At 41.2% G+C, this 72,089-nt stretch overlaps 1 pseudogene and 1 gene segment (V, D, J or C); both read right to left on the bottom strand.

Moving 5' to 3' along the window:
• Positions 1 to 26,357: 26,357 nt before the first annotated feature.
• Positions 26,358 to 30,536, bottom strand: LOC132400078 (immunoglobulin lambda-1 light chain-like; annotated as a pseudogene).
• Positions 30,537 to 50,296: 19,760 nt separating this feature from the next.
• LOC132399645 (immunoglobulin lambda constant 6-like) lies at positions 50,297 to 53,185 on the bottom strand. The segment is given in 3 exon segments: positions 50,297 to 50,926; positions 52,858 to 52,950; positions 53,058 to 53,185. Coding segments are annotated over 3 exon segments (519 nt in total).
• Between the last annotated feature and the right edge of the window lie 18,904 nt (positions 53,186 to 72,089).

Raw genomic sequence — 72,089 nt, 5'->3', positions numbered from 1 at the left:
CATTGAAACCTTTCGAATGTTAATAGGCCTAGACAGAGTGCAACCGAAGTTTGCCATGGTGGAAGAATCGAGGACAAGAGGGCACAGCCTCAGGATACACGGGTACCCTTTCAAAACAGAGATGCGGAGAAATTTCTTCAGCCAAAAGGTGTTTAATTTGTGGAATTTGTTGTCACATGCAGCTGTGGAGGCCGGATCGTTGGGTGTAGTTAAGGCAGAGATTGACAGGTTTTTCATTGCACATAACATCAAAGGTTACGGGGAGAAGTCTGGGAACTGTGGTTGAGGAGGAGCTATTAAAGCAGGGTCAGCCATTATTAAATGCAGGAGCAGACTTTTAATTCTGCTCCTATGTCTTATAGTCTTATGGTCTCCTTGTGGTCTTAATAATAGAATGCGGCATCCTTTTATGAGTAAGATCCCTCTCTCTCTCTCTCTCTCTCTCTCTCTCTCTCTCTCTCTCTCTCTCTCTCTCTCTCTCTCTCTCTCTCTCTCTTTCTAAGTAACTATACATTATATATATACGTGTGTGTGTGTGTGTATTCGGTATTAGATCCCGGTGTCTTTCCTTGGTCAAAAACACTTACTTCATTTTGCCGCCTGCATAGTGTGATAGAGTGTCACGGCGGCCTGTCGTTCCGATGCATATCCGGATGAATTCCTTTCCTTCTCATACATGTGTATAATTTCACTGACGCTTTATTTGTTTATTTTCTGGTGTTTCCATTCTCAGTGTGAAATTGATACAAATTAACCATTCCGCTTTAAACTTTTTCTTACATTCTTAATATAGCAGTATTGGTTCTTTAAGACTCCTACTACGCTTTTCCAGCAAGAGTAAAATATTATCAGGCTATTTTTGCACTGATATTGGGTGAGACTACAACTAGAGATATGACATAAGGGTAAAAGGTGGAATGTTTAAAGGGAACATTGGGGGAAACGTCTTCACTCAAAGGATGGTGAGAGTGTAGAAAGAGTTACCAGCGAATGTGATGGGTGAGGATCGATTTCAAAATTTATGAGAAATTTGGATCTGGAGGTATGAAGGCATTTGGTCCGGGTGCAGAATGACGGGAATAACCATATTAATAATTCGGAACAGATTAGATGGACCGAAAGGTCTGATTTGATTTTGTGGTGCTCTATTACTTTCTGGCATTCCATGTTTTTCTTTATCAGGTCCTCAGCCTCTGGAATACAATCAGCAAATTTAACGACATAAGGCTCTGATATTATTCATGATTCTGATGCTGATCCGCACTCTGATGAAGGATGTGATTAACAGTGAGCCACATGTAGGACATCAAATCTCCCTTCTCTTGTCCAGGATTTAGTTTATCACCACTCAGCCTTCACTCTGCCACGATCTTTTCGGTACTGTGTACTAGATGAGAGGATCTTTCATACAAGCAAAAGTTCGACTCAATGTGATACAGGGTATCAACATTTATCTAATTATGCAAATGTGAAACATTGGCTTCTTTTAATTTGTGAAATGTTATTGTTTAATATCCTTTAGTTAGGGTTGCGTAAGGCCTGTTCTATCGATTACTACTCATTAGATAATTGGAGATGGTGATTAAATTTAGAATACATGTCGTTCATAACATGGGATATGATAATTCTCCTGTACGCAGGACACTGGTCAGTCCAGTTAACGTCTCCCTCAATCAGTCAGGGTCTTTCAATTTTCTTTCCCAGGGCCCCATGATTTTGTTTGGCCGCTCACCAGAGTCGAGGATGGGATGTACAGATGAAAAGGGTCGAACTGTCTGTGTTGTGAGCAGCAATGATGCAGCTGCGGACCGCGTCATTTCCCCATGGGGATCGGGACGGGTTTGCACAGCCTTTATTTAGCGACAGTTACACAAATTTCTGCTGTTTCTGTCCTGTTTATGAAGTGGTGCAGGTGGCGCGGTCTCTACGTCCCGGGACGGTGGGGGGGGGGGGGGTGTTGATGTGATATCCGACTAATCATTTTAAAAATTCTCTCAATCGGAGAAACCATAGAACCATGGAACATTACAGCACGGAAACATGCCTTTTGGCCCTCTTGGCTATGCCGAACCATTTTTTGCCGAGTCCTACTGACCTGCACCTGGGACATAGAACTCCAAACCCTTCTCATCCACATACCTGTCCAAGTTTTTCTTAAATATCAAAAGTGAGCCCGCATTCACGACTTCATCTGGCAGCTCATTCCACACTCCCATTATTCTTTGCGTGAAGCATCCCACACCCCAATGTTCGCTTGAAACTTTTCCCCCTTCACCCTTAACCCATGACTTCTTTTTTTTTCCCCTAGCCTCAGTGAAAAAGGCCTGTTTGCATTCACTCTATCTATAACCCATCATAATTTTCAATACCTCTATCAAATCACCCCTCATTCTCCTACGCTCCAGGGAATAAAGTCCTAACGTATTCAACCTTTCTTGATAACTCAGTTTCTCAAGTCCCAGCAACATCCTTGTAAAGCTTCTCTGCACTCTCTCAAACTTAGTAATATCTTTCCTGTAATTAGGTGACCAAAACTGAACACAATACTCCACATTCGGTCTCACCAATGTCTTATACAACCTCACCATTACATCCCAACTCTTATACTGAATACTTTGATTTATAATGGCCAATGTACCAAAAGCTGTCGTTATGACCCTATCCACCTGTGACGCAACTTTTAAGGAATTATGTTTCTGTACTCCCAGTTCCCTCTGCACTACTGCACTCCTCAGTGTCCAACCATTTACCTTGTATGTTCTACCTTGGTTTGACCTTCCGAAGTGCAATACCTCACACTTGTCCGCATTGAACTCCCTCTGCCATTTTTCAGCCCTTTCCTCCAACTGGTCCAAATCCCTCTACAAGCTTTGAAAACCTTCCTCACTGTCCACTACAACTCCAATCTGTGTATCATCAGTAAATTTGCTGATCCAATTTGCCACATTGTCATGCAAATCATTGATATAGATGACAAATAACAATGGACCCAGCACTGCTCATTGGGGAACACCATTAGTCACAGGCTTCCACTCAGAGTAGCAATCCTCCACTACCACTCTCTGGCTTCTTCCAGTGAGCTAATGTCTAATTCAATTTACTACCTCTCCATGTATACCGAGCGACTGAATCTTCCTAACTAACCTCCCATACGGAACTTTGTCAAAGTCCTTACTGAAGTTCATGTAGACAGCATCCACTGCTTTCCCTTCATCCGCTTTCCTGGTAAATTCCTCGAAAGCTGTAATAGATTGGATAAACAAGACCTACCACACACAAAGCCATTCTGACTTTTTTCTAATAAGTCCCTGTCTTTCCAAATACTTGTAGATCCTATCTCTTAATATTCCTTCCAATAATTTACCTACCACCGATGTCAAAATTGCCGGCCTATAATTTCCCGGCTTACTTTTTGAGCCTTTTTTAAACAACGGAACTACATGAGCTATCCTCCAATCCTCCGGCACCTGACCCGTGGATATCGACATTATAAAAATTTCTGCCAGGGCCCCTGCAATTTCAACACTAGTCTCCTTCAAGGTCCGAGGGAATACCCTGTCAGGTCCTGGGGATTTATCTACAGATTTGCCTCAAGACAGCAAGCACCCCCTCCTCTTTAATCTGTATGATTTCCATGACCTACTTGTTTGCCTTGTTTCCATAGACTCCATTCCAGTTTTCTTAGTACATACAGATGCAAAAAACCCATTTAATATCTGTCCCATTTCTTTCGGTTCCATACATTGCCGACCACTCTGATCTTCAAGAGGACCAATTGTATTCCTTACTATCCTTTTGCTCTTAACATACCTGTAGAAGCTCTTAGGATTATCCTTCACCCTGACTGCCAAAGCAACCTCATGTCTTTTTGCCCTCCTTATTCCTTTTTTAAGCATTTTCTTACTCTTTTTATACTCCTCAAGCATCTTATTTCCTCCCTGTTGCCTATACATGTCATACATCTCTCTCTTCTTCTTTGTCAGAGTTCCAATACCCCTCGAGAACCAAGGTTCCTTATTCTTATTCATGTTGCCTTTTACCCTGACAGGAACATACAAAATCTGCACTCTCAAAATTTCTGCTTTGAAGGCCTCCCACTTACCAATCACATCCTTGCCAGAGAACAACCTGTCCCAATCTACGCTTTTTAGATCCTTTTTCATTTTTTTCAAATTTGGCCTTTTTCCAGTTTAGAACTTCAATCCGAAGACCAGATCTATCTTTATCCATGATCAAGTTGAAACTAATGACGTTATGATCACTGGAACCAAATTATTCCCCTACACACACTTTCGTCACCTGCCCTAAATCTTTTTCTAATAGGAGATCTAATATTGCATCCTCCCTAGTTGGTACATCTATATATAATTTAGAAAACTTCCCTGAACTCATTTTACGAACTCAACTCTAACCCATCTAGACCTTTAACAGTATGGGAATTCCAATCTGCAATACTGGGAAGAAGCACATTCAAAAACTAAATCTTAAAAACGTTACACAATTAGAATTAGTTGTAACAAGCGATGAACAGGGAGAGAAAGGAGCAAGGAAAGAGAGAGGTAGAATGAGTTATGGGAAACAGAAAAAACAGAGGGTGAGACGGTGAGAGCGAGGAGGGAGAGAGATGGAGTGAAAGAAAAATCAGTGGCAAGTAAGGCAGAATGAGTAAGATAAGAATATGAGCGGAGAGAGTGGGTGTGAGAGATGGGGATAAACAGAGAGGAGGGACGGAAAGAGGGGAGAGAGTGAGATAGAGGCAGCAGAGAAAGCCAGAGAGAGAGGAGGGAGGGGGAAGAGCGAGAAATCTGCGAGGAGCGAGGGGAAGGAGTCTGTGCGTGTGTGTGTGTGTGTGTGTGTGTGAGAGAGAGAGAGAGAGAGAGAGAGAGAGGAGGGGTGGAGGAGATGATTACTCTCTCAGCTACGTCATAATAAATGTGTAACTTTGATAGGAGGCAACAGAAAACTTATTGAGGAGCATGAGGGTTTGAGAGGGTGATCATGGGATCAGTATCTCTCTCCATCTCTGAACCAACCCACAGCATAATCTGAGGAACCCGATAAATGTTTCAGTACAAGACACATAAGGGAATATGTAAAATTACGCATGGACCTCGCGCACCTGCTTCGCTGTTATCCATGATCTGAAATGGTCATATCCCCAGCACTACTCAGCCGATATCCGCAGCGCTGAATCACGTTGTTCACAAACATCTATCCATCCTGTCGTGGACTATGGTCGGCGACGAAAAATGCACGTGGCACTTGGAGGGAATATTGACAGTCCCTGACTGAATTGGGTCACGTCATCGTTGTTCATCCTATGCCCCATCGCCCATCTAGCGGAAAGAGATTTTACGTCCTCTTTGTAGTCCAATCAGTGTCTTGTCTTTCGGTGTATTCACCTTTCAGTTCCCCGAACTTGTTTGGTTTCCCTCTCCTAGTCTACCATTACCAGTCAGTTCTTTCCTCCACAGAGAAAGATCAGCCTTGGGCTATTCGATGCGAATACACACCTGTATCATTTACTGAACAATTGTCATCCAGCCAAAATGTCCCTTCCTCAGACTCCTTAGAAAAAGACAACATTATCTCCCTCACAGCTTGTTGTAATTGCATGTCATTAACCTGCGAAAGATATCATTAATCCTTAGTTTTATTCGTTGTTACCAATTTAAAACATATTTTGTCTTTACATTTCAGTCCCTACAATAAATAATATTTATTAGAAGCCCCGGGAAAGGTGCATGTTGAGCCTCACTGGCAACCAACTATGACACTAATTTCCAGTCCCTGACAACCGCGACATTTAGACTTACAGAGTTATACAGCACAGAAAAGGACCTTTCTGCCCAAATTGACCATGCCGGCCATGTTGCCTAACTGCGCTCAACCCATTTGAATGTATTTGACTCGTGTCAACAAGAAATTTTAATGTTCGTCTTACTGCCCGGATGCCTTTCAGACTGCACAGTTTTACATCCCTCTTCCACTACCTCTGGTAGGTTGCTAAACATATCTACTACTTGTCTTCGGATCTATGTATCCGTGTTGGATCTCTCTTATTTTTTCTTGAAATTTGTTTTTTTTTATTGAAGTTCATCATCAAACAAACATTTCCATAAGATGTATTTCAAATGTTTTTCGTATATATCATGCAGTCATCTATGCCACAAATCTCTACATAATATTTATCTGAGGTATACACTTACAGAAAAGAGAGGAAGGAAAGGACACGCGAAAGGAGAAATCTATATACAAGTACAGAGAGATCATTTTTTTTACTAAATATTGATTTGTGAAGATAAGATCAGGCCTATGCGTTGTTTCGTAGTTAAATCATTTCTACCATTATGAATCAAATTGTTCCGATTTATGGTTAATAGATGCTGTTAACTTCTCCATTTTGTAAATGTCCATTCTAATTTCCATTCATGCATTTAAGGTTGGGCTCTCCCGTTATAACCATTTCCCAGTAAGAGTCTTTTTACCAGTCACCAGCAGTATATTAATTAAATATTTATCCCTTTTCAACCATTCATGAGGTATATACCAAACATACATGCTCTTACTTTCTAAGGGTATTTCACATTTAAAGATGCCTTGTAGGGCATTGTGTATCCCGCTCCAATAGTCTTTGATAAAGAGGCATTCCCAGAAAATATGATAATGGTTTGTATTTTGATTTCCACAATTTCTCCAGCAAACAGAGAGGTTACTATCATAATGGGTTTTTGAGGGGGTGTAATGAAGTACCTTATCAAATTTTTCCATCCGAACTCCCTCCCTTTATGTGAACTGGTTCACTTCCATTGATACCTTCATATTATTGTCCATTCTTCCTCAAATATAATTATCCCTCCTGCCTTCTCCCATTTTGTTTTAATGTATGAAATCGAACACGTTTTAAGATTTGACAAACCCTTATACAAGCTTGAAATGATTTTAATACCGTTATCTCAATAATATGCTTTTCTAGATAGCTCTATAAAACATGTACTTGCCTTGGTTTCATTTTTAATCGTCCTAATGTCTCATCTGTAAATACCGATAAAACTCTTGTTTTTCTAATAAGTGTTTCTCTTCAAGCATTTCAAAACTGAACAGTATTCCTTCTATTATTATACTGCAAAGAACTGTTATACATTTAGCTGTCCAGTTCTTAAACCTAGCATCCAGTTTATTCGGCGTAAAATCCGAGTCATATGCACACCATTTAGGAATTGCAATTTCTCCCGCTAGATTATATTCCTTTATAATAGTTTTCCATATTTTAAGAGTCCATTTCACCCAAGGGTTATCAATAGTATTTATTTACTTTTGTAGGTTGTTATCGCCCAAAACTGCCTATATGGGGATGGGAAGTATCCCCTCCTCAGTGTTTTTCCATCGAGCATCATATGATGGTTTGCACCAACATATTACAGCTCTCAGCTGTGCTGAAAGATAATAATCTCGAAGAGAAGCTAAGCCCCATTCTCCTTTTTCCTTAGACAATTGCAAAGTTTTGAGGCGAACACTTCTCCTTTTACCTTGCCAAAGATAGGTCTTGATATTTTTGTTCAATTTATTGAATTGATTTTGATTAATCTCTATTGGTAAGGTCTGAATGACATATAATAGTCTGGGCTGTATATTCATTTTAATAGATTCAATCCTTAAACTGAGACTAAACAAAAGGAATACGTTCCATCCTGTTATATCTTCCTTATTTTTATATATAGGCTGATAATTGCATTCTTATATTTTTGCCGAATCGTTTGGCATAATGATGCCCAAATATTTGAAAAACTCTGCCATGCCCAGGGATATGTACATACAATTTGTCTTGATGGGCTATAGTTATATGAAAGTAATTGGGTTTTATCTGTGTTGATCTTGTATCCTGATAATTGACCATATTGTTCAAAGGATTAATCAATTTAGGTAAAGTGTATGTTGGTTGCCCTAGATAGATCTAAATGTCATCTGCATAACAGGCCAATTTATGCTCTGTCCCTGTAATACTAATTCCCCTCGTATCTTCATTTTTTTCTGATGTATTGAGTTAATGGTTCCAGATACAATGCAAGGGTAGGGTAAAACTGTTTGATAAATATCCATTGATTTTAATACTAGCAGTAGGGTTGTCATATATTGCCTGTATAGTTTTAACAATTGTGTCATGGAAACCAAATCTATGTAAAACTCGGTAAAGAAGATTCTAATTAACCGAATCAAATGCCTTTTCAGTGTCGGCTCTTATCATTCTGCATCGATGTTATTTTGTTTTCGTAAAATATCGATTAATGTGAAGTGCCCTTCAAATATTGTCTTGTGCTTGGCCTTGTATAAAACCTGTCTGATCGTTATGTATCAGTATGGGTAGAAACTCTTCCATTCGTTTGCCATGATGGAGATAAATAATCTATAATTTACATTAGGAACGGATATTTGTCTAAATGACCCACATTCTATTATATCCTTGCCTTCTTACGGTATAGCTGAGATTATCGCTTCTTTCCAACTGGGTTGCATTTGTGCCTTTTTTAGAGCCCAATTCAGTATGGGGAGTAAGACAAGAATTAACTGATTTTAAAATTACTTGTACCACTCTGCTTAATACCCTCTGATCCTGGTGACTTTTTTAATTTAAGACTACTAATTGCAGCTTTTAGTTCAACTTCAGTTATGTCAGCAGTCATCGTTCTATTTTGTTCTTCGCTTAAAGTGGGTAATTCTAAGAATTCAGGAAAGTGCCAGTTTGGGTTATGCTTCCCTCTGAAATTTTGGAATCTAGAGTTTCGTAAAACATTTCAAAAGCTTCTTGAATTTCACTTAGCTTATTTTTTATATAATTTTTGTTCTTGCATCCCTAATTCTATGAATTGTATTATCTACTATCTTTTTTTCAGTTTCAACGCAAGTATTTTCATAGACTTATATCAACTTGCAAAATGTCTCTGTTTCAGAGCATTAATTTTTTCCTGATTTCTTGCGTAGCTAAACTATTAATTTCAATCTGTTTTTAATTCCCTCTAATGTATCCTGTGCCTAATTTAATTTGTTTTTTCTCTAGTTCCTTCAGCCTATTTTGTAATTCCTCTAATGTTTTATTCTTTTTTTTTCTTATATGAAGATATCGCTATAATTTTCCCTCTATTTCCGCTATAAATAACGCATAGAATGAGAGGTGAAACTTCTCCATTATCATTGAATTCTAAATAAAGACCAATTTCATTTTAACTTTGTTCCTTAAAGTAGGTATCATTGAGTAGACTTGAATTTTGTTTCAAAATAGTATTCTTTGGTTGTAGGGTATACATACATACAGATATATATATAGGTGCCTGGTAACTTACATCTATTGTCCCAGCTCCACAGGTGTTTATTTCGTCTTTGTTTTTACCAAATGTCATGAAATAGTCTATTCTTGTACTTACAGAATCGGGGGCAGATTAATGAGAGTAATCCCTTTTGTTGAGGAAATGGTCCCTCCATATATCATTAGGCCAACATCGTCAAAAAGTGTATTAACGTTCTAATGTAAGGATTTTGTTTCATAGGTTTTTCTATTGGAAGAGTCTAACTTTGGTTGTAATTGTAAATTTAATTCTCCCCCATGTATCAGATGACCTATTTCCGTTACCATAATATTCGTAATTTTCTGAAAGAAACTAATATCACTTTCTGGGGCTGCATACATATTCAGTAGAGTGCCTGATTTTCCGCCTATATTCCCCCTAACCAGAATATACCTGCCCAGAATATATCACCCATTCCGAATAATTTTTAAAATTTTAGCTTGTTTGAGATAAGTAACTCCTCTCCTGATTTATATGAGAAAAACAAATTACTGAAGCCCATTCTCTTTCGACTTCCATGCTAAATGTCACTGAAGTGAGTTTGCTGTAAATATACTGATGCGTTTGTGCTTTTTATTTTTCATTTTGGACAAAATTTTACCGCGTTTCATTGGAATTAACATCCCATTGACATTAAAAGAAAATAATTTTACTTTGTCCATAGCCATGTGTAATTATCTGTCAATAAATCATTGAAATTAGCAGAATAAAACTTAACTGAACTCCTCCCTGAACAATTAAGAACCAAGAAACCCGAATAATAAAAAGGTCAACGAAGATGTGATTCCAGGGTCTCTAGTAGATGACCCTGGGTTGAGCTAGAGGAAACGTCTAGCTGTTGGGGATAGCCCCTCCTGCCTGTCAGTTGAGGAACCCATAAAAGTAAGTGAACAAATCTATATCCATTACCCAGTAAGTAAAGTGTATTCCTCCTATATATATTTTTCCCCTTTAGGTGGAGAAAAATGTAGTGAATGAATGAATGAATAAAAATAAAAATTGAGTAATATAAAATCCACATGTTGTTAAGTATTTCTTGAGATAGGTATAGCACCCTATATTTTTGCTTCTGTTTAACTTATCAACACTTCTGAAGTTGGCTAAACCTTATGGCTCTTCTCTAGAGGCTGAAACTGTCTGCGGAAAACTCACGATCTCTCCCTGGTATACTTCTCTCGGCTAAATCCTGTACCCTGCTTTCTCGAATCTTTCACTATTTCCCAAGCACAGTGGGATAACTGCTCAACCAGGCTTTCCCTCGGTTTGATCACGCTGACGGCAACGTCTGGCCTTCATGTCTGTAGTCGCATTTTCCACTGTCTGATACAGTTGGATCCCATCTTCAGAAAACACTCGCAGATTAGCAGGGACATGAGATTTGAATTTCATCTTTCCTTGCTTTAATATTCGCTTTACTTCAGAGTATTCTTTAAGTTTCTGCAGGACCTCCGGGGGGTAATCTTGAAATATGTTAACTTCCCTTCCAAAAAAAACACACTTTTCTTTCCCCAGGCCCTTCGTAAAATCTCCGCCTTGATATTGTATCGAAGGAATCTAATTAGTATTCAGCGTGGCTTATCTTCTCTGTCTCCAGTAGGCCGCAGAGCGAGCGCACGATGCGCCTTCTTAATTTCAAGCCCCATTGTCGAAGGTATACCCTGCGCGTCCCACAGCAACTTTCCAACAAATTCCATCATAGACAAACCCCTCCGCTCCTTCTGGAACATTGCATATACTAATATTTTTCCGCCGTGATCTTCCTTCCTGGTCAAGCAATTAACTTTCTTGTTGATTTAATATTATTGTAGTCTTATTTAATCTCCGTTCCATGTTGTGCACGCGATCTTCCACCTTCTCAATTCATGTCTCTGCCTCTACTATTTTTGATTGACGTTGGAGAGTTCTGACTTTATATCATTTATTTGTTCTTTTATATCTTTTTTGGATTCTCCGTCTCTCTTCCAGAATTCTTATCATATTTGGCGTATCGCCTGAACGAGGCCCATCGTCAGCCTCCCGACCACGCGTACGGGTAGGAGAGCCGCTCGCTGCACCCCTCTTGTCTACAGACTCCGCAGTGTTCTTTTTTTTTTAATTTCCATTCTTTTTCCTCATTCTTACCCCGCTTATCAATTCAGATATTTTCGGAAGATCTTATATTTGATGGATTAACGGGGCAAAATATGCGTTTATCCGCAGGAGCTATTGACAAGCTGACATTCTGGACGATGACGTCACCGGAACACGACATCTCTCATTAACAAGATGTTTTAGCCCATAGAACTGCTGCTCACTGGATGTTTTTCTTTAACTGTTTAATTGTTTTTCACATCATTCTCTGTAAACTCTAGTAACAGTTGTGCGTGAAAATTCCAAGCAGCAGCGGTTTCCAAGATATAGTACCCGAACCGCTCCATCTGGCACCACCAATCATTCCGATCACATTCACTTAGAGAACTTTTCATCTTCATTCAGCTGTGTATCTAAATATCAAATGAATCTCTTAACCTTATATGTGTAAGGTGCAAGAATATAATTCCTATCTCACTGAAGCCTTAACGAAAGTAGAGCATTGCGACCAGTGTTAACAACGATCCCACAAAAACTTTAGCAAAATAGATCACCCGGTTAGGCACATGATACCCTGTTTAATATATTACAGAAATGACTACATCAATGAAATAATTAGTGTAAAGCTCTTGCTGTGCTGATGAAATTTTGATAGGCGACATCGAAATGCAAATCTAACTCTATTTTGCGTTGCCGACGCCGCGTTGGCAGGTTAGGACCGACTCCGATCATCAATAATTCTCTACCGCCACCACCTGTTCACCAGCCGAACTTCGAGCACAATTGCGAACCACCCCCGCCCCCTACTATCTTCTATTACCTTTTTACTGACAAATGTGAAACAACTTGTCATTTTAAAATATACCCTGCAAACTCCGGACAAATCCATTTTTTGCGAGCATATTTGGTGATGTTGATGGAATAATTCCATCCTCGAAAAAGAAAACTGCACGCTGCCCTTTATAAAGAGTTTCAGCACCAAAGGCCTTACAGTAAGAGAGCTCCAGGCCTGTATACCTATTTAATCACTTCCACTGGTTATCCTTCTAATTGTCTCGAATTTGAACCCACTAAGCAAGAAACCCCAACTATGAGACTGTCACGACGTGCACTGACAATCGACTGAACCCAGATGCGCACGAACCACAGACTGCCACATAGAGACAGTTTTAGATAACAATTCCAACAATAATATCAGTGGCTTGAATGAGCAACAGCCAGTCGAATCTTTCTCGAAAGACCAGGATGCAGCAATAAGTGCTAATAGGGATTCTAGTTTACATAATCACACTGCCCAGAAAACCCGTGTCAGTCAAAATAAACTTAACAAGATTAAACAGAAAGAAAACTGGTTTAATGACTCTTAATAAAAACAATAACTAACAAAGACACGTTCTCAGGCCCGTATAAGCTCTCTGAAGTACAATATTCCCGAAGGCCAGCAAGTGACGTCCTAAGAAGACCTTGGTTACTCGAGACAGGGATTGTGAATTCGAAACAAACATGATGCTCTCGAGAAAGTGCCGGGAAATTCGAGACAGAGCTGATATTCTGGAGACTTGACTGGATATCTCGGGACATACCTGATTTCTCAGCACCGAGCTGGTAAACTCGAAACAGACTTGATGCTCTCGAGACAGGGCTTGTAAAATCGATAGCATGGCATATAACTCGGGAATATAGAATATTCATTGGATACCTGTACGTCAGTGGGAGGCACAGGAAAACTCGTAGCAGAGCCTCGACACAAGCACTGAGAATATAAGGGACGCTCGCCTCCAACTAACTGTTGTCGAAGCGGCAGTCGAAACTCCGTCGGGTCCATTTCTGGTTCTGGGTACGACTGCCACTGTGTGCGCTGACAAACGACTGAACCCAGGTGCCGAGGAACAACAGACTCTCATGTATAGACAGAAACAAGAGTTTATTCATTGTAATTCCAAAAGAACATTGATGGCTTGCCCGAGCACCACCGCAAAATGAATAATTCTGAAAAACCAGGACCCCACCATGAGTGCTAAGGAGGAATCCGATTTAAATAATATAAGTACGAAGAAAACCAGTGCCAATTAAAATAAACTTGACAAGATGAAACAGAAAGCACAAGGGTTAACGACACTAGCTATGAAAAGTATTAGCAAAAGCAGGTACAAACATGCAGGGCGTTGAAAGAGATATAATCTACCCGAAAGGCCAGTTCTGCGTCTGAATTTGCAGTCAACAATCTTATAGTTGTCCATTTGATACCTTCTTTTCTTATTATTACAGATCGATATAATTTTTATGGATAATTCCATTTTCCAATCACGTTCCTGCCCGGTTTCCTGCCGTCAGCAACTCTGGATACATTATACTTGATACATAACTCCTGAGAATGTGCTTGATATTTAATTGGAATATAAAGAGCTTAGGACAAGTTGGAGATCTTTACAACACCAGCATGATAAACACAATAAATTCTGCAGATGCTGGAAATCCAAAGCAACACAACCAAGATGCTGGAGGAACTCAGAAGGCCGTGCAACATCCATGGAAATGAATAAACAGTCGAAGTTTAGGGCCGAGGCCCTTCGCGAGGACCAAACTAATAATGAAGTTTCACAGTGATTTTTAATCTTTGCTCCCTATCTTTACGAATTCCCTTTTCCAGTTAATATGTTAAGTAGAATGGCCGAGATGGCCTGCTTCCGTGCTATAATTGTTCATTGTTTTATATTACCGCAGTTAATTTGAAACTGCGGCAACACACACAAACTGCTAGAGAAACTCATCAGTTCAGACAGCATCCTTGGAGAGGAATAGAATCGTCGTTTCGGGCCAAGACCCTTCACGTAACCTGATGAAGGGACTCGACCAGAAACGTTGAATCTATTTTTTCCATTGTTGTTGCCTGACCTGCCGAAGTCCTTCAGCATTGTGCTGTGCGAATGTGTGTGCGTTGTCGCCTGTGTTTTTGCTCTAGGTCTCCAGCATCATCAGAATTCTTCTGCTTCTGATGATACCACGATATACAGAAGTCTGTCCTGTGAAATGCAAAATGTTCTATGGAGTCGGACACTCAGTCACAGTGTTTTGAATCTGTGGTCCATCGATCAGTCGGGGTTGTTTTCTTTTCACTTATGCAGGGTCGTGTGTATGTTTTATCTCGCTTTAACGCCATTTAGCGTATCTCGGGGATGGGAAATGTCACAATATCGGTTGTGTCTTCATAAGGGCGTAAGATTATCGGTGAAAACGAGTTACGGTTTGGGACAGGCGGAGTGTGATTGAAGGAAATTAGGTTCTGGAAGATTTTAACCGCTTCTGCTCTTCGCTTGTGAGACCTTCAGTGTCGACAGGCTTCCTTCTGCTGCTACGTCACAGGGTGTATGGAATGAATAGTCTCTCTTGCATGCACGGTACTGAGTTAAGAACACACTTAACTTTTCCATGCGAATTCTGGTGGTTACGACTGTTCTCTGAACACCATTATGTCTCAAATAGATTGTACATCAATCCCACGGCCGCTCTCGAGGAAGTAAAAGGATTTTTTTCTGTGACAATCCACAATGCCCTTCTGCCATTATTACTCTACGTCAAAAATGTCAATTGCGAGTACGCCATGTCATTTTCTTGCTTGCTATGAATTTGCTTCCCAGGGCTCTAGTCGTCATGATGGCTACAGGAAATAGAATCTCACGTATCTTCGCCATTGAACCTGGTTTGCCGATTACCTCACGTGTATGGCTCCCATCTACCGCTTCCACACGACAGATGTTACTTGGAGAAAATCACCTTTCCACTGGCATTTTAAACGTTTATGCCCAGTAATACGTGATTCAATAACAATATTTTTAGACTGCATACTGCCGTTGTAACTCCGTCATGGGTGATCCCAAGCCTGAGAAAGGGACAGGGTTGTGCATGAGGCTAGCAACCCCAATCCGAAACTCCAGAGCTACAGAAACGCCAAAGAAGATCCAAAGACCCTATCCATGGGAAAAGAAGGATCTGTCGGCGTTCTGTACTCCAGCGGGGGTGATGGGCTAAAGGCGAAGAAAAAGATATTAGTATTGCAGCTGAATTTGTTGTTATAGGAAATAAATCTGCAGAAGCAAACAGATTCGGAAAATAAATTTAGTACTGGACATACAAGAAAAGTGTCAATCTGGTGAGTTTTCAATCTTCCATGCATTTAACTGCTTTACAATCTTTCCACTGCGAACACAAAACAGGAAAAGCAACCAAGAACATTATACTCAGATGATGTTGTTGCGCCAACCTTCCCTGAAAGATGGTCCGGGGGATCGCAACAAGAACCTGGTTGTATTCGATACGGCACTTTCCACTTGTCGCGTGATTCTTATCATGCAAATCAGTACTGAGTTCCACAAAGGAATATAGCTCCAGAGTGTGTGGAGTATAAAGAGCGATAACAAGAGTAATACCACAGCTTGCTATAACTTAACGCAATTTCGGAATTTAATTGTGTGCGCATGGGACTCAACTCTTTGGACTCGCTTTCATAATATATCGTGTCATTCCAATAACAAAAGCAAGGATGTGCTTAATCTTATTTGTCTGGTATATACAGAGAAGTACAATGTTTAGGTTAACAACCAGCACAGTCCGAAGGAACCCACAAGGGTTGTAACGCTTTGGAAATCAGTATATGATACCCACAACTCATGTACACACTCAGTGCTCACTTTATCAGGTATTGCTGGTTTTTAACGCAAATAATGAGCAAGTCATCTGGCAGCAACTCAATCCATAGAGGAATTCAGATCTGATAAAGAGGTTTGTTTATTACTGAGACCAAACATCAAAATGAGGAATAAGTAGCATTAAACTTGACATGATTGTGTGTGCTAGTCAAGGTGGTTTGGGTATCTCAGAAGCTGTGTATCTGTTGGATTTTTCTGGCACAAAATTCTCTGAAGTGTACAGAGAAAGGCGCGAAAAAAAACAAGCTGGTGAACGACAGGTCTGTGGCCGAAAACACTTTGTTAATGAAATGTGTCAGTGAAGCATGACTGTACTGATGCGAGCTGACAGGAGAGCGACAGCAACTGGAATAACCATGTGTTACAAGATTGATGTACGGCATAACAAACAGAGGCCTCAATAAAAGTGAGTTGGGTCCGCAAACAACAAACTTTAAAACAGTGTCAATTTATATGCACGCTTCATGTTGAATGCAAAAACCATCATCTTTACTATAACGTTAATTAATCACATTGAAATCCTCTTCCCGTTCTTTTAATTGAGATAGATTCACTTATATATCCCACGCAAACACATCCATATTTCGTTCATTTTGAAAATGTTTCTCCTTAATGTTTTGCTTGTGGAACACAAGTTTCAGTTGCTCTGCGCTGTTTCCATGAATAATCATGGGAGTGGAATGACGATTGGTTCTCAAGTTTTCTAACACACGAGGGAAATATCCACTGCTGAGCCAATGGTCTTTCTTTAGAAGCAGTGTTTGGGTTATGGTTGGAGATAAAGGATGTTTTGGAATGTGAGCTGGGTCTATCGCTCTCCGTGAGATGAAGAGAGTAGACGCAGGGAGAACTGGTCGTAGGACACACCCGGTAGGGAGATTGTGATTAGAGGGAGCCGGGTTGCGAGATCGGTGTATTGAGTTCCAACTGGTACTGTACACACTTGATACTGTGATGTTCTTTTTCGGTGGCCAATGGACAACTTCCTCCATTGATGAGTTTTCCCTTTACAATTTTTAATCTCTACCTGGATGATTTCAGCATTCTACTCCTTAGATCTTATATCATCTCTCACTATCGCCCTGATCTGATCTTTAATTAAGAGCACTTACCTTCCTGCCTATCCTTCCGGATTGCCTGATATCCTTGGATGTTTAATTCCCAATCCTCTGCACCCTGTAACCGCGCTTCTGTAATGGCCATTAAATTATACCGCTCTGTACTGATTTGTGCCACAAGCTTACTGATCTTGTTACGAATACTTTGGGCCTTCAAGTCAACTGCCTTTACACTCATGGTGCTTTTAAAATCTTGTAATCATTTACTCTTTTGCACTTCTGTTTTCTTCACACCAAACTTACTTTTTCCTTTTTTGTCTTTTTTTTTGCTTTTATATCTTTATCCTCACTTTTCTCTTTTAATTCTCCAATCTGTTGAACACACGCCTTACTATTTAGTTTAAAGCCCTGTCCATAGCCCTAGATATACTATTCGCTAGGATCCAGATCCCATCACGTTTTAGTGTAGTCTGTCCCATTGGTACAACTCCCTTCTTCCCCAATACTGGTGCCAACTTCCCATGAATTCAATCGTACTTCTCAAACAGCAATCCTTGAGCCACGCATTTAACACGATAATTTTCTTCACCGCCTGTCAGTATGAATCTCATCCTGTACCATCACTGGGATCGTCTCATAATCTGGACTGAGTATTCGGGATCCATGGCCACAGCGGTGATTGCACAATCAACCTTTGGACAATTGGAAGCGGCTCGCCAGCAATTGGGCGTTTAGATCATCAAGAAAAAAATCAGTATTCGTTGCCAAATTATAACTTATTGAAGCAGTAGTTAGGGAAAGGGTCAATTTTAATCCTAGCAAGCTGTACATAATCAGGGGTGGGAGTACAGATTAACTGATGTTCATTCTTACCGAATGGTCTGATACTGAGGGAGCTCTGAGTGTGGCTTTGGATGAAGAGATCCGGGAATATGACAAGTGTTTATGGGGCCGATCGATGGCACTGTGAATCAATTGGGCCTCCTGCGCGCGGGCTTTCTTTCGAGAGTGTACGTTTTCGTCTCGGCGGGTCCGGTTTGCCTCTCCCGCACTGTAAATTGCTCAGCTTGAGCCGTTACCAACACGACTCTTTAAAAACATTTTATCATACTACTCCGTTGCAATTATTGATCCGCACATACGAAACAAGTTCTAAATCTGTCGTTGTTCACGAAGGATAATATTCACTCTGCCTTTCCAGATCAGTTAGTACAAATCGCCAGCTTGCGTAGATCTGTAAGGAAATGGCAAGTGATTGGTTACCGTAACACCCCCCACCCTGCACCATTCCCCGACGGGTTGCGTTTATCGGGCAATTTAAACACGCGTTAATTCCAGATCAAAGGAATGTTATATTATGGAGCAAAGAATGTCATTCACCTTTAATTTTCCTGATTAAAGCCAACAACAAAATTCAGGACCCTCTCGTTCGGTCGCTAAACCTGCCGGTGTGATATCCATCGGATTTTGATATGAGTCTTCAGTCCCTGTTCATTGAAAACTTGTCCAGTCCTGGACCTAATATATCCCAAATATTCTACAGCCCATGCACTTCTTGCTGTCCCTTAAATACAGAATCTGTCGGCCGTACATCATCTCTATCTCCCTGCCCATCCAACATCACCATCACCAATGCCCTTCCCTATCTATGCAGCTCTCTTCAGTCTCTGCACTGTTCTCTGTGTAACTGTTTAGGTACCTACACGGCAGTCTATTTGCGAAAACCCTCCAACCCGGTTACCCCTCTGTGTGACCCCTCCAGCTCCAAAACCCTCTATCTGTGTAACCCTTCTAAACCTTTCGCTATCTGTGTAATTCGTCCAAATTATAAACCCCTTTATCAATGCAGCAAACTCCATCCTCTATCTCCTCGCCGATCTGTAATCCTCTTTTTTAAGCTGTTTCCCTTCAACTGAAATCTCCTCAAATTCCCTCTCCAATTCGACACCCTGGTGTATTATTTCTCTCCTTCCGCAACTCCTCGACTTCCCAAGAACTTTGCACTCCTCAGTTGCGGACTAACGCCAACGGTGTCTACGCTCACTGCTGCGGGTCTGGAAACCCGACCGCTCCTCCTTGAAGTCCTCTCGCCGACCAGATGAGACCAGCGACAAGTCACATGAATACGTATGGTTTCGCGTTAAATTCTGTCTATTGTCGTATTTGTAATTGTTTTCAGACATTGAATCCTACACAAAGGTCTAAAAACACCAGGGTTGTTGCGGGTAACCTCAACTTCCCTAAGATGAAGTGGGATCTCCTTAAAGCAAGAGATTTATACATTGCAACATTTGTTTGGTCAATTCTAAATAGTTTCTATATCAATGTGCAGATGTTCCAGTAAGAGAATGGGGCAAACTTGAACTGGTGTTTGATCATTAGCCTGGCCTAGTGACTAATTTTTCGCTGGGAGAACATTTATTATAAATATCATTAAATTCGAGCAGGGTAAATTTGCAGAATATTAGAAAGAAGCTAGTGGTCGTGAACTGTGAGCAGCTGTTCGGGTGCGAGTATGGAGTCAGGCAACGATATTGGTCCAAAAGGAAAGGGAATCTTGTGCTGACAAACAAAAACTATGCAAAGCAAAAAAAAAATCAATGAGTCCGTAAGAACTATAGAGAAGCTAGAAACTAAACTCGAAGCGGTGAGGAAGGTCAGAGAAGACAATGAAAAGTCATCGGAAAGTTGGATTAGAGAGAATCCCGGGGGTTCTATACATACAAGAAGAGCAAGACGACAACTAGGAGCGGGCAGGACATGGAATGACAAATGAAGGAACATATGCATGGATGTGTAGAATGTTGTTCAATGTTCAACATCAAGAAGAAAGATGTGGAAGGTGGCGCAATCAGTGTGGAGGGTAGGAATTTTCTTCTGCACTATGAAATAAAGAACGAGGTATTACTGTGCATCTTAAGGAACATTAAGTGGGTGTCTTTATAGGATATACACCGGGTTATTAAGAGGGTCAAGAGATGAGATTGCTAGAGGGTTGACCTATATCTCAGTGTTCTCTATAGCCACAGACGAGGTCTCGGAGAACGTGTACGCAACTAATTTTCCAATATTGTGGAAACGAAATTGGGTTAATCTTGAGAATTATAGACCGGAAAGTCTCGCGTCAGTGGCAGGGAAATTACTGGAAAAAATTCTTAACGATCGGATTTATGAGCGTTTGGAAAATCTGTCTTTGTGCGGAGGACTTCGTATCTTCCTAACTTGATTAAGACTTTTGACGAAGTAACGATGGTGATTTGTTGTAGGCGGAGCTATGGATGATGTCTATATGGATAATAGTAAGGCATTTAACAAGGTTCAATACAGAATGGCTCAATCGGAAATTAAGATGCATGGGCTCTGTGGTGAATTGTTCGTTTGGATTCAAAACAGGCTTACCCATAGAAGACAGCGGGTTCCGGTTGAAGGAATATATATATATATATATATATATATATATATATATATATGTGTGTGTGTGTGTGTGTGTGTGTGTGTGATATATAAATAACCTGGATGAAAATGTAAATGGGTTGTTCATTAATTTTGCAGATGACACCGAAGTTGTGGACAGAGTAGAAGGCGACCAAAGGATACAGATCAGTTGCAGATACGGGCGAATGACAGAGGAGTTTAATCCCACCAAGTGATAAATGCTGCAATATAAATGGATGGTACACTATTAATGACTAGTGCCTTAACACCCGTGACGTACAGAGGGAATATGGAGTTGAGTCCGTATCTCTCCGAAAGTGACGACACAGCTTGTTAGTGTGGTCAGAAGGCACATGGCATTTTTTTCTTTATCTGTCAAGGAAATGTGTTCCAGAGTCGGAAAATTATGTTGGAGCTTAATAGATCCCGCAGTTAGATTTCCAGATAACATTGCATTCAATTTTGACCAGCTTCATATAAGGAAGGCTGTTGAGGATTTGGGAAAAAATGCAGAAGAAGTTTTCTGAGATGTTGTCTGGAATGGAGAGCATCTGATATAAGGAGAGTCTGGCCCTGCGTACGAATGTTTAACATTGTCAATAATCGCTCCAATTCCTCCAACAATCTTTCCTATCCCCCTACTATCAGTCTGTGGGTACCGGAACATTAAAACAAGACTTTTAGAGTGGGAAATAGCTTCATCCCACAAGACACAAGAATACTAAGTTCCCTGCCACCACCCACGTCTCAGCACCTTTGAAGTGCCAATAGCGTTCTACTGTTTATCGTTGACATGTGCTGTATGCATCGTATTACTGGTTAATTTATTTTTGGTTACTATGGTTATATTGTTTAATGTGTGGTGTGTAAGTCATATGCACTGTGTTGTGCAACTTAGTCCGGAGGAACGTTGTTTCGTTTGGCGGTATGCATGTGTACAGCTGAATGACAATAAACTGAACTTGAACTTGAACTTGAGCAAACATGGGTTGTTTTCCTTGGAACCTCTGAGACTGAGGGGCTATTTGATTGAGATTGACATACTATGAGATATACAGATAGGAAAGGTAGCCAGTCTGGCTTTTCCACATTGTTGAAGCGAGGCATGCGTTTAAGGTAAACTGGGATAAGTTCACAGGAGATGTGCGGGTCCCTTTTTTAACACAGGGAGTGGGAGGAGACCGGAATTCGCTGTCCAAGATGTTAGTGGAGGTAAATGCGGTAGGGTCGTTCTGGAGGCTTTGCGGTAGGTGCATAGATGTGCAGGAAATTTAAGAACACGGATATTCTTCAAGCGGAAGTATTCAGTGTAGTTGTGTATTTGATTACCAATTCAATTAGATCAATTGAATATCGTAGGGTGAAGGACCAGTTCCCATGTTGTACTATTCCAAGCGCAAAGCAATCTCCTGCTTGTAAATGGCATCACTGGATACAGGAGTGGAACCCGGTGCGGTGTTCTGCTGTTGTAGCCCATTCTCTACGAAGTTCGACGCAATGTTCACTCCGAGATGTTTTTCCGACACCACTGTCGTAACACGTGCTAATTTAAGTTACTTTCATCTTCCTATCATCTTGAAACAGTCTTCCCGTTCTCCTCTGATCTCTCTCATTAACGAGTCGTTTTTGTCCACATCAATGCCACGCTCTGGATTTTGCTTGTTTTCATGTTTTTTTGCACCAGACTCTGTTAACTCTAGAAACTCGTGTGGACGAAAACGCCGGGACAGCGCATTAACCTGAAATTGAGTCTACTTGCATCACATTCTCGATCCTTCCGCCAGGTGGTGGTACTTTTGCCTGCGGTTTCTCCTTTTACTGATTGAAAGAGATGTTTAGAAGTGAGCTATTCTTCAAAAGGATTATTCACCGTTTGGCGAGAGGTTCAGGTCATGATTGGGTTAAGGCCAGCACGTTACCTGGTTTGCATTCATCCCGATACTTCCCAATGACCACAGTGGTCGCCCCAACAGCAATGAACACGAGGGTCGCCGCCAGGCCGGTTGAAAGCACATGACAGAGTCGGAGCTGCTGGCTGTCTTAAGGACATAGGAACGACTGCCAATTCAAAGTAATTTAACATCAGTTCCAATCTGCATTTGTTGGCCTGTGTGTCCTAAATACTCAACAGATTGTACATAAATCCAACGTATTATCCGAATCAGGTATCTGTTGTGAAACTTGCTGCATTGCTGTAGCAATATATTACAATGAGCAACTATAACTTACAATAAGAAGTATATGTATGTGTCTGGCTGTCTCTCTGTGCAAAAAGAGAGGGAAATCGTGAGGTAGCATTCATGGGTTAATTATCCATTCCGATATCTGATAGAGGACGGGAAGAAGCTGATCCTAAAACTTTTCAGACTCTTATAGTTCCATCTTGAAACAATGCGTAGAGCGAATGTCCTGAGTGATGGGGTCTATAATGATACATGCCCCTTGCTGAAGCATGGGCTTTTGAGTGTCCTGGATACTGAGGAGAGTGTTGGCCATAATGTAGCCAGCTGAGTTTAAAGCTGATACATTGAAAGCAGAGGTTGATTGTTTCTCGATTAGCAAGAGCGTCAGTGGTTTGCAAAGTCAGGAAACAGGGACGTGAAATGTCCGTACTTGTATTTGTGAAGTGTTGCATTGTAAATACATTAGCTTCCCAGATATATTCGAAGAGGGCGGGTGAAGGGAGTTTTGTTTAGAGGTAAGATATGAAAGCTAAATGGAGGAAAATGTAATGCATTACCTATTTTGTATTGTGTCATTTCTTCAATAAAAAAGTTAAATTACAGAAGAGGCTGATGGAGTTCAAACCAGATTGTGTGAGGTGGTTCACTTTCGTAGGTCAATTATGAGGGCAGAATAGAGTATTAATGGTAAGACTCTTGGCAGTGTGGAGGATCAGAGGGATCTTGGGGTCCAAGTCCATTGGGCACTCAAAGCAGCTGCACAGGTTGACTGAGTGGTCAGGAATGCATACATCAACCGTGGGATTGAGTTTTAGAGTCGTGAGGTAATGTTACAGCTTTATAGGGCCCCGGTTGGACCCCACCTGGAGTACTGTGCTCAGTTCTGGTCACCTCACCACAGAAAGTATGTGGAAACTATAGAAAGGGCGCAGGGGAGATTTACAAGGATGTTGGCTGAATTGTGGAGCATGACATACGAGAATTGGTTGAGCGAACTAGCCCGTTTGCCCTTGGACCGACGGAGGATGAGAGGTGCTTTATAGAAGTGTATGAGATAAGGAGAGGGATTGATCGTGGGGATACTCTGCGGCTTTTCTCCAGGGCTGAAATGGCTAACACGAGTGGGCACAGTCTTAAGGTGCTTGGAAGTAGCTACAAAAGAGATGTCAGGGCAAGTCTTTCTTTTACACAGAGAGTGGTGAAGGCATGAAATGGGCTGCCAGCTACTGTGATGGATTCGGATATGATAGGAACTTTTAAGAGACTCCTGGGCAGGTACATGGAGCTTGGAAAAATAGAGGGCTTTGGGTAACCCTAGGTAATTTCTAAACTAGGTACATGTTCTGCACGGCATAGAAAGCCGAAACTCCTGTATTGTGCTGAAGATTTTCTATATTTCGATGTCTTTGTATTGGTACCAATGAAATCGGAATAATAAGGAGAAGGTCATGAAACCAGAATACAGTGAGTTGAGAAAAAACCTGAGAAGCACGCCCTTAAAGGTAGTCATCACGGCATCACTGACTGTGCCACACGACAGTGAGAATAGGAATAAAATGAAGTGCTGGCTGATAAATGCGTGGCTGAAGAATAGGAGCCGGGGGCAGGAATTAAGATTTCTGAATAATTGGGACTTCCTCTGTGCAGGTGAGAGCTGTACAAAAGAGCTATTTTGCATTTGGATCCCATGGGGTCCAATATTCTTTTAGACAGATTTATTAGAGCTGTTGGAAGTGGTTTAAACTAATATAGTAGAGAGGTAGGAACCAGTATGGTAGAGCTGAGGGTGAGCCAACAGGTTTACAAGTAGATGATGGGTGTAACATGAATGTAATGAATAACAGTCCATTGATCGGGTTCAAATGCAAATAGAGCAAAGTGTTAAATGGTACAAAAGCAGAATTCAAAAGGGCGAAAATGCAGGAATGAAGGTGATGTGTTTCAAAGCGTGTAGCTTTCGGAATGGAGTGGACGAACTCTTGGCGCAATTAGAGATTTGTTGGTATGACTTTGTAGGTATCACTGAGTCATATTTGAAAGAAGCTCAGAGCTGGCAGCTGGGAGCTTAACATCAGGAGATATAATTTGTTTTGAAAGGACAGACGTGAACGCATAGGTGGTGGTTGGGTTCTGTGGGTAAGGGATGGTATTACGTCTTCAGAAAGAGTTGACACCGGGTCAGGGAAGGTTGTATCTTTGTGGGTGAAGTTAGGAAATTGCAAGGTTAAAAGAAAACATGATAGGATTCATGTCTAGGTATTCTGGGAATTATGCATATGCCTCCTAATACTTGCCAAGATGTGGAATTGAGATTGCAAAGAGATCTGCTAAAGACATGCATTTAGGATAAGAAGTTTTCTGTGATGTTGTCTGGAATGGAGAGCATCTGATTTAAGGTGAGTCTGGCCCTGCATACGAATTCTTAGCATTGTCAATAATCGCTCCCATTCCTCCAACAATTTTTCTTATCCCCTACTATCAGGCTGGCGGTACCGGAACATTAAAACAAGAACTTTTAGGGTGGAAACAGTTTCATCCCACAAGCCATAAGAATACTAAGCTCCCTGCCACCACTCACGTCTCAGCACCTATGAAGTGCCAATAGCGTTCTATTGTTTCCCTTTGACTTGTGCTGTATGCATCGTATTACTTGATAATTTACTTTGGGTTACTATGGTTATATTACTTAATGTGTGGTGTGTATGTTATATGCACTGCGTTGTGCAACTTGGTCCGGAGGAACGTTGTTTCGTTTGGCGATATACATATGAACGGCTGAATGACAATAAACTAAACTTGAACTTGAACTTGAGCAAACATGGGATGTTTTCTTTAGAACCTCCGAGACTGAGGGGCTATTTGACAGAGATTTACATACTATGAGAGACACAGATATGAAAGGTATCCAGTATCGCTTTTCCACATTGTTGAAACGAGCGAAGCGTTCAAGATAAACCGGAATAAGTTCACAGCAGATGTGCGGGTCCCTTTTGTAGCACAGGGAGCGGGAGGAGCCCGGAATTCACTGCCGAAGATGTTGATGAAGGTAAATGCGATAGGGTCCTTCTAGAGGCTTTACGGTAGGTGCATAGATGTGCAGGAAATTTAAGAACATGAATATTCTTCAAATGGGTGTGGGTGTGGTGGGTGCTGACGGTGTCGATTTAACTGTAATTCTGATTGAGGCTCCTAGACGGTACGTTATCCGCGACCATTCCCCCTAACCTACAGCTAGCAGCCGAGTAAAGACAAGACACGATAAATATACACTTTTATTTAGAGTTGTGTTACATAAGTTCAAATCACAGTGCGGGAGATCGCTCCTGAGTCTACAAAGAGCGGTGGTTCAGACATAGCACAGTGGGGACATTTCTACACAGAATTATCCTTCGCAAAAAATGGATTATTGCCAGCTGTTCTGAAATTATTAAACATTCTGATTGTTTCCATAAGTGAACATTGCTACACAATTACATTGCAATAGGCTGCTACAGAGACCAAGTCATTACTTCACAGCATTAAACAACAGCAAACTATCCGCGTGTACTGCAAGCCGATACACTCTCACTCTGCACAGGCGGTCGAAGAAATGGTGTTGCGCAGCGGCGAGCTCAGCGAGCTGTGACTCACGCTGCAGGAATAGCTCGAGCCCTTGTTCCAGGCAGCGACGGGAACCCGCAGGTAACTGCTCAGTCTGTAGGTCTGGTCGGTGTCTAGGGACACGGCGCTTGTCGTCACCCCGCTCTCCGTCTCGACTCCATCCACGGTCCAGCGCAGGGCTACTACGCCCGGCTTAAAATCACTCACCAGACAGGAGAGAGTGGCCGAACCCGAGCCGGTCTCCTCCGGAGAGGGAGGGAGCAGGATAATTGCGGGCTCCCGGGACTCACAACCTGTGTGAGAGAGAAGAAGGGGAATAGAAACAATATTATTCCGTGGACTGTTTAAAGATAGAAACACCAACACGAAAATAACACAGACATTGGGACACAATATACGGCGCACTTGAGCTCTCGGGTACAAGTCTCTGAGTGAAGAGTTGCAGGGATTATTCGCAGCCTTTCGTGGTTAGGACGTGACATAATTTATTTTTTTTAAATATTTTTGAATCCACTCTGCTCTCAGCACTGCATTGTGTTAAAAGATAACATCAACACTACTCAATCTCTTCGCTAAAGCCCCACACCGTTCCCATATGATTGATCCTTCTATTGCGAACAGTTCCTTGTTGCTCTCCAATAATCCCAAACCTTGAACTCTTAGGACAACAACTGAGAATATTGCACTTTCAGTTGTTAATAGAACGAAGGCTCCCTGGGATGTCTCGCGTCGGGAAAACTCAGTGCATATCCAAGACTCGGGACCCTGTTGTAGAAGAAGAAATGACAGAAAAAAAGAGCTGGTCTGTGAACGGATGAGAAGAGGGAAAATGCAAAAGTTCTCGTTCAGAACCAGACTGCATTCCGAACCCCTACTAACCCGCGTGTTGCCGTTCGACTCTGTGATCAGTCTGTTGTCTGCCCAACAATATTCGCTTGTGTGTATTATTTTTGATCTGATGTTTTTCTCCTGTGTTTCCTAAAGTCATAATGACGCTGTTCTTCATGAGAAACTGCGAATTGCGCTAGCTTGAAGTGGTGAACATTCTGCCCTGCGGTCCAGGATTTACCGCAGCCTAAAAAATTATGGAATATTGGCAACAAACATGTCCTCAGAGGTGATGAATGAAGAGGGACGGGTAGAGGTCATGCTTGTGGTAGTGATCTTTTACCCGAACTAGGTGTGAACATTATTCAAGACAGTATGTAAAATAGCGATAGGATCGACAGTCAAGATTTTTTTGCCAGGGCAGAAATCTTAGCCAAAGGAGAAAAATTTAAAGAATTTCGGTGAAGTTTTACTTTTTAACAAAGTGATGGATGCATGAGGATGAGGAAGATAGTGTAGGGACGTTTAAGAATCTGTTAGACGGAGACATGAGTATGATGAGAATGGAGGGATAGGGGGTATGTGTAGACAACAGGGATTGCTTTAATTTGACGTCATAGAGGGGGCGCGATAATATACTTTCGAATGGTTCTCTGGTAGGATAAGATGCACGATTGAACTCACTATCTACCTCCTTATGATCCTTCAACTTATCTACCTGCACTGCACTTCTTGTGTGGCTGTTACATTTAATTCTGCATTAATCTGTGTTTAACTCAATGCACTGTCATCACGTAATCTTAATGGACAGTATGCAAGACAAATAATTCATTGTATCTTGTGAAAAGCGGCAAAAATAAACCAATACCAATCATGCAATTCACAGGACCAATTGTGTTAAAGAGGAGGAAGGTCAGAAAGTATTGAATTCTGCTACACCGACTGAAGTATGTAAAAAGTGTCCAACGAAAAAAATTTCACAATTCAAGAGATCATTAGTTTAATTGCTCGGTCTGACTCTGTGGGCGGAACAGTCTCTTGTGCCAGACTGAAAAGATGGAACCACCCACAGTGTAGATATATGACAACTCTCCCCTGGACGGGGTTTTATCCAGCTGTGGGCACCGAGAGCGACTGTACTAGAAAATGTTTGGAACTGAATGAGGGAGTCACTTACTCGTAATATACAGGATAGTGCCTGGGCCGAACATCAATCCATTGTCCCACGTATCACAGTAATAGACAGCTGAATCCCAGGGCTCCAAACGGCTGATGGTCAGGATGTGACTGTTGCTGGAGGGTCTGTGATCCCTCTCCCTCTGTATATATTATTGTTTGGGTAATGTTCTAACACCCATTCCGGTCTCTCCCCTGGACGCTATCGGTACCAGTTCATGTCGAACCTGCCAACATTATCGTTCTGTATCCAACACTCTAAGCGGAGGGTTTGTCCCGCGGAAACAGGTCCAGCCACTGGGGTCAGACTGAACACTGGGGACACGTGGATATCTGCAATAAAACACAATAAAACCACTGGGCGACTTGGAGCGAAATAAAAATCAGCAGTAATCCCAATTTTAATGGATAATCCGTGAGTGAACTCATCCGACTCTCACCTGGTAAATGGGCAGCAGAACCCACAGGAGATGCAGACAACGAGCGCCGAAATGATAGATAGAGAGAGAGAGAGTTGCCAGATTTCTTGGTGCATATTGGTACCAATTTCATGGGAAGGAAAAAAAATGAGGTCCTGAAAAGTGGATTTAGAGAGCTAGCTAGAAAGCTGAAAAGCAGGACCACCCGAGTAGTAATTTCTGGATTGCCGCCTGTGCCAGTGAGGGTAAAAGCAGGACTATTTGGCAGATAAATACGTGACTGAGAGGCTGATGCTGCGGGCAGGGCTTCAGGTTCTTGGATAATTGGGATCTCTTCTGGGGGAGTTATGACCGGTCAAAATAGATGGGTTGCACCTGAAGCCGAGGGTGACCAATATTCTGGAGGATAGGTTTGTTAGGGCTGTAGGGAAGGGTTTAAACTAACTTGAAAGGTTGGTGGGAACCGTTGTGAAGGGACTCAGAACAGGACGGATGGTAAAAAATTGAAGATAGCGTGCAGTCAGATTGTCAGGAAGGACACGCAGGTGATGCTGCTTCTTTGCAGCCAGCAGGCAGAGAATCAAATCGTTATGGATGCAAAATCAGAAAGGATATCTATTACTGTCCTCAAGGTGTTGTATATATATGCGCGTAATATAACGAATAAGTTGGTTGATCTTGTTGAAATATTACAGATTGCCGGTATGATGTTGTGGCCATCAGTTGATTGTGGCTGAGGGATGGTTGTAGTTGGGAGCTGAACGTCCAAGGTTACACGTTATATTGGAGGGATAGGAAAGTAAGTAGAGGGGGTGGTGTGGCCCTGCTAGTGAAGAACGGAATCAAATCAGATGTGACATAGGACTGGAAGATGCTGAATCATTGTGGGTTGAGTTAAGATACTGCAAGGGTAAGAGGACATTGATGGCACTTATATACAGGCGTCCCAACAGAAGCTAGGAGGTGGACCACGCGTTACAACACGAAATAGTAAAGGCAAGATTACAGTAGTTTCGGCAGAGTTTATCATGCAGAATAGTAATGGATCTGAAGAGAGTGAGTTTGTTGAATACCTAAGAGATACACCATCACCCCTGAAATCTAAACCAAGAAGCTTCAAGTGCTTGACCTCAATGCCTTCTTGTGCAACTGTATCCTCGATTTCCTCAATTCCAGACCCTAGCCAGTTAGTATTAGAAACAGCACCTCTTACACAATTTCCATCAGCACGTGTGCACAAAATAGACGTATACTTGGCTTACTATTTTACTCGCTGCACACTTATGAATGTGAGGCTAAGCACAGCTACAATGCCATATTTAAGTCTGCTAACGCCACCTCTGATGTTTTCAGAATCAAAGTTGGTGACAAATCAGCAGGTCGGAAGAAGACTGACAATCTGGCTAAGTGGTGCCACAACAACATTCTTTCACTCAACGTAAGCAAAAGAATGAGCTGCGTATTCACTTCAGGGGGAGCAAACTGGAGGTATAAGAGCCAGTCCTACTTCAACAAACAGGGTGCAGAGGGTCAGCAATTTTTAAATCCTCGATGTTTCTGTTTCAGAGAATCTGTTCTGGGCTCTGCACAAAAGTGCAGTTACAACGAAAGCATGGCACCGTCTCTACTTCCTTAGATGCTTACGGCATATCGGCATGACATTGGAACCTTTCACAAACGTCCGTAGAGGTGCAGTGGAGGGTGTATTGGCTGTTTGCATCGCGGCCTAGCATGGAAACGCGCCAATGCCCTTGAAAGAAAAATCCTACAAAACGTAGCGGATACTGTCCAGTCCATCACGGGTCAGTCCCTTCCCAACATTTGAGAAATCTACAAGGAGAGGCTGTCAATGGAAAGCAGCATCAATCATCGAGCACACCCACCACCCAGACCATGCCCCCTTTGCTCATGTTCTATATGCATTGGTTATTTATTTATTATTTTTTCTTTATTTTTATTTTTACTTTGTATTTACATAGATTGTTCCCTTTTGCTCACTGGGTCTATTTCCATTCTATTTTCTGCGGTCATTCGTTAATTCTGTTGTGGTTTGTGGATTTACTGACTATGCCCGCAAGACAGCGAAGCTCAGTTTTGTATTTGCTGACATACGTAAACTTGGATAATAAAATTACTTTTATCTTTGCAATTTGATCCCAAATCTCTTTACTTTGGGATACTGAAGCAATCTCTACGCTGACATACACTACTGATGTCAGAACCACTGAATCCGCAGCGCAGCAGATACAGCAATTGCGTTCCTGGATATTCACAGCTCCATTCCCAATAATATCCAGAAAATTCTGAAACCAACTGGTGTGTCAGTTGTATTTGTCAGGAGATGGGCACAGGCCGAGCCGTCAATGGACAAGGAGTTTCGAAGCAGGAAAGGGATCTGCTGGACGTCCCACGAGTGACCATGTGGTGATAGCTTTGAGGATGTCTCAAACGAGACATGACAAGCAAACAAAAAAACAGCTTTCATTTCCATATCGCCTGACACATTTTCGGACATTCCAACAAGAAATAAAAGATCAATAAACGTCTTTCTTTGTGGGCTCTCTTCTAACGAATGGAACACAGTAGTCAAATAAACAGACTGGGGCATCTGTTTTCTTCCAGTTGTTTGAGTGACCGCTGTCACCTCTGCACACTGGGAAGGAATCACAATTGTTCGACCGTGCGATTGTTTAAACCAATATGATTGAGGTCGATGAAGTTTCAGACCGTTGTACGATCTGGCAGTGAAATACTGTCACAGTGCAAGTACGAAACTGCAGCGACCCCGCCAATGCAATTTCCCAATCCCCTAATATTGTTACCCTCCACTAACCTGTCAACACCGTTCACTTCAAAACATTCCTAATTTGGGGATTCAGCAAGAGGTGCAGTGGGTCATAGAAGACGCCAACGCAGAAGCAGGCCTTTGGCCCGTTTAGTCTGTACCGAAATATTAAGCTGCCTCGTCCCATCGAACTGCATCTGGAGCATCGCCCTCCACTCCTCACTTACCACGGACCTCTCCAAATATTTCTTAAATATTGAAATCTAATTCGCATTCACAACTTCAGCTGGCAACTCGTTCCGCATTTTCAATGCCCTCTGAATGAAGAAGTTCCTCCTCATTTTCCGCTTAACCCTTCCATCTTTCACGTTCAACCCATGACTTCTACTTGTAGTCTCAGCCAACAACCGTGGGGAAAATTCGCTTGCATTTACCCCTCATAATTTTGTACACCTTTATCAAATCACCCCTCAATCTTTTATGTTCCAGGCAATAAAGACCCAACATATTGAACTATTCCGTAGAGCTCACAAGGGGAGGACCACACTGTGGGGTTCTACGGCTGCTGGAGAGAGGATCCGGATTGGATGAGTAAGCCCCTCACTTGCTTAGAACTATACGACCCCCAGGGGGCCACATAAGTGCCCACAGTCCAATTGGTTTTAAAGGAATGTAATAGACCAGCAGTGAAAACATTGATTAGGAATGTGATAATAAGAAGATATTGGATCGTTTATTCAATACTTTTTAAATTTCCGGGTAAAGTTTATTTTGAGAAAAATAATATTCACCTAATCAGCCAGCAGCCTCGAGTGAGTTGCAGGCATACAGTGAATGGAATTGAAATATCCAGATCTAACACACGGAGTCACTGGGGCACAATGCACGGAGGATAAAAAATAAAGTGGATGATCTTGCTGCACGATTGCAGATCGTCATGTATGATGTTGTGGCCATCACTGAAATCGTGGCTGAAGGATGTTTGTGGTTGGCAGTTGTCAGTGGAGTAGAGGAAATTTCAGTTGCATGAGAGAGCAGTTGACCAATGTAGGTTGGAAGGAGATGCCAGCAGAGCATCAGTGGTGTGAGATTCTGGGAAAAAATGGGAAAGATGTCGGATAGATGTAATCCAACAATAAATAAATAGTCATTTGGAAAAATAGCACAACCTGGGATGACAAGGGAAAACCAAGCTAATGTAAAAGTAAAACAGAGGGCATATCACAATGCAAAAATTTGTGAGAAGACAGACGATTGGGCAGCTCTTCAAAACCTAGAGAGCAATGAAAATCATCATTAGGTGAGAAAAGATGAAAAATAAAAACAAGCTCACAAACTATATCAAAGTGTTTAGTAACAGCTTTTCCGAAGTATGTAAAAAAGAAAGAAGTGAGAGTTGATATAAGACCGATGGGAAAATGAGTGCAGAGAAATAATAATAGATTAACCAAATGCTTATTTTGCATCTGTCCTCACTGTGGAAGACGCTAGCACTGTGCCAGCTTTTGCAGGGTGCAGTGAAGAGAAGTGAGTGCAGTTACTATTACAAAGGAGAAGGTAAAACGCTGAAACGACTAAGATAAGTCATCCAGGCCAGATGAACTGCCCCATAGGGTTCTGAAGGAGGTAGCTGTAGACATTGTGCAGGCATTAGTAATGATCTTGCAAGAATCATGAACTCTGGCATGCTGCCAGAGGGCTTCCCTTCAGAGAAATTCTTGCCTGACCAACCTGTTAAAATTCTATAATGAGATTACATGTAGAATAGATAAAGGAGGTGGATCTTTTATATTTGGAATTTAAGAAGGCTTTTGACAAGGTGTCATGCATGAAGCTGCTTGCCAAGTTAAGAGCTCATAGTATTACTGAAAGGTTACTGGCACGATTACAACATTGGATGATTGGCAAGGGCAGTGAGAGGGAATAAAAGGAAACTTTTTTTGATTGGCTGCCAGTGACTAGTAGTGTTCTGCAGGGGTCAGTATTCGGACGGCTTCGTTTTATGCTCCATATTAATTATTTAGATTCCGGAATAGATGGCTTCCTTGCTAATTCTGCAGATGTTACGAAGATAGGTGTAGTTGCAGGTAGTGTTGAGCAAACAGGTATGCTGCAGCATTTAGACAGATTGTGAAAATGAGCAAGAAAGTGGCAAATGAAATACAATGCTGGAAAATGCATGGACATGTAGAAGAAATAATTGAGCAGACTATCTTCTAAATACGAAAAAAAATCCCAAAATCTGATATGTAAAGGGCCTTGGTAGCCCTTGTGCAGAAAACACTAAATATTATCGTGCAGGTGTTCCAAGGAACGAACCCAAGTGCTGAACACGGGCGCGGAATGGTTGCCAAGGGAGTCTTTACCCGGAGTATTGGTTTCAGTAGAGAATTCGGGAACGATTCTAGACTTAGAACTGATAGTCCTAAGAACCATAGAACAAGGTTGTTCGTACATGACTCGACCAACGAACTGGCAGCTCCTTGTTGTGGTCACGGGGTTTTTATACTGCATTTGCTGATGGAAAGCATGTGTTTGCTGTTAGTGGAACCTAGGAATGATTGGGAACTCAACGAGGTGATTGAGGCCCAATTCCTGAGGAAAATAGCCAGGTGGGCGTTTTCCAGAAGGGACCGTTACAGCAGGTGGAGTCGGTGATGTGGAACGCAAATGCAATTTAGCATTCATTTCAAGAGGTCTAGAATACAAGGTCAGGTGTGTGATGCTGTGGCTTTACAAGACACTGGTGCGGCTCATCTTGAGTGTTGTAAACTATTTCGAGCTCTTCATCTGAAAGAAAATGTGCTGGCATTGAAGAGAATTCAAGTGAGGTTCACAAGGATGACTGAGAATGAAAGCCTTATCACAGGGGGAACGCGCTGAGTCTATATTCACTGGCATGTAGAAGGTAGGGGGAGGGAGGAATCTCTTTTAAAACTACCCTACTTTGAAATACCTAGGCAGAGTAGATGTAGAAAGCATGTTTCACATGATGGGGGAGTCTTGTGCAAGAGGGCACAGCCTCAGGCGTGTCCATTTAAAACAGAGATGATGAGAAATTTCTTTAGCCAGAAGGTGGTGCAGTTATGGAATTTATTAGCACAGGCAGCTGTGGAGCCCACGTCCTTTGGGAGTATTTAAGGCAATTTCTGTCCCTATCTGTCTCTAACTCTTTCCCTTTCTTCGCCCATCCATTCATCTCTTGCATCTCTTCCCCCCCCCTCTCTCTCTCTCTCTCTCTCTCTCTCTCTCTCTCTCTCCCTCTCCCTCTCTCTCCCTCTCTCTCTCTCTCTCTCTCTCTCTCTCTCTCTCTCTCTCTCTCTCTCTCTCTCTCTCTCTCTCTCTCTCTCTCTCTCTCTCTCTCTCTCTCTTCTCTCTCTCTCTCTCTCTCTCTCTCTCTCTCTCTCTCTCTCTCTCTCTCTCTCTCTCTCTCTCTCTCTCTCTCTCTCTCTCTCTCTCTATCTATCTATCTACCACACACATTTGCTTTTCTGGTCTTCCCTTCGATGTTGTTCAGATACCTTAACAAATAAACAGAAACGAATTTCTACTTCTTTCTATTTCGTAGTAGATTATTACGACTAACTGATAATAATTCTAGTTGAAAACCCCAAGCCCTTTCTCGAATCCGGCTGCAATGACAGTAGATGTGGTCAGACGGTTGAACTTACCTGTGACACAAGCAGAAACTGGAGGCCGCGAGCTATATCCTGTGGCACAAACAGCGTGCGGCCGAAACCCCGGTAGCGATCAAATCACCGACTGTTGACAGACCGGCTCGAGGACTACTTACAAAAAGACGCACATCAGTGCTGGAAATCCGGGATTATAATCAGCCATATACTTCTATTGAAGCTGCGGTTAACGCTGTATCAATTTCTGTCCAGACGGCACCACCAACCGGAGCTACATCCTGGTATTTGTCCCGCCGTCTGAGAGTAACAGGCCGGTTCCCCTGGTGCATCTTGTCAGCGGCCTTTCTTGCGTCCAAATTGTCTTTTACTGCAGCATATCGGGACAGATCATGGAAGGATGGAGCGATCCGGGCACATTTGACCCTGAACAGAGCTATAGTGCTATAAGTCAGGTGATGATCCATTTGGTAACCTGGAGGAATGGCGGAGTCTATACCTGCATCGTGCTACTTGTGGTTGCGGGAAAAACGAGAATCAAGAGCGTGTTGCAACATACAATTGAATCAGATCAAGGTGAGACGACGTTTTGCACATAAAATATTGATACTCATCTGTGATGGAAAACCAGAGCAGACTCGATGGGCCAAATGGTCTAATTCCGCTACTATGACTTAAGGTGTTATGTCAGCTGGAGTAACTCGCTGTTTCATCAACATCACAGTTAGTATTTATCTGTATTTATTCATTTAAGGATTTGCTCATCTTCACCAACCCCATAATTGTTTTCCCAATCCGAATAGCCCTTTGAGCAACTGGAGGTGAACCTTTACTTAAATGCCTGATGTTCTTGACGAGTTCGTTTATTTATTTTGCTCTCTCTCTTCCTCTTTAGAATTAATGTATATCTGTTTCGAGTGATTCACATGACAACCAAATGAAGGCTTGGAGGCTATGATTTCCCCAAGCAACAATTCTCTTTCTCTAGGCTGGTATCTTCCCAGACCGATCTTTCTTGAGCGCCTTGTCATCCTGGTTATCTTCATTTTTGCTTCAATCTCTCACCTAAAGATCGTAGTTCTGCTGACGGTTCGCTTTTTCCTGGCATATCCATATAACTATGAATAGTTACTGCAGTCCCTTTTTTGAGGCTCTGTGTTATAATTGCAGCCAATGGGTTTAGAAGAGTAGACGCAGAACTTAGTTGTGGCTGGGAGTGGGGCGAATTAGACAGAAGTCCCTGACGGTTGGGATGTCTGAAGTCCTGGAAAAAGCGTTTCCCACTATTCGTCGTCTCCCTGTGTATATTGCTTCTACTGATATTGTTGTTCTATTTTTTGCCTAGCTCACACTGTTAAAACCTGAGGTACGGACATAGCCAGGCACATTTATTTCTCAATTGCTAGAAACTTTCTAGAGGTATTTTGCATTGTCGCTTTCTGGGGATTTATAGAAATATTTTTGTGTAGGCCTAATTGGTTAATCCTATTGTGTAGTGACTGTAGGATTAACTAGTTGTAGATATTACTATTCGGACAGATTTACAATTGAGATCTGATCATTTTTACTTTTTCTCAGCTCAGGCTGGTAAAATATGAGGTACTGGCATAGTCAAGCATGCCTACTTCTCAATGCTGTGTTTAGTATACCCTGTTCGTGTACCATAGACTTCCATGTTCCTCTTTTAATTTAGCATACATCTCGTGATTTTCGCGTATTCATTTCTGTATGTTATCAGAGCTTGAAATGGCTTGTTTGCTTTTTGTCCGATAATATTACATCCAGTCGGTTCTTACGGATCGGCCTTTCGGTAATAAAGGATCGGTCATCAGATAGTAATACACATAAAATGCTGGAGTAACTCCACAGGCCGGGCACAGTCTATGGAAAAGAGTAAACAGTCGAGTCCCTTCATCAGCATTTTGTGTGTATTATTTTTATTTCCAGCGTCTGCACATTTTCTCTCGTTCAGTCATTATATAATTTGAAGGGTTCCGACTCTAAAACTGAATTAGGTTTTCATTAATGGTCAGGTACAGTGTCTTTTATGATTTTGGTTTCTCGAGCGAGATTTTAGTGAATGACGTTTGTCAGTTGATTGTGCCGGGGTGGGTAGCAAGGCGGAGTTCAGCTGCTGCAGAGACCTGTGAACGTTTGTAATATTCCTGGTTCCTCTTGGCATAGTCGGCATTTATGCCACAAAGAGTTCCTCTGTTCCTGGGAAGCGGTCTTCATCTTCGAGTCAGGCATTCGACGATTCTTTGTCGACGTCTAGTCTGCTCCGATCGTGGGAAGTGCTCCATGGAGGATCATGCTCTTCAATTGGTTAAACCTTTCTTCTATGCTGACAATTTCCTCATCTTTCTGGGTTGTGTTTTCCTTGAAGATTAGTCGTTTGTATATGCTAGCAATGTTGCACATGCTAGCGTGGAGTGCTGAATCCTCTTTTCGTTGATGAAAGTATATCCTTAAAAGTGATAGCTAACGGGTGTGTATTTTAATATCGGTTATTACTCTTCCTCATTCTGTCCAAGGTAGTGTTACTGTAAGTGCGTTCAAGCATTCATATTGTTTTCTGAGATTAGTCATTTCAGTTCTTCTTTTTCTTCATAACTTTTCAAGATCGGTTTCGGGCCAAGGTATTCTGCCAAATGAATAAGTTGATCCGGGTACAGCGAAAGTGTTCAATGCCTTTGTCATATTTTTACTTTAGGTGGTGGGGTAGACATACGTCTCGAGCAAAAGAGATTTAAGGTGTTCTTTCGCAACTCCAGCATGCAGGTCAGCTTTGAGCAAGTGGTAGCACCTGCTTTGGCCCGAATAAGGGTTAAGTGAAGCCATCAGCTTGTGGATGATAGTATGAGCCGCTGATGCATATCAGGAGTCTTGTTTATACGACCACATAAACCAGGCAATCTCTGAAGAGTATTGATAACAGTTAGGTAGGACACGGCACACAATAACGATGATAATGACATTTTTTTTACTGCTGAAATCTTATCACTATTTTTTCTCATCTCACCCCGTTACGATATGAGCTCCGGGCACAGCCAAGCACGCCCAATTCTCGATGTGGAGTTTAGTTTTGTGATATAAATGTTGCTTTGTATGCTTAATATTTAATGCCTTTGTGTAGCCACGTTGAAATGGCACTAGTTGTAGGTATTGCTATCAGAACATGAATTCGCTGTTCATAGCTTTCAGACTTTCAATTTTTCTTTTTATTCAGCATATATCTAGCGGTTTTCACTTATTCAATTATGTGTGTTATGTGTGCTTCGAGTGGCTGTATATACTAAGTAAGTTGTTCTTGTTTTATTTTTCATTTAATATTATATCCAGGAAGTTAACAAAAAATGTCCTATCAGTAATAAAGTATATGCCATAATGCAATTTGCAGGACACTGGCCCTAAAACTGGATGTGGCTTGTATTTATAGTAAACGGAGTTACTTTTCACGAGTTTGTACTTCAAGAGGACGCTTTTTGTGAATGATGTTTGCCATTTCATTGTGACCCTGTGAGTAACCCGACTGCACGCAATACTCCACGGGCGGTCTGGCCAGAGTTTTATTTCGATGCAGCATGATACTATACTTTTATACTCAACACTCCTGCCATTAAAGGCAAACATGTCATTTGCCGATTTTATCCTCAGTCATGACCATTTGAAAATCAATTGTTACATTCCCAAACCTCGCCACATAATCTTTCAATATCTCCTCGGAGAGGCATTGAAGCATTCATGCCCTGTCTAACCCTTTGCAGACTTTAGGAACTTGGTAACCCTTAAAATATTTTGCTTTACTCGATATATAAGATTCCATGAAAGAATGGTGTACTTGGGAACTATTCTCATTTAGGGGGTGCGGGGGAATGTAATATTGGGAAATGCATAAGGAAGTCATGACGCAGTGAGAGGCAGTGGTAAATGTGAAGTAATTAGCAACTAACTGCATAGACCGACTGCTGGTATACTAGGGATTACTGCCATTTTCGGACGTATAAGACATTTCCGTAATAAACTATAAATTGGTCAGATAATGTTCTTTCAATACACGGGGTCACAATCCTTAATCCTCAACGCGTCAGACACACGGCAGTACGGCTCAGGTACCGACGCTATCTGAGAACCTATAACAGATGCACAAACTTGATATTCGATATAAGAATGATGGGTATGAGCGGAGTCCGACTTATGAAACGGGAGACATAGTTTACGAATGTGCTTGAGTTATTTAAGGAGGTGTCTCGAAGTGGAAGATCGGCACAGTCGGGACTCCTCTAAACAATGGTAGATTACGCTGTGCGATAACTTTAATTCACAATGTTTGGTATATATTCTAGTCCCAAGCGCAGATCCTTCATGCCTTTCTTGAGGTGCATCCTCCTCTGCCCACAGATGATAATCCGATTGGTTTCTAGCTTGTTGGATCGAAACCTACCGAACCTTGGGTCAACCTGAAACTCTTTGAACGACTCAAGACCTGACGCTCAGGGATTAACAATATTTCTACGGGCTCATTTTTCATGACTAACGTTGATGTTGTCATTCAAGCATATTCAAAGCCTTTTTTTTTGTAAATTATTTTTATTGAAGTTCATCATCAACAACAATTTCCATAAGATGTATTTCAGATAAGGTACATAAATATCATACAGTCATAAATGTCGCAAATTTCCACATAATATTTATCTGAGGTATACAGTTATAAAAAAGAGAGAAAAGAAAGAACAAGCGAAAGGAGAAAACTATGTACAAGTAGGGAGTGGTCTATTACTTGTAACATATTCATCGATTCGTGAAAATAAAATCAGACCTATACGGTGTTATGTAGTTAAACCATTTTCCCAGTATGAATCAAATTATTCCAAATTATGATAAACAGATCCTATTATCTTCTCCATTTTGTTAATCTCCGTTGTAATTTCCATCCATGCATTGAAGGTTGGGCTCTCCCGTGATAACCATTTCCTAGTAAGTCTTTTTACCATTCACAAGCAGTATATTCATTAAATATTTATCTCTTTTCAACCAATCTTGAGATATATTCCCAAAATATATGGTCTAATTTTCTAAGGCTATTTCACATTTAAAGATGTCTTGTAGGGCGTTGTGTATCCCACTCCATTCGTTTTTGATAACGGGGCATTCCCAGAAAATATGATAATGGTTTTCATTTAGATTTCCACAATTTCTTCAGAAAACAGGGAGATTACTATCATAATGTGATTTCTGAGAGAGTGTAATAAAATACCTTATTTTATAAAACACTTCCATTGATACCTGCATATTTTTGTCCATTCTTCCTCAAATATAATTATCCTTCCTTCCTTCCTTCTCCCATTTTGCTTAATGTATGAAGTCGAATGTGTTTAAGATTTGATAAACCCTTATACACGCTTGAAATGATACTACTATCGTTATCTGAATTACATGTTTTTTCTAAGTTGCTCTATCAAACACGTACTTGCCTTAATTGCATTTTAACCAACCTATTAGCATATTGTCGCATCTGTAAATACCGATAAAATTCTTGTTTTTCTAATAACTGTTCGTCTTTAAATTAAGCATTCCAAAATTGAACAGTGTTTCTTCCTGCATTATGTTGCAAAGAACTGTTATTCCTTTAACTGTCCAGTCCTGAAATCTAGCATCCAGTTTATTCGGCGTAAAATCCGAGTCATTTGTACACCATTTAAGAATTACAATATCTCTCTCTAGTTCATATCCTTTTATAATACCTTTTCTTATTGTCAGAGTCCATTTCACCCATGGTTTATCAATAGTACATATGTATCTTTGTAGGTTGTTATCAGCCAAAATTGCCTGTATCAGGATGGGAAGTACCCGCATCCTCAATGTTTCTCCAAAGAGTGTCAGATGATGGGTTGCCTCAACACATCACAATTCTCAATTGTGCAGCAAAATAATAATCTCTCAGAGAAGGTAGACCCCATCCCCCTTATCCTTGGCTAACTGCAATGTTTTGAGACGAACTCTGGACCTTTTATCTTGCCAAATATATCTTGATAATATCTTGTTCCATTCACTGAACTGATTTTGATTCATCTCTATTGGTAGTGTTTGAGAGAGTTATAATATCCTGGGCAGTATATTCTTGTTATATCTACCTTAATTTTTTAATATATATGCTGATAATTGCATTCTGATAATTTTGCCAAACCTTGTGGCATAAGGATGCCCAAATATTTGAAAGACTCTCTTTGCCATGCCCAGGGTTATCTACTTTGAATTTCTCTTGGTCAGCTATAATTACATGAAAGTAAGTGGGGTTTATCTATGTTGATCTTGTATCCTGATAATTGACCATATTGTTCAAAGGATTGCATCAACTTAGGTAAAGAATATGTTGCTTGCCCTAGATAGATCAAAATGTAATCCACATAACAGGCCAAATTATGCTCTGTCCCTTTAATAGTAATACCCCTGATATTTTCATTTTGTCTGATGAATTGTGCTAATGGTTCCAGATATAATGCGAAGAGTAGCGGTGACCAGGCACAACCCTGTCTCGTGCCACATTCTAGGGTAAGGCTATTTGATAAATATCCATTGATTTTAATCCTAGCAGTAGTGTTGTCATATGGTGCGTGTACAATTTTAATAATTGTGTCATGGAAACCAAATCTATGTGAAACTCTGTAAACAATATTCCCATCGGTCGACTCAAATGCATTTTCAGCGTCTGCACTTATCACTATTGCTTCGATTTTTTTGTATATATTATCCGTAATGTGAAGTTTCCTTCGTGTATTGTCTTGTGTTTGGCGTTGTTATATAAAACCTGTCTGGTCGTTAGGTATCAGTGTTATGCTACGGTAGGTCTCTGGCAACAATGAATATAGAATTAAGACAGATTAAACATTTATTAAACACTTCTCAATACAAATGAAAAGTAAAAGAACGACTAACTTAACCAGAAGTTAACTGCTGTACGGCAACTCGAACAAATGTTAAAGCAGTAAATGCGAACACTGTTGTAAAAGTCCGAATGATTTACACAGTCAATTAGGAGAGACTTTCCTGATTAAACGAATTCCTCGACGACGTGACGTTGCTGTTGATCCAAGCTAAAATATGCCATTCCTGAAGGATTTACGACGAAGGAAATAAAAACGGCTTAAAGGAACTGACCTTTTCCTTGAACGAATAACGCTACATCCAATCCTTTCTGCTCTTACTACAATGCACGGGTTATCCCGGTTGCAATTTACTGCTTCCTTGAACCAATTTACTGCTTCCTTGAACGAAGACCAATACATCCTGTATTAAAATACCGACGACACCAACTTTACTGGATCCTTCCGGGTTCCCGTACTTCGATACAATCTTCACTCTCCAATACGTTAAAAGTAAATCAAACCACAACTGGCAGCGTTTTTGAATCTGTCGGCAAAAACCTTTGAGACTCTTACAGTAGAAATAAAAACTCCACTTTAAAATGAAACTGCGTCATGAAATCAAATAAGCAGCATAAAGGAGTAAATAACGACGACTAAACACAAAAATCTCCTGCGTCACAGCAGGTTGTTCCATTTTTACCTGTTGGAACAGGTCGTAACGTGACTTAAAACTGGCGGGAAATTACATCACCCTACCATCACAACACCATTCCACCATGTCCACCAGATACTCAATTACATCATGGTGATAAGACAGTCACAAGATACCCACGGGGTATGTAACAATCAGTCTGGATAGAAACTCTTCTAATTGTTTGCCCATGATGGAGCTAAATAATCAATAATCTACATTAAGAACGGATATCGGTCTAAATGACCCACATTCCATTTTATCCTTGCCTTCTTTCGGTATAGCTGAGATTATCGCTTCCTTCCAGCTGGGTGGCACTTGTGTCTTTATTAGAGCCCAGCTCAGTGTGGGGAGTACGACAGAAATTAATTCATTTTTAAATCCTTTGTACCACTCTGCCGTATACCCATCTGATCCTGGTGACTCGCTTAATTTTACCCTGCTAATTGCGCTTATAATTCAACTTCAGTTATGTTAACAGTCATCGTTCTATTTTGTTCTTCGCTTCAAGTGGGTAACTCTAGAGCATTCAGGAATGTGTCAATTTCGGTTATGTTTTCCCCTAGAACTTTCGAATATTGTGGTTTGTAAAACACTTCAACAGCTTCTTTAATTTATCTTAACTTATGTTCTTTTTATCATTTTTGTTCTTGAATTCCTAATTCTATGAATTGTATTTTCTGCTATCTTTTTTTTCAGTTTCCACGCCAGGATAATTTGGCCGCTTTGGGCCTGTACTCTCCGGAATTTAGAAGATTGCAAGGTGGAGGTGATCTTATTGAAGCTAACCGAAAGTTGGACGGACTAGATATGGTGGATGTGGAGAGGATGTTTCCTACGGTAATGGTATGCAGAGCTAGAGACCACAGTCTTAAAAAAGGCGACCATTTAGAACAGAAATAAAAGCAGAACGTAGTAAATCCGTGGAATGCTCTTCCACAGACTGCAGTGGAGGCCAAGGCCATGGGTACATTTAAGGCGCAGGTTGACTGAGTGACTGATCAGTAAACTGATTGGTCAGGGCGTCAAAGGATATAGCAAGAGGGCAGGTGTATGGAGTTGACTGGGATCCGGGATCCGCCATGATGGAATGGCGGAGCATACTCGATGGGCCGAATGGCCTACTTCTGTTCCTATGTCTTATGGTCGTATGGTCTTATGTACATCTCCACCCACCAAATTTCCAGATATATATTATTATGCAAGTGATTTTTGCAAACAAAATTGAAAATCAAGAGAAGTAGAGAATGCTGGGCACACTCGGAGGATCAAGCAGCGGCAATGGAGTTCGCCGATGTTACTTGGTGACGCACCAGCAACTATGGATTTCAGCTGCAGCAGACCTAACTGGGAAATGTTGACCATTCCTATCGGAGATGCTCGCAAAGACACGCCATTTATCGACGCCACCTGAGACCACCTTACAGACTGATTACTCCACTTTATAACCTTCATTGGGCGAAATATATTTACCTTCACTTCCGTCTTGAAGTTCAGATTCATAGCCAGTCAATCAAACGAACTACAGTTCTTCCGGACTAAGGTTTACAACAAGGTGTATATGACTCACAAGCAGCAGACAAAATAATATTACCACAAATATTTTAACACTTAATGACATATAATCCAGAAGATTAACATTCAACATAAGGTGTATTTATGACACAGGTCGGAGGCGAAATGTGTAATGCTATCGAGTCTCCAGCGGTGATGAGCCTTGGGTTGTCGCGACAGAGACTCCAGGATGGTTTGTTGCCTCCTGGGTGCCGGGTCAGGGATGTCTCTAATGACGTGCACGGCATTCTGAAATGGGAGTGTGGGCAGCCAGATGTCATGGTACTCATCGATTCCAATGACGTAGGCAGAAAGAGTGAGGAGGTCCTGAAGAGTGAGTATAGACAGCTTGGTAGGAAGTTAGAAAGCATAACTTCGAGGGTGGTAATCTCAGGATTCCTACCAGTGCCACGTGCCAGTGAGGGTAAGAATAGGATGCTCTGGAGGATGAACACGTGGCTGCAGAACTGGTGTATGGGGCAGGGTTTCAGATTTCAGGATCATTGGATCCTCTACTGGGGCAGGTGGGACCTGTACATGAGAGACGGGTTACACCTGAACTACAGGGGGAGCAATATCCTTGCAGGGAGTTTTGATAGTGCTATTGGGGGTGGGAGGAGGTTAAACTAGATTTGCAGGGGAATGGGAACAAGAGTGCCAGAGTAGATAGTGGAGCGGGGATGAAAACAAGTGATGTTAAAGTTTCATGGAAAGTTACAAATAGAAGAGTTGTGTGTCGTGGTAATAATCTTAAGAGGAGTATTTTGAGGAAAGCTGAAGAGCTGAGTGCGTGGATTGACACGTGGAATTATGACATTGTAGCAATTAGTGAAACATGGCTGCAGGAGGGACAGGACTGGCAGCTTAATGTTCCAGTTTTCCGTTGTTTCAGACGTGATAGAGGCAGAGGGATGAAGGGTGGGTGGTTGCATTGCTAGTCGGGGAAAATGTTACAGCAGTGCTCAGGCAGGGCAGATTAGAAGGCTTGCCTACCAAGGCCACATGGGTGGAGCTGAGAAACAGGAAAAGCATGACCACATTAATCAGGGTTGTATTTTAGACCACCCAATAGTCAGCGAGAATTCGAGGAACAAATCTGCAGAGAGATAGCAGACAACTGCAGAAAACATAAAATTTTGATAGTAAGGTATTTTAATTTCCCAAGTATTGATTGTGACTCCCACACTGTTAAAGGCCTAGACGGCTTAGAGTGTGTAACATACGTCCAGGAAAGTTTTCTAAATCAATATATAGAGGTATCAGCGAGAGAGGATGCAATATCAGATCTCTTATTAGGAAACGACTTAGGACAGGTGATGGAAGTGTGTGTAGGGGAACACTTTGGTTCCAGTGATCACAACACCATTAGTTTCAACTTGATCGTGGATAAAGATAGATCTGGTCCTCGGGTTGAGTTTCTAAACTGGAAAAAAGCTAAATTTGAAGAAATGAGAAACGATCTGAAAAGCATGGATTGGGACAGGTTGTTCTCTGGCAAGGATGTCGTTGGTAAGTGGGAGGCCTTCAAAGAAGAAATTTTGAGACTGTTTGTATCTTACTGTCAAGATTAAAGGAAAATTGAATAAGGATATGCAACCTTGTTTCTCTGGCGATATTAGACCTCTGATAAAGCAAAAGAGAAAGATGTATGACACGTATAGGAAACAGGGAGTAGATAAGGTACTTGAGGAGTACAAAAAGTGCAAAAAATACTTAAGAAAGTAATCAGGAGGGCTAAAAGATGGCATGAGGTAGCTCTGGCAATCAACGTGAACGTTAACCCAAAGAGCTTCTGCAGGTATATTAAGAGCAGAAGGATAGTAAGGGATAAAATTGGTCCTCTTGAACATCAAAGTGGTCGGCTCTATATGGAACCAAAAGAAATGGGGGAGATCTTAAATGGGTTTTTGTGTCTGTATTTACGAAGGAAATTGGCATGGAGTCAATAGAAATAAAGCAAACAAGTAGTGAGGTCATGGAACCTATACAGAGTGAAGAGGAGGAGGTGCTTGCTATCTTGAGGAAAAACAGAGTAAATAAATTCTCAGGACCTTACAGGGTATTCCCTCGGCCCTTGAAGGAGAAGAGTTTTGAAATTGTAGGGGCCCTGGTAGAAATATTTAAAATCTTGTTATCTACGGGTGAGGTGCCAGAGGATTGGAGGAAAGCTTATGTTATTCTGTTGTTTAAAAAAAGGTTCTAAAAGTAATCCGGGAAATGATAGGTCGGTAACTTTGACTTCCATTGTAGATAAATTATTGGAAGGATTACTAAGAGATAGAGATAGGATCTGCAAGTATTTAGATAGACAGGGACTATTAGGGAGAGTCAACACGGATTTGTGCGTGGAAGGTCATGTTTAACATGTCTATTAGAGTTTTTCGAGGAGGTTACAAGGAAAGTGGGTGAAGGGAAGGCAGCAGTTGTTGTATACATGGACTTCAGTAAGCCCTTTGACAAAGTCCCGCATGGGAGTTATTTAGGAAGATTCAGTCGCTGGGTATACATAGTGAGGTATTAAATTGGATTAGATATTGGCTAAGTGGGAGAAGTCAGAGAGTGGTAGTGCTTCTCTGAGTGGCTGATGATGTGCCACAGGAATCAGTGCTGGGTCCATTGTTATTTTTCATCTATCTCCATGATCTGGATGATAATATGGTAAATTGGATCAGCAAATTTGCTGATGATACAAAGTTTGGTGCTGTGGTGGACAGTGTAGAAGGTTTTCAAAGCTTGCAGAGGGATCTGGACCAGCTGGAAAAATGGGCTGAAAATGGCAGATGGAGTTTAATACAGACAAATGTGAGGTATTGCACTTTGAAGGAAATACTAAGGTAGAACGTACAAGGTAAATTGTAGGGCACTGAGGAATGCAGTCGAACAGAGGGATCTACGAATGCAGGTACAAAATTCCCTAAAAGTGGCGTCAGAGGTAGAGCGGGTAGCAAAGAGAGCTTTTGGTACATTGGCATTTATAAATCAAAGTACTGAGTATAAAAGTTGGGATGTTATGGTCAGGTTGTATGAGGCATTGGTGAGGCCGAATTTGGAGTATTGTGTGCGGTTTTGGTCACCGAATTACATGAAGAATATTAATAACGTTGAAAGAATGCAGAGAAGGTTTACAAGGATGTTGCCGGGACTTGAGAAACTGAGTTATTGGGAAAGGTTGAAAACTGTTAGGACTTTAATCCCTGGAGCGTAGAAGAATGAGGGTAGACTTGATAGAGGTATATAAAATTATGATGGGTATAGGTAGAGTGAATGTAAGCAGGGTTTCTTTCCACTGAGGATAGGGGAGAACGAATACAGAGGACATGGGTTAAGTGTGAAGGGGGAAAAGTTTAAAGGGAGCATTAGGGGTGGGGTCGGACTTCTTCACCAAGAGAGTGGTGGGAGTGTGGAATGAGCAGCCAGATGAAGTGGTAAATGCGGGCTTACTTTTAACATTTATGAAAAACTTTGGGAGGTACATGGATGAGAGGAGTATGGAGGGATCTAGGCCAGGTGCAGGTCAGTGGGACTAGGCAGAAAAATTGTTCAGCACATCCATGAAGAGCCAAATGGAATGTTTCTGTGTTCTATGGTTCTACGTGTAGATACGAAAGCTGGAAAGGCTCAGGAAAATTCATTGGCACCATATGACAACAAACAGGTGAAAACACAGGACTAAAATTCACTGACTAATGCACAGCGAGCCAGATGATAGGTGGGGCACAATAAGACAAAAGCGGCAGAAAACTGGCAATAACGAGAAACAGGTGAAAGGCGAAGTACTCAGTCATGCAATGTTCGGAGTAAAGCAGGAGCTGGGACAGGTAATAATGGGGCATGAAAACAAACATGGTAATACAAAACCACAGACAGAAGGCTGGGGGGAAATCACACAAAAACACAAAGTTCAACTGGAGATACTGACAGGTGCAGCATCGTTCACGTTCTCTGGTTCCCTTCTACAGTCAAAAGAAGTCCCGTTAGTAGGTTAGCTGGTTATTGTAAATTGTCCTCTGATTGCGCTTCGGTCAAAACAGTGAGCTGCTGGGTGGTGCGGCTCCTTCGGCCAGAATGGTCTGTTACACACTGTATCTGTGAATGAATGAATGAATGAATGAATGAATGAATGAATGAATGAATGAATGAATGAATGAATGAATGAGTGAATGAATGAATGAATAAATAAATAAATAAATAAATAACTAGATAGATAGATAAATAAATAAATAGATAGATAGATAGATAGATAGATAAATAAATAAATAGATAAATCTGCAGGTGGCTAGATGTATACACACATACGTAGACAGACAGACAGTTAGATAGATATAAAGACTGGCAGATAGGTAAATGCGTAAATACCAAATAAATACATGTTGTCACCGAAAGCGTGCTGACAATTCCGATCTGTCCACAGCACAATCCTTTTTGATTTGATTTGACGCAAACGGCGCTGTTTGTTTGTTTCTACGTATGCCAAATAAAGCTAATATTTTATATTTAATGTATTCTATTTTATGTTCATTGATTTTCCTGTTTTTAGTGTTTTATAACGCTCTTGACTATCTCAGCATTTTCAAAGAGGTTTTAAGATGTGAAACATGTTAATTGTTCCAGTAAACCAAGTGCCGGCGGCAGTTGCCCGATTGTTCATTTGACTTCTAGATTATGCACAGGATTCATTTTCTCTAATGTTGCCCACGTTGCTCTGTATAGTCTATAAATAGAGTGATTATCCAGCCCAGGAAAAGGTTGACACCATCCAAACAACATAAAAACCTCATTAATGACGAAGAGAGATTTCTACACCAAATTCTTGAAAAAATCAGCAGGTCAGGCAACCGTAAATAATTTGTGTGAAATGTTACTTATGTCGCTGTGTGTTTGTGGAGCTAACGCAGTCGTCTTATCAGTTACCTCCTCCATAAAGACTACGCTATAGATCAGACAATATAAACCTTTACCATAACTAAACGGGTCTCTGTAGTCATCTTACACTTTTTTTCAAGCTTCAGCAACTCCATCCCATCTGACAATTACAGTCTCAGATCCTGCACTCCAGGCTTTAGGAAGGGTTCAAACATCAGGCTCCTAAACCAAAGTGGATGACTCTAATCACCACATCTCTGAACTGATTCCAAGATCTCTTGACTCTCTTTCAAACTCATGCCCTCAGTATTATTTAAGTATTAATCCATTATCCCTTTATCGGTTTGTTTATTTATTTTTAATTGAGTAAATTTAATTGATTTATCACTCATGCATGTTTTATTTATTTCTCTCTGGATTTTTTGTATCTATCCATTTATTTATTTGTGTCTATTCCTCTTTGTGCTTCTCAGTCTTTGTGTGTAGTTTTTCACTGCATCTATTGTGTTTCTTCATTTTGCTATGAAAACCTGTAAGAAAATGAAAACCATAGTCGCATATGAAGATGTGTACATAATTAGATAACAAATTTACAATAAACTCTGAAGATAACCCTGAGTTACGCAAATTAACGGGTGTGTGTGGGTGTGGTGGGTGGTGACGGTGGTGTCAGGACGGGAAGTGAGGCCGATGGCCGTCATTCAGTAACTAACCGGAACTGATGGAGACAATGGTCAAGTCTCGGGGAAACATCCCTACAATGTCACACTCCGAATGGTGGGAAGTCTTGGCCAAAACACAGTGAGAATGTTGATCTTCCTCCACAGAGATGGTTGTAAATGAAGTGCAGACCTGCAGAACGATGAGGAATAGAAGGTTCCGGTGATGGCGGGGGAGGGGGAAGGGGGTGGTGGGAGTTGAGTGCCGACGGCCAAAGAACGCTCAGGAAACAGAGAGCTGAAAAGCGGAATAAGATGTCGGAGTCGATTTAACTATAATTCTGATTCAGTCTCATGGACGGCACGATATCCGCAACCATTCCCCCTAACGTACTGTCATCAATCGAGCAAAGACAAGACACGATAGATCTATCGCTGTTTCCTCTTTTATTTAGAGTTGTGTTACACAAGTTCCAACCGCAGTACAGGAGATCGCTCCTGATTCTGCACACAGCGGTAGTTCAAATATAGCACACTGGGGACAGTCGTACACAGAATTGTCCGTGCAAAAGATAGATTATTATCGCCAACTGCTCTGAAATCATTAAACATTCTGCCTGTTCCCATAAGCGAACATTACTACACAATTACATTGCAATGAGCTGCTGCACATTGCTTCACTGCATTAAACAAGAGCAAACAATCCGCGTGTACTGACAGCCGGCACACTCTCACTGAGCACAGGCGGATGAAGAGATGGTGCTGCGCAGCGGCGAGCTCAGCGAGCTGTGACTCACGCTGCAGGAATAGCTCGAGCCCTTGTTCCAGGCAGCGGTGGGAACCCGCAGGTAACTGCTCAGTCTGTAGGTCTGGTCGGTGTCCAGGGACACGGCGCCTGTCGTCACGCCACTGTCTGTTTCCACCCCATCCACGTTCCAGCGCAGCGCTACCAAGCCCGGCTTAAAACCACTCACCAGACAGGAGAGAGTGGCCGAATCCGAGCGGGTCTCCTCTGGAGAAGGAGGGAGCAGGAGAACTGACGGTACTCGGGAATCGCTACCTGTGGGAGAGAGGAGACGGATAGGAATAGAAACAATATTATTTCATGGACTTTTCAGAGATAGAAACACCAGCGTCGGAATTAACACAGGCATTGGGACTCAGTATACGGCACATTTGACCCCTCGGGTACAAATCTTTGAGTGAAGAGTTGCAGGATTATTCACAGCCTTGTGCGGTTACGACGTGACATAATTTATTTCAAAAGAACACTTTTTGAATCCACTCTGCTCTCGGCATTACATTATGTTAAAAGATAACTTCAACACTACTCAACCTCTTCACTAAACCCCACTCCTTGCCCAGATGATTGGTCCCTTTGTTGTTCTCCAATAAATACCCAAATCTTGAACTCTTAGGGCAATAACTGAGAATACTACACCTTCAGCTGTTAATAGAATGAAGGTTCTTTGGGATGTCCCGCGGTCGGGACAGCTCAGTGAATATCCAAGCCTCGGTACCCAGTGACTGAAGAGGAAATGACGGAAAAAAGTGCAGCCTGTGAACCAGTGAGAAGCGGGAAGAGGTGAATCCACTCGTTCAGACTCTGTCTGCATTCCGAACCTGTGGTAACCCGGTTTATTGCCGCTCGACTCTTTGACCAGCCTGCTTTGTGCCCAACACCTTCCCCTAGTGTGCATTATTTTTAAAGTCTGATGTTCTTCTCCTGTGTTTTCTACAATCATATTAACACGGTTCTTAATCACAGACTCTGAATTGCGTTAACTTGAAATGGTGAACATCCTGCCCTCTGGTCCTATATTTACCGCACCGGGAAATATTATGGAATATTCGCGACTAACAGGTTCTCAGAGGTGGTGAATGAAGAGGGAAGGATAGATGTCATGCTTGCAGTACCTATCATTTCCCCAAGTTATGTATGAACATTACTCAAGACAGGATGGGAGAGAGCGATAGGATCGACAGTCAAGATTTTTTCCCCAGGGCAGAAATCGAAAGGCAAGAGGTGTGAAAATGTACTGGAGAAGCTCGGTGACTGTGTACTTTTTTACAGAGTGGAGGCTACATGAGGTGGAGGAGGCAGATACGATAGGGACGTCTAAGAAGCTGCTAGATGGACACATGGGTGTGCTGAGAATGGAGAGCATTTGTAGACAGCAGGGATTGGTTTAATTTGACACGATAGGGGCGCCGCTGTAATAAGATTATTGAATGGTTCTCTCATGCGATAAAATGGACGATTGACCTCAGAATCTACATCCTTCTCATCTTGCAACTTCTCTACCTGCACTGCACTTCCTCTGTTACATTTTATTCTGCATTAAACTGTTTAACTCATTGAGCTGTCATCGCGTGATCTTTATGGGCACAATGCAAGACAAACTTTTCATTGCACCTTGTGAAAAGTGGCAAAAATAAACCAATACCAACAATACATTCGACGAAGCCTATAGTGTTAAAGAGAAGGGATGTCGGAAATATTGAATTTTGCTATACCAACTGAAATAGATCAAAAGTCTCCAAACAAAATTGTTCAGAATTCAAACGAACATTAATTTGATTGTTGGGGGCTGCCTCGATGGGCTGAACTGCCCCTTGTGCCAAATGGAACCTCCCCCAGGCCTTCACTGGATGGGGTTTTAACCAGCTGTATGGAATGAGAGTGTCTGTAGCAGGAATTGTTTGTAACAGAAAGGGGGAGTCACTTACTCTTGATATCCAGGATGGTGCCTGGACCGATGATAACTCCACTATCCCACACTGCACAGTAATAGACAGCGGAATCCCCGGACTCCAAACGGCTGATGGTCAGGATGTGACTGTTGCTCTGGGTGTTCCTGGACGGTTGAAAACGGTCTGTGATCCCCGTCCCTCGGTCTATGCTATTGCTTGTGCTATGTCCTAACACCCACTGCGGTCTCTCCCCGGGACGCTGTCGGTACCAGTTCATGTAGTAACTTCCAACATTACCGTTCTGTATCCGACACTCTAAGCGGACGGTTTGTCCCGCGGAAACAGGTCCGGACATTGGGTTCTGATTGAGCACTGGGGCCGCGTGGATATCTGCAATAAAGCACAATAAAATCACTGGTTGACTTGGAGCAAAATAAAGATCAGCAGTAATCCCAATTTAAACGGATAATTCGTGCGTAAACCAGTCCTACTATCACCTGGTAAATGGACCAGCAGAACCCACAGGAGATGCAGCGCTGGGGACATTCCTCCGGACAGGTGCAGACAATTCAACAAAAATTCCGACCGAACCATGCGCTGTTCTGCAAACTTCGGTAACCGCTCCGGTTCCAGGGTCTACTAACTGAGGTCTTCGGGTCCGCTTATTAATTGGGATGTAAATGAGTGGGCGGCGCCAGGGGAAGAAGGTGGGCGGAGATTGACTTGCTGACCTTCGGAACCATTGAATGGCCACCTTGCTGATTTTTAAAACCTTCACCACTAATTTCAAGATTGTTTTATCTTCAGTTGCATCACATATCCAGGCCAGTAGAACATCGGAGAATTATCAGGCTAAACTGATTTTAGACATTGTTTCAGCTGCTTCCCTCTGGAACAATAAGTGTGGGTGGTGGTGGCACTCAGCTCCTTGACTCAGCTCAGAATGGCAATTCAAAACAAAACCTTTCAAGGTCACATCAAATTTCAACAAAGTCTCTATGCCATCCCAGAATTACCTCGACAATGCATCGGTTCTAATCTGAGAAGCTGTCATTCCTGCAGAGAACGAATCACTGCTTTGCTTGTGAGGGTCTAAAGGTTGTCGCTGAAATGCGTAACTCCCAAACGACAAGTATTTTCTTTTCTCTATAGTCTCTAAAGCGGGACTGAGCAGAATTTCACTTAACGTCAGACATTAGGGTCAGTCACTGTGCAATGGGGTTGCAGTGGAGCTCAATCAAAGCAGCAGGGCATTAGGAGTGCTCCTCTCGACAGTGAAACTTCCGGGTATCATTAGATGGGAATTAGGGATGTTCAGCAATAATTGCACCGGTGATGAAAACCGCAGCAGATGCTGGAATCTGGAGCAACTCGGAAAGAACTGGACGACTGAACGCGTCAGGCAGCATCTGAGCCGGGAAATAGACAGTCGCCATTTACGTCCGAGAACATTCAACTGAAACCCCATTCATGTAATCTTCCGACAGTGAGATATTGAGGGATGGAACGACTCCGAAAGTAGTCAGACAAGGCTGGTAGGAGCAAACATCAGTCTGACTACATTAGTTCCAGCAATGGCCGCTGTCAACAGGAAAGGATCTGACCACCAGCCCGTGACATTCCATTACCTTACTCCTTACTTCGCCATCAACATCGGGGGTGGGGGGGGGGTCGACCACTGATCAGAAACCACTGGACTGACTAAATTGGGGCATATAAATTAGACCGTGGTCACAGGCTTGGGATTATAAAAGTCAAACTTCAACATAAATTTACTATCAAAGTGCGGTAAGTCATCACATTCTGCACAACCCCGGGATTTCATTGACTTGAGGGTATTCACAGTAGATTGAAAAGAATGCGAATCAAGCAATGAAAATCTGAACTCTAAGACGGACAAACAACCAAGGTGCAAAATAAGACAAGCTATGTACGTAAATAAATACATACATAAATAGATGGATAAATAAACATTACTTTGCCTTACATAAACTTACACTTCACACTTCACGTCAACCGGTCGAGCTTCAGACCATGCCACTCAGACCCTTGTGCCAATATCTATTTTCTGACTGCAAGTGTTGGACTGTTACTGTACCTTATGTGAATGGCTTTATCTTCTGTGTTTTTCACCTTGGCCTCAGAGGCAGGGTGGTTCGTTTGTGTACATTTGTATGGTTAATTGTCAATAAACTTCAACATGAACTTGTACCCTTTCGCCTTTGAAAGAGACTCCAATTCTGAACATTTTTCTGCACATGACCTCACATTTCTCCACATTTTATTTGGTATTTTGTACCACTGCCTGTTTTGTGAACCAGTGAACATCAGTTCAGTCAATCTGCACTGTCCTGATAACACTGATAATCAACAAAAAACGCAATATTGAACTTCATTCCCTTGTCCAAATGTATGGATATACACTGTGAACAGCTAGATTTTCTTTTTCTGCAAACTCTTGGGAATGACTTAACAGGCGGCCTGCTGACAATCAACATGCACAGCGTCCTCTCATTGCCAATCGTTCTATTGCATAAGCTATGAACTCAAAAGAGAGGGGAACAGACAGGAGATACTGTACACCAGACCGGGACACCCGGATGGTATGTGGTATGTGGTATGTTGTGTCCCAGGTGCCAGGGTCAGGGATGTCCCAGAGAGAGAGAGAGAGAGAGAGAGAGAGAGAGAGAGAGAGAGAGAGAGAGTAGCAAGATTTATTGGTCCATAATGGTACCAATATAATGAAAAGGAAAAGAAATACGGTCCTGAAAAGAGAATTTAGAAACATCGGTAGAAAGCTGAGAAGCAGGACCTCCCAAGTAGTAGTCAGTGGATCGCTGCCTGTGCCACGCGATAGTGAAGATGAAAACAATACTAATTGGCAGAAAATACGTGGCTGAGAAGCTGATGCAGCGGGCAGGTCTTCAGGTTCATGGATAATATCTCTTCTGGGGGAGGGATGACGTGGTCAAAAGTTATGGGTTGCACCTGAACCCGAGGGTGGCAAATATTCCCGCGAACAGGTTTGTTACAGCGGTTGGATAAGGTTTAAGCTAACTTGGCAGATTGGTGGGAAACGGTGTGAAGGGACTCAGAATAGGACGGATAGTAAACATGTGAAGATAGAATGCAGTGAGATTGTCAGGAAAGGCACGCAGGTGATGGGACTCAATTCAGAGTCAGCAGGCTGAGTGCAAATCATTAAGGATGCAGAATCAGAAAGGATCGCAAATGCAGTACTCAAAGTATTGAATCTACATGCGCATAATATAATAAATACTGTGGATAATCTTGTTGAAATTTTACAGATTGCCGTTATGACGCTGTGTCCATCAGTGAGTTGTGGCTGAAGGATGGTTGTAGTTGCAAGTTCAATGTCCAAGATTATAAGTTAGTCCGGTGGGATAGGAAGGCAGGTAGAGTCTCTACTGGTGAAGGATGGCATCAAATCAGATGTGACATAGGATCGGAAGATGTTGAATCATTGTGTGTTGAATTAAGAAACTGCAAGGGTAAAAAGATATTGGTGGCGCTAATATAGACAATAGACAATAGGTGCAGAAGTAGACCATTCGGCCCCTCGAGTCTGCACCGCCATTCTGAGATCATGGCTGATCATTCACTATCAATACCCAGTCCCTGCCTTGTCCCCATATCCCTTGATTCCCCTATCCATCAGATATCTATCCAGCTCCTTCTTGAAAGCATCCAGAGAATTGGCCTCCACCGTCTTCCGAGGCAGTGCATTCTACACCTCCACAACTCTCTGGGAGAAGAAGCTCTTCCTCAACTCTATATACAGGCATCCCAACAGAAGCTGGAAGATGGATCAAACTTTACAACAGAAAATAGAAAAGGCAAGGATATAGGCAAGGAGATTTTAACATGCAGGTCGATTGGGAAAATTCAGTTGGTAATGGATCTCAAGAGAGTGAGTTTGTTGAATGCCTCACAGATAGCTTTTTGGAGCAGCATTTCGTTGAGCTCAGTAAGGAGTCAGCTATACTAGATTGGGTATTATGTAATGAAGCGGAGACGATTAGGAAGCTTAATGTAAAAGACCCTGAGGAAATATTCATCACAATAAAATTGCGTTCAACTTTAAATTCACGGAGAGAATGTAAATTCTGATATAGCAGTATTTCAGTGTAGTGAGGGAAACTACAGTGGTATTCGAACGGTGTTGGCCAAAGTAAATTGGCAGGAGTTGCTGGCAAGCAATTCAGAAGAGCAGCAATAATATGTGTTTCTGGGGAAATGAGGAAGGTGCAGGACATTTGTATTCCAAAAATGAAGAAGTATTCAAATGATAAATCATTGCAACCATGGCTGACAAGGAAAGTCAAAGCAAAACAAAGGGCATACAACAATGAAAAATATCAGTGGGAAGATAGAGGATTGGGAAGATTTAAAAACCTACAGAGAGCAACCAAAAAAAATTAGAAGGCAAAAGATGAAATATGAAACCAAGCAAGCAAATAACAGCAAAGTGGATAGTAAAAGTTTTTTCAAGTATCTTTAATAAAAAGAGAAATGAGAGTGGATATAGCACTGCTGAAAACGAGTCAGGAGAAATCTTAACGGCAGACAAGGAGATAACTGAAGAATTAAATGAGTATTTTGCATCAGTCTTCACTGTGGAAGACACTAGCAGTGTGTGTGATGTTGTAGTGTGTGAAAGAAGAGAGAAGGTGCTAAATGTACAATCGTCACCTGGACCAGAGGAATTGCACGCTAGTGTTCTGAATGAGGTAGCATTAGAGACTGTGGTGGCATGAGATATGATCTTTCAAAAATAATTGGACTCTGGCATGGTACCACGTGACTGTAAAATTTCCAAATGTTACTCCACTATTTAAGAAAGAAGGAAAACAGCAGAAAGGAAATTATAGACCAGTTAGCCGAATATCAGTGTTTAGGAAGACGTTAGAGTCAATCGTTAAGGATAAGGTGATGGACCACTTGTTGACACGGGGCAACATAGTACAAGCTCAGCATCGTTTCCTTCAGGGAGAATCCTGCCTAAAGAATCTGTTGAAATTCTTTGAGATTACAAAGGGGATAAAGGGGGTGCACAGAATGTTGTATATTTGGACCTTCAGAGGGCTTTGACAAGTTGCCATACATGAGCCTGCTTATCACGTTAAGACCCCATGGTATTACAGAACATTTAATAACATGGTTAGAGCATTGGCTGATACGTAGGAAGCAGTGAGTGAGAATAAAAGCATCCTTTTCTGTTTGGCTGCTCGTGGTGTTCCGCCGAGGTCGGTGTTGGGACCACTTTTTTTTATACTGTATATAAATGATTTAGATGATGGAATAGATGACTTTGTTGCCAAGTGTGCAGATGATACGAAGTTTGTTCAGAGGGGCAGGTAATGTTGTGGTACGGACTTAGACAGGTTAGGAGAATGGGAAAGAAAGTAGCAAATGAAATACAATGTTGGAAAATGTATGGTCATGCAGTTTGGTGGTAGAAATAAATCTGTGGCCTACTTTCTATGCAGTGAGAAAATTAGTGAATTTGAGATACCGAGGGACTTGGGAGTCCTTGTGCAGAACAACATGAAGGTTAACTGTCAGTTTGAGTCGTTGGTAAGGAAGGCAAATGCCAAGTTATCATTCATTTCGAGGTCTAGAATACAAGAGCACAGATGAGATTCCAAGGATTTGTAAGGCTCTGGTGAGGCCTCACCTTGAGTATTGTGAACAATTTTGGGCCCCTCATCTTAGAAGGGCTGTGCTGGCATTGGACAGGCTTCAAAGGAGGATCACAATGATGATTCCATGAATAAAAGGTTTATCATACGAGGAAGGTTTAATGGCTCTGTGTCTGTACTCTGTGGAATTCAGAAGGATACGCAGGGTGGGAGGGGTGCGGAGGTGGTCTCATTGAAACCTTTCGAATGTTGAAAGGCCTAGACACAGTGGAACGGATGTATCCCGTGGTGAGAGAATCTAGGGCCTCAGGATACAAAGATGCCTTTTCAAATCAGAGATGAGGAGAAATTTCTTTAGCCAAAGGGTATTGAATTTGTGGAATTCGTTGCCACATGCAGCTGTGGAGGCCCGGTCGTTGGGTGTATTTAAGGCAGAGATTGAAAGGTTTTTGACTGCACATAGCATCAAAGGTTACGGGGAGAAGTCCGGGAACTGTGGTTCAGAAGGAGCTATAATAGAAGGATCCGCCATTATTAAATGCCGGAGCAGACTCTTAATCCTGCTCCTATGTCTTATGGTCTCCTTATGGTGTTAATAATAGATTCCGACATCCTTCTATGACTAAGATTTCTCTCTCTCTTTCTCCCTCTCTCACTCTCTCCCCCTCTCTTTCTAAATAACTATATCTGTGTGTGTGTGTGTGTGTGTGTGTGTGTGTGTGTGTGTGTGTGTGTGTGTGTGTGTGTGTGTGTCTATATTTGGTATTGGATCCCGGTGATTTTTTTCTTGATCAAAAACACTTTCTTCATTATGCTGCTTGTATAGTGTGATAGAGTGTCACGGCGGCCTGTAGTTCCAGTGTATTTCCGGATGAATTCCTTTGCCTTCTCATACATGTGTATAATTTCACCGACTCTTTATTTATTTACTTTCTGGTGTTTCCATTCTCAGTGTGAAATTGATCCAAGTTCACCATTCCACTTTAAACTTCTTTCTTACATACTTATATTGCCAGTATTGGTTCTTTATGTCCCCTACTACGCAATTCCAGCGGGATATAGCAAGGGTAAAATATTAGCAGGCTACTTTTGCACTGATATTGGGTGAGACTACAACTAAAGATATGACATAAGGGTAAAAGATGGAATGTTTAAAGGGATCATCGGGGGAAACTTCTTCACTCAATGGATGGTGAGCGGGTTAAAAGATTTACCAGCGGATGTGATGGATGAAGGTCAATTTCAAAATTTAAGAGAAATTTGGATGGGGGGGTGTATGAAGGCATTTGGTCCGGGTGCAGAATGACGGGAATAACGATATTAATAATTCGGAACAGATTAGATGGACCGAAAGGTCTGATTTGGTTTTGTGGTGCTCTGTTACTTTCTGACATTCCATGTTTTTCTTAATCAGGTCCCCAGCCTCTGGAATACAAACAGCAAATTTAACGATATAAGGCTCTGATATTATACCTGAGTCTGATGCTGATCGGCACTCTGATGAATGATGTGATTAACAGTGAGCCATGTGTGGGACATCAAATCTCCCTTCTCTTGTCCATGATATAGTTTATCACCACTCAGCCTTCACTCTGCCACGATCTTTTCGATACTGTGTAATAGATGAGAAGAAATTTCATACAAGTAAAAGTTCGACTCAATGTGACACGGTATCAACATTTATCTAATAACGCAACTGTGAAACACTGACTTCTTTTTATTTGTGAAATAGTATTGTTTAATATCCTTTAGTTAGGGTTGTGTAAGGCCTGTTCTATCGATTGCTTCTCATTAGATAATTGGAGATGGCGATTAAAATTTAGAATACGTGTCGTTCATAACCTGGAATATGGTAATTCTTCAGAAAGCAGGACATTGGTCAGTCCAGTTAACGTCTCCTTCACTCAGTCAGGGGCTTTTAATTTTCTTTCACAAGGCCCCATGAAATTTTTTGGCCTTTGCCCAGAGTCGAGGATGGGATGTACAGATGAAAAGGGTCGAACTGTCTGTGTTGTGAGCAGCACTGATGCAGCTGCGGACCGCGTCATCTCCCCATGGGGATCGGGACGGGGCTTGCACAGCCTTTATTTAGCGACAGTTACTCAAATTGCTGCTGTTTCTGTCCTGTTTGTGAAGTGGTGCAGGTGGTTCGGTCGCTAGGTCCCGGGAAGGTGGGGGCGTTGATGAGATACGACTGAACTTTATTTAAATTCTCTCAATCGGAGAAACCACAGTTCTAGGAAGAGACACGTTCTAAAACTGAATCATAAAAACAATTGGTCTATTGGAATTAGTTGTGACAAGCGATGAATGGAGAGACAGATGGACAGGGAAAGAGAGAGGTAGAATGAGTTATGGGAAACAAAACAAACAGAGGTTGAGACGGTGAGAGCGTGGAGGGAGAGAGATAGGGTGAAAGAAAAATAGACAATAGACAATAGACAATAGGTGCAGAAGTAGACCATTCGGCCCCTCGAGTCTGCACCGCCATTCTGAGATCATGGCTGATCATTCACTATCAATACCCAGTCCCTGCCTTGTCCCCATATCCCTTGATTCCCCTATCCAACAGATATCTATCTAGCTCCTTCTTGAAAGCATCCAGAGAATTGGCCTCCACTGTCTTCCGAGGCAGTGCATTCCACACCTCCTCAACTCTCTGGGAGAAGAAGCTCTTCCTCAACTCTGTTTTAAATAACTGACCTCTTATTCTCAATCCATGCCCTCTGGTACTGGACTCTCCTAACATCTGGAACATATTTCCTGCCTCAATCCTATCAAATCCTTTAATTATCTTAAACGTTTCAATCAGATCCCCTCTCAATCTCCTCAATTCCAGCGTGTACAAGCCCAATCTCTCCAATCTCTCTGCGTAAGACAGCCCTGCCATCCCAGGAATCAACCTAGTAAATCTACGCTGCACTTCCTCAATTGCCAGAATGTCCTTCCTTAAACCTGGAGACCAAAACTGTACACAATATTCCAGGTGTGGTCTCACCAGGGCCCTGTACAAATGCAAAAGGACATCCTTGCTCTTGTACTCAATTCCCCTTGTAACGAAGGCCAACATTCCATTTGCCCTCTTCACTGCCTGTTGCACTTACTCATTCACCTTCATTGACTGGTGAACTAGGACTCCTAGGTCTCTTTGCATTTCTCCCTTACCTAACTCTACACCGTTCAGACAATACTCTGCCTTCTTGTTCCTGCTTCCAAAGTGGATAACTTTACATTTATTCACATTGAATGACATCTGCCAAGTATCTGCCCACTCACCCAGCCTATCCAAGTCTCCCTGTATTCTCCTAACGTCCTCTTCGCATGTCACACTGCCACCCAGTTTAGTAACGTCAGCAAACTTGCTGATATAGTTTTCAATGCCCTCATCTAAATCGTTGACATAAATCGCAAAGAGCTGTGGTCCCAATACAGAGCACTGTGGTACCCCACTAGTCACCTCCAGCCAGTCCGTAAAACACCCATTCACTGCTACCCTTTGCTTTCTATCTGCCAACCAGTTTTCTATCCATATTGAAACCCTGCCCCCAATGCCATGAGCTCTGATTTTACTCACCAATCTCCTATGTGGCACCTTATCGAATGCCTTCTTAAAATCTAGGTACACAACAGCCACTGGCTTACCCCCGTCTAACATCCTTGTTACACCCTCAAAAAACTCCAACATATATCCAACATATATTATATCTGGAACCATTAGCTCAATACATCAGACAAAATGAAGATATCAGGGGAATTACTATTAAAGGGACAGAGCATAAATTGGCTTCTGCGGATGTCATTTTGATCTATCTAGGGCAACCGACATACTCTTTACCTAAGTTGATGCAATCCTTTGAACAATATGGTCTATTATCCGGATACAAGATCAACATAGATAAAACCCAATGACCTTCATATTACCATAGCCCAGCAAGAGAAATTGAAAGTAGATATCCCTGGGCATGGCAAACACAGTCTTACAAATATTTGGACATCAATATGCCAAAATATTTGGAAAAATTATCAGAATGTAATTATCAGCCTTTATATTAAAAATTAAGGAAGATATGGCAAGATGGAACCTGATTCCTTTTTACAGTCCCAGTTCAAGGATTGAGTCCATTAAAATGAACATACTGCCCAGGCTGTTATATCTCTTTCAGACCCTACCAATAGGGATTAATCAAAATCAATTCAATGAATGGAACAAGATGTTATAAAGGTATATTTGGCAGGGTAAAAGGCCAAGGGTTCGTCTCAAAACTTTGCAATTAGCAAAGGAAAAGGGGGGATGGGGCCTACCTTCTCTTAGAGATTATTATTTTCCAGCACAGTTGAGAGCTGTGATAAGTTGGTGCAACTCATCATATGGAAAAACATTGAGGAGCCATCCCATCCCAACACAAGCAATTTTAGTTGATAACAACCTGCAAAGGTACATAAATACTATTGATAACCGTTGGGTGAAATGGACTCTTAAAATATGGCAAACTACTATAAAAGAATATAAAACTACAGGAGATCTTGCAGTTCTGAAATGGTGTGCATATGACTCGGATTTTACAACAGATAATTTGGAAGCTAGATTTAAGGACTGGACAGCTAAAGGAATAACAGTTCTTTGCAACATAATGAAAGAAGCAATACTGTTCAGTTTTGAAATGCTTAATGAGAAACACATTAGAAAAACAAGATTTTTATTGATATTTACAGATGCAACAACATGTTGGTAAGACGATTAAAATGTAACCAAGGCAAGTATGTGCTTGCTAGGGCTATTTAGAAAATCATATAATTCAGATAACGGTAGTAGAATCATTTCAAGCATGTATAAGGAGTTGTCAATTCTTAAACCACAATCGACTTCATACATTATAACAGAACTGGAGAAGGAAGGAGGGATAATTACATCTGAGGAAGAATGGACAATAATATGGAAGTATCAGTGGAAGTGTACCAGTTCACAGAAATGGAGGGGGTTTGGTTGGAAAAACATGATAAAATATTTTATTACACCTTCTCAGAAATCCCATTATGATAACAACTTTCCTGTTTGCTGGAGGAATTGTGGAAATCAAAATGCAAATCATTATCATATTTTTTGGACTGCCCTGTTATCAAAGACTATTGGACTGGGATACACAATGCCGTTCAAGACATCTTTAAATGCGAAATAACTTTAGAGAGTAAGACCATACATTTTGGGTATATACCTCAAGAATCTTTGAAAAGATATAAATATTTAATGAATATACTGTTGGTGGCTGGTAAAAAGACTCTTACTAGGAATTGGTTATCACAGGAGAACCCAACTTTAAATGCATGGATGGAAATTACAATGGACATGTACAAAATGGAGAAGATAGAGAAGATAACAGCATTTGTTAATCATAAGCTGGACCAATTTGATACATACTGGGAAAAATGTTTTTAACTACATAATGCCTCATAGACCTGATTTTATTCTCACAAATCAATGAATATGTTGTAAAAAGAAGATCACTCCTTACTTGTACACAGTTTTTTCCTTTTGCTTATTTTTTCTCTCCACTCTTTTTCTATAAGTGTATACCTCTGATAAATACTATGTGGGGATTTGTGACATATATGATTATAATGTATATTATATGCGCAATGTCTGAAATACATATTATGGAAATGTTTGTTTGATGATGTACTTCAATAAAAAAATACAGAAAAAACATTTCCTAGTAAGAGTCTTTTTACCAGCCAACAGCAGTATATTCATTAAATATTTATATCTTTTCACCCATTCTTGAGGGATATACCCAAAATATATGGTCTCACTCTCTAAGGGTATTTGCATGTAAGATGTCTTGCAGGTCATTGTGCATACCCCTCCAACAGTCTTTGATAACACAGCATTCCCAAAATGTACGATAATGATTTGCTTTTTGATTTCCACAATTTTTCCTGCAAACAGGGAGGTTACTATCAAAATGGGATTTCTGAGAGGGTGTAATAAAATATCTTATCAAGTTTTTCCATCCTAACTCCCTCCATTTCTGTGAACTGGTACACGTCCATTGATACCACCATATTGTTTTCCATTATTCCTCCGATATAATTATCCCTCCTTCTTTCTCCCATTTTGTTCTAATGTATGAAGTCGAATGTGTGTTAAATTTAACAAACCCTTATACACGCGTGAAATGATTCCACTACCGTTATCTCAATTATATGGTTTTTCTAAATAGCTCTATCAAACATGTACTCCCCTTGGTTACATATTTAACCATTCCTACTGTCTCATCTGTAAATACTGATAAAAGTCCAGTTTTTCTAATAAGTGTTTCTCTTCAAGCATTTCAAAACTGAACAGTGCTCTTTCTTTCATTATGTTGCAAAGAACTGTTATTCCTTTAGCTGTCCAGTTATTAATTCTAGCATCCAGTTTATTCGGTGTAAAATCCGTGTCATATGCACACCATTTAAGAATTGCAATATTTCCCTGTAGTTTATATTCTTTTATAATAGTTTTCCATATTTTAAGAGTCCATTTCACCCAACGGTTATCAATAGTATTTATATACCTTTGTAGGTTGTTATCAGCCAAAATTGCCTGCTTGCGGATGGGAAGTATACCCTCCTCAATGTTTTTCCGTTGAACGTCATAAGATGGGTTGCACCAACATGTCACAGCTCACACCTGTGCTGCAAAATAATAATCTCGATGATCCTTGGCTAATTGCAAGGTTTTGAGACGAACTCTTCTCATGTTACTTTGCCAAATATATATTGATAGCATTTTGATCCATTCATTGAATTAATTTTGTATAATCTCTATTGGTAGGGTCTGAAGGAGATATAATAATCTGCGCTGTATATTCATTTTAATAGACTCAGTCCTTGAACTGAGACTAAACAAAAGGAATTATGTTCTTGTTATATCTCCCTTGATTTTTATATATAGACTGATAATTACATTCTGATAATTTTGCCAAATCTTTTGGCATAATGATGCCCAAATATTTGAAAGACTGTGGTTGCCATGCCAGGGATATCTACTTTCAATTTCTCTTGGTGGGCTATATTTATATGATAGTAATTGGGTTGTATCGATGTTGACCTTGTATCTTGATAATTGACCATATCGTTTAAAGGATTGCATCAACTTAGGTAAAGAGTATGTTGGTTGCCCTAGGTAGGTCAAAATGTCATCCGCATAACAAGACAATTTATGCTCTGTCCCTTTAGTAGTAATTCCCCTGATATCTTCATTTTGTCTGATGTATTGAGCTACTGGTTCGAATATAATGCGAGAGTAGCAGTGATCATGTACAACCCTGTATCGTACCCCTGTTTAGGGTAAAACTGTTTGATGAACATCCCTTGATTTTTATCCTAGAAGTAGGGTTGTCAAAGATTGCCTGTGCAGTTTTAATAATTGTGTCATGGAAACCAAAATCTTTGTAAACCTCGGTAAAGAAATAATTGCCCAAAATATCCATGGTATATCCGTGTCTGACCAACATATTACTGCGTTTGTACATTGATAGCGAGGAGGGCCATTTTGTTGAAATTGAAGGATAATCTGCTCCTACTTTCTCACAAAGGTTCTCTCAACTGATTCTGTGTCTTAGCTTGGGGAAAATTAGAAGTAGACCCTTTGAACCTTTATGTGATCTTGAGAAGAGATGGGGCTCATTTGTTCATTGTTACCATTTCAGTTAACTGATAGATTTCCTCCACGATCTAAGTGCATTTTTTTCTTGATATAGCTTTCTTTCTTGTTGGCGGCTTGATGTTTATTTTTAGAAGCTGTGTGTATGGCGCATGGCTCCATGGTAGTTCTCCCAATGAGTTTCTTTTTTTTTCTCACTTTTTTTGCTTAGCAGGGTTTTTTTTATTCACAAAAAAATTCAATCTTTAAGATGATTTCTTTTTATCAGGCATTGTAAGTGTTGTTACTTCGATGTACCTGTGTTATTTTTGAATAATAACAATTAAAAGATCTGAAAAGAAAGAAAGAAAAATCCAATTAACCGAATCAAATGCCTTTTCTGCGTCAACGCTTATCACTCTTGATTCTATTTTATTTTTTTTGTACGTGATCTATAATTGAAGTTTGTTTCGTATATTGTCTTGTGTTTGGCCTTGTTGTATAAAACCCGTCTGATCGTTATGTATCAGTATGGCTATAAACTCTTCTAATCTTTTGGCCATGATGTAGGTAAATAATCTATAAGCTACATTAAAAAAGGCTATTGGTCTAAATGACCCACATCCCATTTTATCCTTGCCTTCTTTCGGTAAAGATGAGATGATCGATTCCTTCCAGCTGGGTGGCATTTGTGCCTTTTTTTAGATCCCAGTTCAGTGTGGGGAGTAAGGCAGGAATTTACTCATTCTTAAATTCTTGGGACCACTCTGCCGTATACTCATGTGATCCTGGTGATTTCATTAATTTAAGACTACTAATTGCACCTTTTAGTTCAACTTCAGTTATGTCTGCAGTCATCGTTCTATTTTGTCCTTCGCTTAAAGTGAGTAACTCTAGAGAATTCAGTAAGGTGTCAGTTTGAGTTATGCTTCCCCCTGGAAGGTTAGACTATACAGTTTTGTAGAACACTTCAAAAGCTTCTTGCATTTCACTTAGCTTATTTTTTTTTATCAATTTTTGTTCTTGGAGCCTTAATTCTATGAAATGTATTTTCTACTATTTTTTTTCAGTTTCCATGCAAGTATTTACATAGACTTAGATCAACTTTCAAAATATCTCTGTTTCAGAAACATTAATTTTTTTCCTGATTTCTTTCGTAGCCAAACTACTAATTTCATTCCTTTATCTTTAATTTCCTCTAATGTATCCTGTGCCAAATTCAATTCGTGTTTTTCAAGTTCCTTCAGCCTATTTTGTAATTCCTCCGATGTTTTATTCCTTACTTTTTTTCTTATATGAAGATATCGCTATAATTTTCCTTCTTAAAACAGCCTTCAGAATATCCCATCGAATGAGTGGTGAAACTTCTCCATTATCCTTAATTTCTATGTAAAGAGGAATTTCTTTTTTTTATTTGTTCCTTAAACTAGGGATCATTGAGTAGATTTGAATTTAGTTTCCAAATAGTATTCTTTGGTTGTAGGTCAAAATCAATAGATAAATATATAGGTGCATGGTCACTTACATCTGTTGTCCCAATTCTACAGGTTCTTATTTTGTCTTTGTCTTTTCCAATTGACATGAAATAGACTTGACATTCTTGTATTTACAGAGTGCGGGACAGAATAACGAGTGTAATCCATTCTGTTGGGGAAAAGGTCCTTCCATACATCAATTAGACCAACATCCTCAAAAGAGGTGTATTGACTTTCTTACGTAAGGATTTTGTTTCATAGGTTTTTCTATTGGAAGAGTATAACTTTGGTTGTAATTTTAAACTTCAGTTTCCCCCAACTATCAGGAGTCCTTCTGTTTCCATTACCATAATATCAGTAATTTTCTGAAAGAAAATAATATCATTTCCTGGGGGTGCGTACATATTCATTAGAGTAACCAATTTTCCGGCTATATTACCCCTAACCAGAATATATCTGCCCTCCTTATCTCTCATTTTGAATACTTTTATCAAAATTTAGTTTGTTTGAGATATGAATAGCAGATCCTCTCCATGTCCTGATTTTTATGAGGAGAAAACCAAATTAGTGAAGTCCATTTTCTTTCGTTTTCCATGCTCATTATCACTTAAGTGAGTTTCCTGTAAATATACCAATGAGCTTGTTCTATTTTTTTTATTTTGGATAGAATGTTATTGCGTTTGATTGGACTTAGCAGCCCATTGACATTAAAAGAAATACATTTTACTTTGTACTTAGCCATGTGTATTTATCTGTCAATATATCGTTGAAATTAGCAGACTAAATCTTAATTGATCTACTCCCTGAACAATTAAGAGCCAAGAAAAGCGAATGATTAAAAAAAGGCAACGAAAGTGTGATTCCAAGGCTGAAGTCTCCAGTAGTAGATTCTGGGTTGAGCCAGAGGAAACGTCCAGCTATCCCTCCTACCTGGGAGTTAAGGGCACCCATTGCAATAACCATAAAAGTAAGTGAACAAATTTATGTCCATTACACAGAAAAGATTTCCCTGTATATTCCTCCCACATATATATTCTCATTTAGGTGGGGGGAAAGGAGTGAATGAATGAATAAAAAAGAAAATTGATTAATATAAAATCCACATTTTCGTAAGTATTTCTTGAGATAGGTATAGTACCGTCTGATATTGCTTCCGTTTAGCTTACCAACACTTTTGAATTTAGTCAACCCTTACGGCATTTCTATAGGGGGTGAGCGCAGTCTTCGGAATACTCACAGTCTCTTCCTGATATACCTCTCTCGCCTACCTCACGTCCTCTGTTTCCTCGATGCTCTCACTACTTCCCAAGAAGAGCAGGCTGACTGCACAGCCAGGCTCTCCCTCGGTTGGATCACGCTGATGGGCAGCCCCCTGGCCTTCATTTCTGTAGTTGCCTTTTCCAGTGTCTGATACAGTTGGATCTCATCTTCAGAGAAAGTCGTAGTTTAGCAGGGTACGGAGATTGGAATCTAATCTTTCTTGCTTTAATATTCGCTTTACTTCAGAGTATTCTTTAAGTTTCTGCAGGACCTCCGGGAGGGAATCTTCATCGAAATATATTTATTTCCCGTCCAAAAGTAACCTCTTCTTTCCCAAGGCCCTTCTTAGAATCTCCGGCTTGGTATTGTGTCAAAGGAATCTGATTATCATTGAGCGTGGCTTGACCTTACTGTCTCCAGTAGGCCGCAGAGCGAGCGCACGATGCGCCCTCTCAATTTCAAGCTCCATAGTCGAAAGAATACCCTGCGCGTCCCACAGCAACGGTCCTACAAACTCCATGATAAACAAACCGCTCTGGTCCTTCGGGAACATTGCATATACTGATATTTTTTCCGCTGTGATCTTCCGCGTGATCAATCAATTTACTTACTTGTTGATTTTATATTTTTATAGCTTTACATGGTATCTGTTCCATGTTTTGCACGCGATCGTCCCCTTCTCAATTCGTGTCTCCGCCACCACTATTTTTTGATTGACTTCGGCGACTTCTGACTTTTTATTATTTACTTACTGTTTTATATCTTTTTGGATTTTCCGTCTCTCTTCCAGAACTCTTAACATATTTGCCGCTTCTCCGGAACGAGGCCCATCGTCAGCTTCCCTACCACGCGGTCGGGTAGGAGAGCCTCTCGCTGCACCCCTCTCGTCCATAGGCTCCGCAGTGATGCTTTTTTATCTCCATTTTTTCCTCGTTCTTATCAATTCAGATATTTTCGAAAAATCTTATCTTTGATGGATTAATGCGGCAAAATATGCGTTTTTCCGGAGGAGCTATTGACTTAAGCCGCCATTCTAGACGATTACGTCACCGGAACCTAACCTTGCTCATTAACATTTTTTTAGCCAACAGAACCGCTGATCACTGGATGTTTTTCTTTATTTGTTTAATTGTTTGTTCTTCGCCTCATTCTCTGTAAACTCTAGTAACAGTCGAGCGTCAAGATTCCAGGAGAGCAGCAGTATCCAAAATATCCGAACCGGTCCATCTTTCGCCAACAGTCATTAGGATCAAATTCACTTAGAGGACTTTTCATCTCCATTGAGCTGTGTTGTCTAGACATCAACTGAATCTCTTGATCATATATGCGTAAGGTGTAAGAATGTAATTCCTATATCACTCAACCCTTAACGAAAGTGCAGCATTGCGACCACTGTTAGCAGCGATCCCACAAAAACGTTAGCAAAATAGATCATCCGGTGAGGCACATGATACCCTGCTTAGTATATTACAGGAATGACTACATCAATGATTAATTGGTGTAAAGTTCTTGTTCTGCTGCTGAAATTCCGATAGGTGTTATCGAAATGCAAATATAACTCTATTTTGAGTTGCAGACACCACATTGTCAGGTTAGGGCCGACTCTGGTCCTCAATGGTTGTCTACCGCCACCACATATTCACCAGCAGAACTTCGAGCACCCTGCGATCTCAATTGCAATCTCAATCTCAATGTGAAACAATTTGTCATTTTGATATATACCCTGCAAACTCGGACTTACATCCATATTTTTACGAGCATATTTGGTCATGTTGATGGAAAAATTCCATCCTCGAAAAAAGAAAACTGCACGCTGCCCTTTATAAAGGCACCAAGGGCCTTACAGTAAGAGAGTTCCAGGCCTGTATACCAATTCAATTACTTCCACTCGATATCCTTCTAATTGTCTCAAATTTGATCCCGCTAAGCAAGGAGACCCAACAATGCGACTGTCACGACGTGCGCTGACAAACGACTGATCCCAGGTGTGCACCAACCACAGACTCTCATATCGAGACAGTTTTAGATAAGAATTCTAACAAGAACATCAGTGGCTTGAGTGAGCAACAGCCAATCGAATCTTTCTCGAAACAACAGGGCACTGCAATAAGTGCCAATGGGGAGTCTAGTTTAAATAATCATACTACACAGAAAACCCGTGTCAGTCAAAATAAACTTGACAAGATTAAAGAGAAAGCAAACTGACTTAATGACCCTCGATAAAACAATGATTAACACAGTCACGTTCACATCCCTGTATGGCTCATGGCAGTGCATCATTCCCAAAGGCCGGCACGTGACATCCTAAGGAGCCCTCGGTTGCTCGAGACAGGATTGTGAAATCCAGACAGACATGATGCTCACGAGAAAGTGCCGGGAAATTCGAAACAGAGACTGGACTGGTAAGCTCGAGTCATACCTGATTTCTCAGGACCGAACTGGTCAACTAGAAACAGAGCTGATGCTCTCGAGACATGGCTGATAAAATCGATAACATGGCATATAGCTCGTGAATATAGAATATTCATCTGAAACCCGTAGGTCAGTGGGAGGCACAGGAAGACTCGTAACGGAGCCTTGACACGAACACTGAGGATATAAGGGAGCTCGCCTCCAGCTAATCGTTGTCCAGGCTGTTGAAACTCTGTTGGGCTGGCAATGTGTGCGCTGACAAACGACTGAAAGCAGGTGTGGAGGAACGACAGACTCTCATGCAGAGACAGAAACGAGTTTATTCACAGGAATTCCAACGGAACATTGATAGCTTGTCCGAGCACCACCGCGAAATGAATAATTCTCGAAAAACCAGGACCCCACCATCAGTGCTAATGAGGATACGACTTAAATAATATCAGTACGCAGAAAACCAGTCCCAATTAAAATAAACTTGACAAGATGAAACAGAATACACAAGGGTTAACGACACTAGCTATGCAAAGTATTAGCAAATGCAGGTGCACAGACACGCACAAACATGCACAGACATGTAGGGCCATGAAAGACCTACTTTTCCTCATATTACAGATTGATATCATTTTATGGATAATTTAATTTCTCAGTCACGTTTCTGTCAGGTTTTATATCGTCAGAAACTTTAGATACATTATACTTGATACATAACCCCTGAGAATGTGCCTGATATTTAAATGGAATATAAAGAGCTGAGGACAAATCAGAGATCTTTACAACACCAGAATTATAAACATAATAAATTCTGTAGAGGCTGAAAATCCAAAGCAACACAGCCAAGATGCTAGAGGAACTCAGCAGACCAGGCAACATCTATGGAAATGAATAAACAGTCGAAGTTTCAGACCGAGTCCCTTCTCTAGGACCAAACCAATTATGAAGCTTCACAGTGATTTTTAATCTTTGCACCCTACCTTTAACTGTTCTCTTTTCCAGTTAATATATTACCCCAGTTCTTTTGAAACTGCGGCAACACATACAAGTTGTTGGAGGAACTCAGCAGGTCAAGCAGCATCTATGGAGAGGGATAGAATCGTC

The sequence above is a fragment of the Hypanus sabinus genome, chromosome 9 (assembly GCF_030144855.1).
Source record: "Hypanus sabinus isolate sHypSab1 chromosome 9, sHypSab1.hap1, whole genome shotgun sequence".
Classification (NCBI taxonomy): domain Eukaryota; kingdom Metazoa; phylum Chordata; class Chondrichthyes; order Myliobatiformes; family Dasyatidae; genus Hypanus; species Hypanus sabinus.
Note: the sequence above shows the minus strand (reverse complement) of the source record. Positions and strands in the feature narration are given on the sequence as shown.